Source organism: Homo sapiens, chromosome 7 (assembly GCF_000001405.40).
Source record: "Homo sapiens chromosome 7, GRCh38.p14 Primary Assembly".
Taxonomy (NCBI): Eukaryota; Metazoa; Chordata; class Mammalia; order Primates; family Hominidae; genus Homo; species Homo sapiens.
The window spans coordinates 153,379,926-153,451,220 of NC_000007.14; the positions used below are offsets into that span (position 1 = coordinate 153,379,926).

Genomic DNA, 71,295 nt, shown 5'->3' on the forward strand with positions numbered 1-71,295 from the left:
TCTCTCTTATTTGTCTTATGATCAAAACAAGAGAGTTAGTATAACCATGAGATGAGATCGTGAAGGTGTACTGATGCTCCTGCCACATGAGGGCGAACGGTTTCCGAGAATCTTTCCTGATAAAAGTGCAGAAACATTATACACCAAGTCCACAGCTGCATCCGGGGTGGCAGGGCCATGCTGATTTGTTTCAGTAAAGATGCCACACATGGAGCCACAGCTACATAGATATCACCACCTAATTATGTGTGCAGTAACCCCAAGTAATCTTGGGGAATAACTACAGTCATTCCCCAAGGTTCAGCTGGTCTTTGCATCATATAAACAGGTAAGGCGGATGGGCATGTGCAATTATTCTTACCCTACAGGTTGTGCTAGCATTGATCCCTAAAGTGCCCCCAGACATGCAGTATTGCTTTTGCTTTATTATTTTGGCGGAGACGATGTGGTTCTAGGGGCTGTCGCTTGGCTTTTTCTACCATGATAGTCTTCACTCCACAGTTCAATGTAGGGATCCCACCAGTTATTAAACATAACCTACTTTCAATACATGTTCTGGGGCTGGGGAAATAAACACAAATTGTGCCTATTATTCCACGGGGCTCACTGTAATATAGAGTCAAGCTGAGAAGATCTGTGGCCTGGCTTCCAGAAGCCCGCCTGTGGGGACATTATTTTTAGCTTATCTGAGAATTAGCATTAGTTTACAGCCAGAGTCTGAAAACCTTCAGAAGACTCTCTGTCTTTTCTTTTGGTCTCTAAACAGCCATTCCCACAAAATGGTTTCAAATTCCGTTTGTAAGTCTTGTGGTGGTGATGGTGGCTGGTGGGGGGCGGGGGTGGATTCCCAGTATATTCCTTTGACCACAAACATATATGAGACCAAGAGAGGCAACCGAGAGCTACCGGAGTGCATGTGGCTTAACCCAACATCTCAGCTATCAGCGTTCTCAGCCCTGCGCCTTTACTAGCCCAGAAAAGGGGTCTGACATTTCGGGGTGGGGGTGGCTCCTTCTCCTCCCTGCACTGAAAAAAGAATCTGCCAGCCCCATGCAGGTGCTTTGGACATTTATGAGAACAGGTGGACAAGGAGAGAGATGAACAGGACTACAGCAAGAAGAAGAAGGAAAGAACATAGGGAGAGGAGATATGTTCAGAATAAAGAAGCGAGAAGAAGAAAGGATGGGGCAGGTAGAGACCTAGAGGAGGCAGGGAAGAAGTAGGAAGAACGGGTGTTGTTATTTCGCTTGTTTTAAAAGGTAGGAGAGGAATGAAAGGGAACAGTTTCTCGGGGGAAAAGATAAGGGCTAATTTTGGAGCAGGTAAAAGTGGACGTGAGACATGTTGCTAGGTAGTAAATGTTAGACTGTCTCTAATAACCTTTGAGGCTTGCCAGTAAAAAGTGAAATTCCGTTTTAATTATTTTTTCTCCTGTTTCCACAATACTTTTAAAATTATCTGTGCTGGAGCCCTTGTGGTGTGAATCAAATGGATTACGGCTTCAATAGGGATCCATAAGCTCCTGACCCTAGACTCTCCTGAAGACAAGGTCTGTGCTGCGGGGAGGGGTCGGAGGCAATCACCTCCTGGGGGATGGGCAGCTCAGCGTCACCAAGTGAAAGTTAGGATCAGAAAAAGGATGCTGCATTCCAGGGCCAAACGCTGCAGATGTCTCTGTTATGCTCTTGTTTTTTCTTCCTTCCACTTTTACTTGCCAAAAAACGGGGAGTAATATCTTTTTTCCCTTTTTCTGGGTTGATAACAGAGAGACTGGCAAGGACAGGCTCGCCCTTCTGTAGAGCCTCGCATTGGCCACCAGGAGGCAGTGTTGTCTGCCTCTCGAACTTGGCTGCCCAAGGTGAGAAGGTCTCGCTGTGGGAACTGGAAGGGAAGCCTGGGATTCCAGATTATTTTCAAAAAAAGGGGAAGAAAAGGGCCAGGGAACTAGGATCCGAGGTAAGCCCCTGTGGGAAGTGTGAAGACAGAGCAAGACAAAGACAAATGAAATAAGGGGTTTCTTGAAGAGTTCTGATGTACAGGTTACCTCCAACACTAGTGAATTCCCATGTCCACTAGAATTTTAGCAGAGACCACATGATCCCCTGTCAGGCGGGCATAGGAGGAAATCTACCTCAACAGGCTGATTTACCAGAAAACATCTGACGTTCAATGGCTTTGTCGAATGAGTTCCATCAGGAACTCATGAGGGCCACTGCCTCTTCATCTTTCTTCCAGCACCCGGTGTGTGTCCAGCTTCCAAGAAGGTTTGTCAAGTGAATGATTTAATAAAGCTTCTGACCCTTGTGGAGATGGTATATTTGAAGGCACAGAGCCCAGGTCTTCGTATCAGTCCTGCAACCTTAGCTGGGTGTCCTTGAGAAATAATTTCTTCTGTCTGAGCCTCACCTCTCTGTGCATAATATCATGCGCAGATATAAAATCTAATTCTCCTGAATGCTAGGCTGCAGTTATGGATATGTTTTTGAAGGGATAAAATGGTTATAAATAAGAAACACGGTTTATTCTTTTGCTGTTTTAGACTTCTTAGGGTCAAGTAAATTTCATACGTGGAGGTTCTTAGAGACTTGCCTAAGGAACTCCAAGGGGTCGGGTGGGGAATGGGTTAAAATAACAGTTGTCTGAGCAAGGGACACAAAACAGCTAGAGAGCCCGTCAACTAGACTTATGCCCTGGACAGCTGCCTTCATGGTTCAAGAGGAGACTCTCCTGCTGACCTGTCAGAAGGACAGTAATATGGGTGGCTGCTTTGCTGTTGAACCTCCCAAATTCTCCCTGACAGGCCTCAGACCATTGCAACGCTGGATTGTAAGAATCTTGGAGGCAGATCTTATGTTTCATCCAGCCAGCAGCTCTTGCTCAATCTACTCTGCAAATTCCTCGTACACTTGACTAAGATTTTCCAGAGATGTGTCCTCTGGGTGAAGACACCCTGGCAACCTCTCCATACACAATAAAATTTATGTGTTTGCATCACCAAACATGAATCTTATATTTTTATTTAATCTTCATCTGTTCTTTCTCTAGCGGCCACTGATCGAGTCACTCCATCCAAGTCAGAAGCACCGCCAAACGCACCTCGAACTTTTGGACTCCGCTTCATTTTCTACTCTACTGTGACTATTTCAATAACTTCATATCTTCATTTTATGGTGGGGGGGAGGTGTCTGGAATGTTGGAATTGCTTATAAGCCATTTTATTACCCTCTATTATGACTTTCCGAACTCCTCCAAAGTCCTGTGAGCTCACTGAAATATCTTGGTATGCCCAATGCCTTTCATCATGTGATACCTAGAGCACTCAAATAAACATTTTTGAAATAATTTGATATAGGAATGGCCTATAAGCTCTGCAGCCAAGGATAGGATCACCACCCATGAAAACCAGCTCAGTCAGGGATGCTTGCAGTTTTGTTTTCTGAGAGACTCATGCAAATGCCTACTTTAAGGAACATAGATATTTTTATGAGCACATGCTTCCATGAAATCACCTATTAATACATGTAAAATTTTAATGAACGTTAATCTCAGCCCTGTAGGTAGGCAGAGCAAATAGTACTTTTCTAAGGGTTTAGTTGCAAGATGAGAAAATTGAGCCGTAGAGGGGTTAAGTGATGGCTAGGGTCACGTGGCTAATACATGATTGTGTTGTGCAGAAATTGCATCTCTCAGCTTTGACGACGTTGCCCTTTGTCCATCGTGCCTCATGTCTCATGGCTTGTGGAGTGAGAGACTGGTGGATACAGGCTCATAGAGGTTTATAATGTGTGTCTCTGATATCTGCCCCAATAATTGGGCAGAATGCTTTGAATGTGAGCTTAAGGAAGACAAGTGCTAACTGGTAAAGTTAAGTGGTTTAAAATGCATTTTGAGATATTTCACCCAGACGTGAATTACTGACAGGTGAATACAATGAATATGGAGAAACCTCTTCTCTGCCAATGAATAACATTTTGCTTTTGGGCAAGTAGGTAAATGCAAGGAGACTGTCTTTCCCAGCTACACTTAAAAAGTTTAGCACAGGAAAAATTGAGCAATGTCCTGGCACACTCAATATTTATTTGTAAGCCTGCTCTGGGCAGAAAAAGAAAAAAATAGTTTGAAAGCAAGCTTTGCATTAGCTAGGAGTTTATTTGTTTGCCAGATGATTACATAATTATATTTGCAAAGGAACATATTGGTATGTCTTACTATTTTCTTGTTGATATATTGATGTAAAGTATATTAGACAAATTAGAAAGGAGAAGGGTAAAAATCTGCCTCGTTGTGTACATGTGTGGGCTGCAGAAGATTAGAATACAACTTGCAGAATGTGTTTGCCCATCCATTATGATCATGATTGCACTCTTCATTCTTCTATTGTGGTAGAATGATTTTTTTTTTCCTGTTTCTTCTCTCCAGCGAGGCTGGCAGCTAGGCCAGCAGGGAACACAGAGCTTTGCACAGAGTAGATGCTCAGTAACTGTTGCATGAATTTTTCTTATTAAAATGCTTGCAACATCATCTTTATTAAATTTAACTTCTGTGCATGTAAAGAAGCAGATAATGTTGCATCTGTCCACAGTCTGCTGGTGGGTGATGGGAGAGGCACTGGGGAGTCCCATTCATAGAAAGCTAGTACTGCCTGATTCTGTTAGTTCTTGGGTCTAATGATGAGCTAAGGTCGAACTTGCGTGAGGAGGAGAGTGGTTTTGGTCATATTAATCAAAAGACAGAATTCTGGGGAAGTCAACACTGGCAGTCTGGGAAATGAACTCAGAATGTCTGATAAACAATGTGTCTTATTTAGACCTGGGAGTGTCCCTGATTGTGTGTTCATTTTTTCCTTCACTGAATGAATAGTTTTTAAACTCCTTTTATGTGCCCGGCACTGTTCTAGGTGTAGAAATACAGCTGGGAACAAAAGAAACAAAAATCTGTGCCCTGTGGGGCTTACATTCTACTGGAGAAAATGGAAAATAAACAATACCAGGAGCGTGTGACATCATAAGAGTGGAGACTGTATGGACTGTATAAAGATTCACTTTGGGAGGCTGAGGCGGGCCGATCACCTGAGGTCAGGAGTTCGAGACCAGTCTGGTCAACGTGGCGAAACCCTGTCTCCACTAAAAATACAAAAAATTAGCTGGGCGTGGTGGTGGGTAGCTGTAATCCCAGCTACTTGGGAGGCTGAGGCAGGAGAATGGCTTGAACCCGGGAGGCAGAGCTTGCAATGAGCCAAGATTGCACAACTGCACTCCAGCCTGGGCAACACAGCAAGACTCCGTCTCAAAAAAAAAAAAAAAAAAGACTGTAAGATGCAGCTCATTTCTCATGGACTGGAGACATTGGTGAAACAGGGGCAGGACCCTGCAGTTACCTTTCCAGCTGGGAATTTGACATAACTAAGCCTTCCAGGACTGTATCCCTCACAGGGAGAAGCAATCAGACTTGCTGCATATATTTAAACATTCATTATCAAAATAAACCTGCTGCATGTAAATAGCTTTAACCCAATGGAAGTTATTTGTTTCTCACAGGAGGGCATTAAAACAGAGATCTGTTTTAAAACAGAGAGTTAACACCAACTCAGGGCTTTGCCAAGGAAATTTAAACAACAAAGTTTGGATGTAAGAAAATGCTTGGCTGTGCTCACCCTTGCCAATACTTACTTCCCTCTCATTTTGTATCTTTGTATTTATCATCTCTCTCCCCATCTTTCTCCCTGCTCCGCCCCCACCACCATTATCTATGTCTTGCATGCTGTTGCTGCCTCACAGGTTTCCATCAAAAAAGTCAATGCTTGACTCTTGGTGCACGTGTTACTTCCAGTTAAGTAAATATTGGTGCATTTGCCTTTGCCCTTTATTCAAAAATGGTCAGATTTTTTTAGAAGCATGGCAGATTGGGAGACAGAATAGGGGGCAGGTTTTTCTGTCAATCCTATTTTCTAAAATAAATGCTGATATTTCTTTATTCCTCTACCCTCCTTCCTGTTTTTGCCTTCTAAGTCCTCTCTGCATGTGTGTGGGGGTGGGTAGAGGGGACTGGATTATAGAGATGGATCAGTGTGCTTTCTTGCTCTATGGCTGGACCATTTGGTTCAGACACAGGCAGGGCTGTGGGAGAGAGAAGAGGGGGTTTACTTTCCTGCCCCCAAGCCTCGATTCCTGGTTCTAGGGGCATCCCCTGTCTCCATAGCTTCAGGCTTGGTAAGTGTCCCCTTTACGGCCCCAGCTCTTCCAGGATGCCCTGGTTCCTCTTCATGTCCCATTGAGCCTAGGAAGGGCCCCCCGCTTCTCATTGCTAATAGTTGCTGGGTGCTTCAACATCCTTGTGCCTATCCCCTATTGGAAATTCTCTCCAGAATTCCACTTGAACAGACCTCTTTTTCCAGCTGGGTCCTGACTGATATTGTAAATCTATTGTAAATCTAAATAGATTTACAGCTATTATAATCTATTTAAATAAAATGTTGATATAAAACATTACTATTTTGAGAAAAACCCACAGTTTAAAGGAAAAAACATGAAGATACAATTCAGATACCATGTTTTCCTTAATCATCTTAAATTATCACCTCCATGAACCCTATTGTTCTTCCAGCTTCACAGGTGTCACTTCTATAAAATCACTCTTAGTTTTTTGATTTCAGGTTAGAAATCCTTCTCAAAGGATCTCTTTGACCCACAGGCATCTCAGCTTCAGAGTCAGCCAAGGAGAAAGACACACACCTGTAACAGTAGAAAGGGCAATTGGGGAAGGAGTCGGGGGTGGGGAGCAACAAAATTCCACCTCGGGGAAGACGTCACTGAGCAGCTGGCATTGTGAACGTCCTTGCAGGATGCCTAGGACGAGGGTGACAAGCAGCAGGTGTCTTTTACTTGTGACGATCTCAGCCCTCGTGCAACTGGAGAAAAGGCAGGTAGAGTGCAGGGTATTTGGGGAACATGAGTCGTTTTGTGAAATTGGAGCTGGGTGGGAGGGTGGGGGCAGCAGACCGGCAGGTCGGGGAGGCTGAGGTCACCCCTCTTCATCGCCCAAACTCATAGCCTGCTATTAAGGCAATTTTCCAAAGGTTCTATTTCCGCCTTCTTTGAGAATGCCATTTACTCTTCCTTTCTTACTGAATGGGGTAAGAAATGTCCTCTTTCTGTCAGTGTGAAAGCTGCTATTAAGAAAAAAATGATCTGAAGGAAACGATTTTCACCTTTTATGTGGAAGCAAAAGCATCAAGGTACAATTTAGGTATTTACCATACAAAATCTACAATTTAGAAAAGATAAATTTTGACCTTATTTTAATTCTTTGTCTTTTAAATTGTAGAGTTTGGATTACTCCTAAAAATGTAAATGATGATTCCACTAAGTTAGACCCATTCTGCCTTTCAGCACATGCTCCTGCTTGAGTTTCAACATTAAATTCTCATGCATCTATTTGCTTGAGGGTTGGAATAGATTTTAGGAAGAACATTTGAAGGCTCAAAAATGATTTCATTGCAATCTCTTTGTCTTCTGGCCTCCTCTGTTTATCTCATTTCTCCCTTCCCTTCCTTGCTTGTTTTCAGGTTCCTTTATTGCTTCTCTTCTACAAATCCTCACCCTTCCACACACTTTCACCCCCAAGTGGGGCACCTGTCCTATGGGGCCCCCAGGAATGGAAAGACTTGAGCCCAGTGCCCCCACTTGGCTTCACCAGCCTTCCCTAAGTGGGCCCTTGGCCAGGGATTTTCCTGGGATTATGGTGGCACTGGAAATAGAAAAATGGGTGACATAAGGGAAGATGCTATTGGTGACAGGGCCTGAGCACTGAGTGAAGAGATGGGAGAGATTTACAGTTGACTCTGAGTTTGTAAGCCTGAGAAATGGGAGCATGGAGGATCATTTGAGAGAAGGAGAGATGAGAAGGATGAGGAGAGAATGCAAGAGGATGGGAGGATGTTTGGAAAAACATTGTGATAAAATGCATATGCTCATGGAGAATGGCATGACGGTTGTCCTATTAGCTTGAGTCACCTGCATGTCTTGTGGGAATGAAGGGGGCAGCAGAAAAAGGGAGCCATCCAGGCTTGATTCCTGGGACCTGTGGGGAAGCCCAGTGGGGGTGCTGATGACATTAAAGTTTTAGTCCCTAGACAACAGAGGATGGTAGGAAATTGGTGAACATAGGCTTTGTTCCAGAAATTATTCTAGAAAAGTTGATGTAAATGCAAACTTTGATAATGGTACTGTATTAGTTTGTTCTCACGCTGCTATTAAAGACATACCCAAGCCTAGGTAATTTATAAAGGAAAGAGGTTTTCTTATTTTCACAGTTCAGCATGGCTGAGGAGGCTTCAGGAAACTAACAGTCATGGCAGAAGGGGAAGCAAACACGTCCTTCTTCACATAGAGGCAGCAAGGAGAAGTGGTGAGCAAAAGTGGGAAAAGTTCCTCATGAGAGCTCACTCACTGTCAGGAGATCAGCAGCATGGGGGTAACCACCCTCAGGATTCAATTACCTCCCACTGGGTCCCTCCCACAACACGTGGGGATTATGGGAACTACAATTCAAGGTGAGATTTGGGTGGCGACACAGCCAGACCATATCAGGTACCATGTGAACTATGAGAGTTCTATTTTACAAAGGAGAAAACTGATGCTCATAAGTAACTTGCCCAATATCACATGGCTATCAAGTGTTAGAACTAGAATTTGAAAATAAATATGACTAACTGACAAGTTTCTGCCCTTTTAAAGAAGCTATGTTCCTTATCTGGGAGGTCCTGGGCACTTGGTTGGAGACAGATAGGGCCTCTTGGCATGGGTAGGCATGAGGCTTTGTCACTTTGCACCTCCTGTCCCCACACCAACCCACCCTCCACCAGGAGCAGCAGCAGCACCAATGTTGTAGTGTGACAGGTCCCCACCAGGCTGCTTAAGGGCATTTGTCCATATGTCCATGGCTTGGACCCTGAAGGCCAGGTGGTGAGCCAAGGCCATGGTACCCAGACAAGGAGCAGGTGTTCATTCCTGAGAACTCAAACATACTGAAGTGTACCTGGTAATATACCAAGAAAAATAGTCCTATCACACACACACACACACACGGCAAAGAGCCAGAAAATTAGCTTAAAAGCAACTTAAAGACAGCAGGCAGTGGGGATCTCTAGAGCTGTCTTGCTGCCACCCAGGAGAGCCCTGGATGTAGGTCCCAATAAACTCATTTACTTATCAAGCTGGACTTGATGGAGTCATTCTTTGGTCTCTTGGCTCCTTCCCAGTTTGCAGGGGATGTTACCATCCCAAGTTCTTCCTGTAACAAATATGCATTCAGAATGGCTCTCTGAATGGCATGTGACTATGCAATTTATACAAGCTGGGGAGTTAGCCATGAAGAGACCAAGTGGTACATTTCTTTAATGAAATCACACACGACTAGGATCAGTGTTATATGCTAGCTCTGGTTCTCTCTGAATGATGTCCAAGGACTCTGCCTGAACTTGTTAGTGAAAGATGAGCCAAAGACAGGGAGGGAATGAGTCAGGGAGCGTACATCCACTTCCCACAAGGCTTCCATCAATGGCACCATGCATGGGACTGTAAGATTGAGCCAACTTGCTGAGATAAAAAATAACTTCATCGTGATCCCTTAGGAGACAGGACTAAAAATAGAGATGCCCTCTGTGGCTTGAATGAGAAGTGCCTGGAGAAGGAAAGGCACCAGCATGCCTGGTGGGGGTTGCTTCTCTGTGCATCTTCATGTAAAACATCAGGGGCTTCCAGTTTTCTGACCCTTTAAGGAGTTTTTTGACCCTTACTCTCACAAGGTAGGTGGTATTTTTTTGTTTTGTTTTACAAATGTGGAAACAGAGGCAGAATTGTTACATGGTTATGTTAGAGTAGGTAGGTAGGCAGGCATAAGCAGGGCAGAAGAGGGCCCCCCTCCAACCCAGGAATGTCAGGCGAACATCAGGTGATGGGTCAGGTGGTTGTTAAATTGTCTCTCTAAAATAATAATTGGTCTCAGCCAGTGTCAGGGAAAGGCAGCCTCACAATAGATAGAAAACACCTGAAGCTGATGATCAACAGCTTCCCAATAAGATCTCAGGAGTTGGGTGGATGGGCTCAAGCATGTGCACTAAGAGGCAAAATGATGGAGTTTGATGGTGTATTACCTTTATCTAGGAACACTTGACTGGTAAGGGAAGAACACCTCTAGTGAGCATGTGCACAACTTCGGTAAACACACTGTGCATGCAGCCCCTCCAAAGTGCTGGCAGGCCACTGTGCATGTGGAGAGCCCACCCCAGTGGAAGAATCAGGGGAGAAAAGATGTTGATATGGTTAGGCTTTGTGTCCCCACCCAAATCTCATCTTGAATTGTAATCCCCATAATCTCCACATTTCAAGGAGAGACCTGGTAGGAGGTGATTGGATCATGGGAGTAGAGTCCCCCATGCTGTTCTGGTGATTGTGAGTAGTTCTCATGAGAGCTGATGGTTTTATAAGTGTTTGACAGTTCCTCCTTCATACACTCACTCTCTCTTGCCTGCCACCATGTAAGACATGCCTCTTCAATTTCCACCTTGATTGTAAGTTTCCTGAGGCCTCCTCAGCTATGTGGAATGGTGAGTCAATTAAACCTCTTTTCCTTATAAATTACCCAATGTTGGGCAGTTCTTTATAGCAGTGTGAGAATGGACTAATACACATGTCAATGTATAAAACCCCAAGTCAAAGGTCAAACAGCACACTTGAATCTCTCAAGTCACCCGCTTGGCCCTCTTCCAAGTATACTTTACTTTCTTTCTTTCCTGCTCTAAAACTTTTTAATAAACTTGCACTTCTGCTCTATAACTTTCCTTGGTCTCTCACTCTGCCTTATGTCCCCTGGTCAAATTCTTTCTTCTGAGGAGGTAAGAACTGAGTTGCTGCAGACCTGTATGGATTCACCATTGCTAACATACTTTGATGCCATGACTCAGATGCATTCCCTATTGGGAAGACATCTCCATACCTCACCTGCTTTGGATGGATGCATTCAACCCCCTTTCGTGGGTTCCCTCTCCCCTTTCACTCTCCTGCTTACTAACCAACCCCCAAAATGATTCCTCTTGGCCACAGTGGTTCTGCTCCCCCTGACTGATCTCTCAGCTCACTCTGATGGGTGGCCTACTGGGTGGGGAAGGACCTTGGAGTCTGCACTGAGTAGACCTGAGACACTAATGGCCCTCCTGGACAGGAGACTCACGAGAGTGGTAGGGTTAAAGCTTAAGACATGCAATGTCTGGGGTTTCCTCTGCCCTTTCAACTAAAATCAGCTCTTTTCCAAGACCCTGCACCATCTACTCTCCTGTTTTCTCTGTGTGTGTTCTGAAATGGCCTTGTGCATCCATGGGACCATTTGCTTGCAGGAGGCAAGTCTGCCTTTTCTCTGCTTTCAATTCACATGCTGTGTGACTTCCTTCTTTGCCCTAAACACACTCCCTGTTATTCACGCATCCATGGCTCTTGCTATGTTTGCATAGCAGCAAAAAAAATGGGCTCCCTAGTGGATGTCTGTTGGCTCACTGCTGGGACAGACTCTAATTGGAACCCCAGCTCTGCCAACTCCTTATGACTTATCATACACTTTGCTTGTCATCTGTGTTACACTGCTGGGCCTAGCTTTTGAAACAGTTTGTCCACCTGCATTTGTCCTCATTCTGTGGCCCTTTAAGGATCCCTACTTGATTTTTTTGAGTTAGCATCCCTTTGGGAAGAGGGAAAATTCTTCCTTTGCCATTTGTGATCCCTTATCGCAGGCCCCATCTCCTCCAGATGTTCTTCCTTTATGTCAAGAGGGCAAATAAACATTGCCCTCTCAAATCCAAGGGCTGCTGCTTTTGCGAGCACATGAAGGCTTTCCATGAGTATTCCTCACACTTCTTCCCACTTCCTCCTGTAGCAGAGGGATTGTCCTGTCTGCTTAAGCATGTGTTCTGTATGTTACCCCTGGAGGATGAGGAAGCCTAAATACAAATTTTCCTCTATTCCTCTAATCACTTCCATGCCCTCAATACACATCAAGGCCTTCAAGGCAATATTAGAAGGGAGGGAAGTCCAGCAGTAGCTGGCCAAAAAACAGGGTTCTTGTGTACTTAAGGAACATGGGAAATGAGAATCATCATTTTGTTGCTAGACTGCTCTGAGTGAGAGTCACTATAAGGTCATGGAGACAAAGATATAGGCCAGCCCATGGCCACAGGCACAAGAGAACCATAGGACAAAGATGAAGGCTGGTCCTAGGCTAACAGATTACCATTAGAACAGAGAGGAAGGTTGGGGTACATGGTTAGACCAGTTCATTCCAGTACCTCAAGGATGAATGGGGTGCCCCTGTTGACTCTGGTATCTCCTCTGTTCTCAAGTGGGTAATTTTGATGAGATGAGGCCAAGGTTAAGGTTACATAGTAAGACTGGTTCATTCTGGAACCCTAAGGATGAATGGTGGATGCCCTGTCCAGGAAAGGATAATAGAGCAATAAGAAGGGATGCCTTCTTTTTTCTTATTTTTTTCTCCTCTGTCCTCTCTTTGCAGATGGGTAATTGTGTCCATAAACCACAGGATATGCCCTTTGGATGCATCCCCAAGAAATCTGGGGAAAAGTTTGATCCCCCAAACCTTAAAACAAACAAAAAACTATTTTTCCCTTGTAATACTGTTTGGCCTAAAAATGAACTGGGAGAAAACTATAAGAGTCAGCTTCAGAAGCCAGTGTCCCTGTGCAGGAAATCCTCAAATTAGCCTCCTTAGTCATTTATAAACCATATGGGGACAAGAAGAACAGGGCTAGGGAGAAAAGAGAAACATGGGGACCAGAGGCAGTCTCAACTATTGGCTGCTTTATAAGCTCTTCAGTCCCTTCCAGGTTGCTCTAAGGACTCTCCTCCAAGTAACTACCATCAGTGCAGGAATCCAGGCCACTGAATTGCAAATTGCACTAATGGGATAAATGGGAAAAAGCCCCACACAGCTTTCCCCCTCTGCCACAAGGTTGGCCACTGGAAATGGGACTGCCCTGAGATTCAAAGGGCCCCCAGGACAGAATCCCAAACCCTGATGGCTCTGAGCTGAAAGGGCTTTGTGCTCCAGCTGGCTTCCAAATCAGACATTGTAATCTACAAGACAAGGCCAAGGGCAACTTTGGAGGCAGCAAATAAAATTATAAATTTCCCTTTGGGGTTCAAAATCTCCCTACTCTGTGCTAATCTCCTTCTCTTAGCAACTCTCCTTCAAATACTGTTGGGTAATTGGGGCAAATGGCACCCCCTCCCTCCAAAAGAAAAGATTAACACTCCTTTATATTACTCAAGGGATCAAATTCCATTCTCCTACCAGTCTCTGGTAATGTTGAAATACCCTACATCTCTTTGGGGCAAAAATATACTTTCCAAGATGGATGCCTGTGTAACATTTACCCAACCTCTGATCATTTTCTCTCTAATAGCTCTATTTCTCCTGGGAAAGTTACCTAAATCTTTAACCAATAACTTTAACCTAGGAAGTCCTACCTCAGGGGTTTAGAAATAGCCCATACTTATTCAGATAAGCCCTAGCAAAAGTCTAGCCAAGCAATCTTTTGTTGGGGGCTGTCTTCTACAGCATATAGATAACCTCCTCATCTGCTCCCCCTTCACAGGGCTTGCACAGCAACATGCAGTACAAACCTTAACTTCCTAATGGAAGGAAAATGACTTTTGTTTAATTCAAACATTTTTAAGGTAAATAGATGTTTTTGGTAAGAAAAGTTATAAAGAAAAGATATTTTATATGAGAAAGGATCTTGTTTGGTAAATTCTTGTGCTAAAGTAAAATTACTGATTGTTTAAAAGAGGGATATTTAGGACAAGTCAGAAAGTTGAAGCATGTCATAGATGCTCTGTGTAAGTTGTGAAAAGGTTCGTGAAAGGGAATTAATAAAAGAAATGTTACACAATTTTAAAGGTTATTAAACCTATTAAATGCTTCATAAACTGCTACCATAACTCTTAACTGTACAACTTGCCTGCTTTAAAGCTGTTAAATTCTGAGTAAGGCCTGGGGACATACAGAGTTAGCCGTGTACCCTAGCTATGCTGGAAAGAGTCAAACCTGATCTTCACTTCTATCTCGTGTTCTAGGCTCCAAAGCTAATACATAATTAGAATGGCTTACTTATGAGGTTTTTCACCAAAAGTAAAAGTAGTTAAGAGACAACAGTGTAACATGTACTTGAGACTACTGGAAAAACAGTTTTACATGCAGGATGTGTAAGGAAAGTAAAATGTGCTTTTGGTAAAATATTATATGAAGGCATGGGAATGTGGATTTTTGGCCTAGTGTAGAGGGTTAAAGGATTGTTTGAAGTTAGAAAGCATAAAACTGAAGGTTTAAGCAAGTTCTGGAAGGTTTGTGAAAGATTAATCTTGTAAAAGAAATTCTGTATAGGCATATATTGGCTACAATTAAAGGCGTATTATTCAGTTTAATAAAATAAAAGCAAAGCACAGTTTTCTTAAAGCACTTAAAGCACTGTTTTTTAACAGAAAATTGTAAAGGGTTATAAAAGGTTAATGAAAATCTTACCTTATGGTCAAACTGATTAACATTAGATAAATTTTTCTATAAGGTTTTATTAAGAATTGCATTTGACATCAATAGTACACTAAGGCAAAGGTAAAATTTGGCTTTACTTGGACTGTATTTGCATAAATGTGTTATTGCAGTGTGTTTCAAAATTATGCAAAACTCCTATAATTCTAGTTTGACTTACTATACAGTAATAATTATAATTGTCATGTTAAATTATTGTGTGCCACAGAGGTAACAAATTTCCTTGTCAATTGTGTCTTCAACTGTGGCTGTCCAAAGACATTTAGTCATCCACAATTGTTATTTTGTTTCAATGCCCTTTAAAATGTAGTTTTATAATCAGCTATAGGACTCTAATAGGTGCTCTTAAATGCAGGTTTCTGATAACTTTGGAGATTGTGACATTATAATAGAGGAAAACTTTTCAGGACTCTCACAGAGAGCTAAAATATTGATGAATATCAAGGAGAAGAGGAATTAATTGCATGGACTGAACTAAGACTAAAATAATACTTTTATGACTTTTTGCTTAAAATGTTGCTAATCCTTTGTTTGTTTTTCCAAGCCAAGAAAACTTTTCAGCTTTTAACAATTGAATAAAGTGTACTATAAACAAAATTAGGAGCACATTTATCTCTCCTGGATTTCTCCAATATTTGGAACTTATTTGTGAGTGCTCATAACTTACATCAGTATAGTTATTTGAATAAGTGCAATAATCTGTTTTTTTCTTTCTCATCTATTGATTTATATTTTGTAAGATTAAAAGGCTTTGTGATCTGAGAAACTGTAAGCAATTGTGTTGCTTTTCATCTTCAGGCCTGCATTTCTTGTAAAGCTAGGTGATATGAATATTGGCCTTCTCACAACTAAACATATAAACTGATACACATAGCTTTAACATGCTGTTTTCTTTTGTAACAGGACAAAATTGGAGACACTGGTTATTTTCCCCAAGGCTTTGAATGAATGACATGCTTTCGGATACAAACAGACTCCTTTAAGAAATCAATGTTAACTTAGAGAGCCAATAAAATCCCCTTGGGAAAAGTGGACCCACATCTTGTCTACACAATCCCTGTGCAGGCTTTCTCACCTGTGGTAAGTAAAGAATGTCACGTTCTGACAGGCCCAGGGGCCCCAAGTTGTCTTGGGACCTCAAGAGGGAGGAATTCATCCAACTCATACAGTTATTTGGTGGCACAATCCCATGCCTGGGCTCAAGACTTTTAAAAGTTTTATCCAAGATTCCTTATGGAACAAAGTTCCATCAAAGCCAATTTAAAAAGGAACCTATGTAACAAATAATTATTCTTGCTGTGCTTTATGCAAATAACAGGCCAAGTATAACATGACTGAAGTTTATTTTGGAAACAAATCAGTCCTGTGATAATTTGTTTTTAATAAGAATGAGGACTGCAAAGAGAAAAATTATGTCTTGAGAATTGTGGTACACCTGTAATTTGATTCTAGTCTCATCAGTTGTTTTTGAGTTTTTTTCCTCTGCAAGTTAGACTGACTCTGCTTATTCCTGTGAACCAACCAGTGATCCATGGCTGAGGCTCAGAAGAAACAAGAGGGATGGGCCATCAATCACCAGATGATCCTCAGTGAGGGATAATATCCTCTCAATATTTGAGTCACACTTCTACAGAGGACCCCTCAACTGCCCATCTGTGGGACACGACAGAGGCAAAATCCTGCCCCTGTCTCTCTCGGACCTGGCTGGATACTGCTTTCACTAACCCACGAAGCAACCATGCCCTAACAGCTAGCAAGAGAATAAGACCCACAGAACAACCACCACCACCTCTCTGTCAGCAGGAAGCAGTTACAAAAGACTGACCTTTCCCAACAAATTGGGTCTTGAACTCTTGAGGGGGGAAATGTTAGAGTAGGTAGTTAGGCAGACATGAGCAGGGCAGGAGAGGTCCCTGCCCAACCCAGGAATGTCAGGTGACTATCAGGTTATGGTCAGGTGGTTGTTATCTGTCTTGCTAAAATAATAATTGGCTGCAGCTGGTGCCAGGGAACAGTATCTCCCAATAGATGAAAAACAACTGAAGTTGATGACCAGCAGCTTCCCAATAAGATCTCAGGAGTTGGGTGAGTGGGCTCAAGCATGCACACTAAGAGCTGAATGGCAGTGTTAACAGGTAAATGACCTTCTTCTAGGAACGCCTGACTGGTATGAGAAAAATGCCTCAACTAAGCCTGTGTACAACTTCAGCAAACACACTGTGCTTGCAGCCCCTCCCAAGTGCTGGCAGGCCACTGAGCATGCAGACAGCCTACCCCAAAAGAAGTAACGGGGAGAAGTAACACAACCCCAGAAGCATCTCAATACATAAAACTTCAAGTTAAAGATCAAACAGCACACTTGAATCTCTCAAGTCACCTGCTTGGCTCTCTTCTAAGTGTACCTTACTTTCTTTTGTTCCTGCTCTAAAACTTTTTAATAAACTTTCCTGCTCTAAAACTTGCCTTGGTCTCTCACTCTGCCTTATGCCCCTTGGTTGAATTCTTTCTTCTGAGGAGGCAAGAACTGAGTTGCTGCAGACCCATACAGATTTGCCACTGGTAACAGTTAGAATGAGATATAGAAAAACTGAAAGCAGATCCTGGGTCTCCTAGTACTTAGCCTGCCTCTGTGTAGTATCATAATCTTCAAGACAGAAAACTGAAGTGGCCAATCTCCTCTCAGAGAGTGCAAGGGTTGAGACCAGGAGAAACAGAGGCACTATTAAAGGCCAGGATTGAGGACGCACAGCAGAGCCTGAGTGCATGGCACATTCTGCTGCCAAAATCCACACCCTCTACAAGAAATATTTGTTCAGTGCCCATTATGGGCCAGACCAGGAATGTGGACATGAACTGGGGGTTCTCTGCCCTCACTAAACTTATTTTTAGAGGGGAGCTTCAAAATAAATAAGATAAACAAACTAGATAATTTAAGACACGGTGAGTGCTCTGAAGAAATTGCAAGATGGAGATGCAATGTGGAGGGGAATCAGGTTCGTTACTTAGGAGAGCTCAGAAAGGACTTCCTGAGGGTGTGACTTTTGAACCAAGACCTCAGTGATGATTGAAACTCACTGATGGGAAGACTTGGCGAAGGGCTTCTCCAGGGAAGCTCGGGGGCAGGTTCTAGAAGGGAGGCAGGGCTGGCTGGCTTGGGGACATGCTGTGTGTGAGGAAGCAGTGGTTTTCTTCCTAACCTTTATAGGGTCCTACCTGTCTTGACTCTTGCCAGCTTCTTACCTACAAACAACTAGATGCAAGGGGTCCTATTTATCCTCCAGGGAGAAAAGATAATGCAAGCTGCTCTTTGCTATCATTTAGAATTTTAGACTTTATTACAGAGCGCTGTGTTAACCAGGCTGGGGGTGGTAGACACAGAAACTCTGAAGTCACCAGGGAAACTTCACAGCAATGCTTTGACTGGGACTATTCCCTGCCTTCATCTGGCAGAAAGGACTCAGTGTAGCTGCCCCATACTTGGCCAGACGTAAAGAGTTCTTTCTGCCCTCTGCATCTGTCCTCAATCCTCCCTCTCGCTCGCTCTCTTCTCCTGGAAGGGGTTTCAGCCACATTGTGCCTGCTGCTGCAGTCTTTTTCCTTCTTTCTGCTTCCCAAGTTTATACCAGGCTACTTATTAACACAGGGCCAGGTGTGTTATAAGCATCAGTGTGTATTGTGTGTGTGTGTGGATGAGCTTCAGTGGAGCACCTGAGAAAAACAAAAACCAAACTTACAGATATTAACCACAATGGCTCCAGTCTGGGACTCCAGGAGGCTGAGGCCTGAGCAAACTCATTCTTTTTTCAGTCAAGGAGCCAGGACATTGCAGAGTGCTGTGAAAATGTCCTTTACGTGTCCCAACACCTTATAAAGAGTTTGCTTATTTCCCCAGTACAGAAATTCATGGTGATCATAAAAATTAGGAAAACACAGAAAGGTAGTTAAAGTAACCACTGGTAATTACAGTTAGTATTGTAATTACAGTTAGTATTATATTTACTGTTTAATAAAAGCCAGATGAAATAATGAGATGGAATTACGTAAGAATATTAAAAGATAAAGCATGGCAAAAATTAGTCTAACTATCATTTTATGGCTGTCCAGTAGTCTGTAAGTTGGATAAATCATAGTTTATTAAACATCTACCCTACTGGTGTATATTTAAATTCTAGCCAATTTTTCCATTACTTAAAAAAATGTAATAAACAGCTGTGTGCATTCTCACACAGCTCAATATTCTTAGACTCTCAGCCCAGATTCAGATTATACCATTACTGAATGAAAAAGTATAAATATTTCTAATGCTCTTGATACCTCTTGCCCAAGCAAATTCTAGTTTCTGTGAGAGCCATAGACTGATTTGTGAGGTAGCCACCTGGCCACCCTAGAGGGCCCTACCCTAAGGTAGCTGTGTGCTAGTTTATGCCTATGTGGCTGATCACATGGTCCCATGGTGGGCTGGGAGAGGTAAAGTAGAGAAATGGAGGTCAGGGTATGGGGGGAAGGGCAAACTTGGGGATGTGGTAGGAAGCCCTTGTCCAGAATTCACATGGGTGAAGACATTGAGATACCTGGCCAGAGGCCCTGGAAGACCACGGCTCTTTAGCCTGGAGATTCTTTCCCCTGGGACCAGTCTGGACAAGGGTGTGGAATGCCTGTGTCTGCGGAGCGTGGCGAAATTCTTTTTTTTTTTTTTGAGACCAAGTCTTGCTCTGTCACCCAGGCTAGAGTGCAATGGCACCCTCTCAGCTCACTGCAACCTCTGCTTCCCAGGTTCAAGTGATTTTCCAGCCTCAGCCTCTTGAGTAGCTGGGATTACAGGCACCTGCCACCACGCCAGGCTAATTTTTGTATTTTAAGTAGAGATGGGGTTTCACCATATTGGCCAGGCTGGTCTCAAACTCCTGACTTTGTGATCCACCTGCCTTGGCCTCCGAAAGTGCTGGATTACAGGCATGAGCCACCGCGCCTGGCCAGAAATTCATTTTTATTTGGAATATAAACTACAGTGAGCAAATTCATGTTTATTTGGTCTATTTGGAAATGTTTGGGAAAGAAACTGCAGTAAGCATTTGCCTGCCTATGGGGCCTCTTGTGCAGCCATCTCCCACTTTCTCTGTGTGGGCATTTCTACAGCAAAGTGAATTAGGCTTCCTGCTGTGCCACCACAATTAGCTGTGTGTCTATCTCCATTGTTAACATCCAATCAAGCAACAGGAAATAGCTGATTAGGTACATTTCTTTCATCTGGAGAACTATGGGCTGAGCCTTTTCTTTCAAAGAGGGTGGGGTGGACAGCATTTTCCCTTTGGTGATGAACTCTTGTTCCAGAAAGTATAAAACCCACTTACGCCAACACTGAAAAACCAAACCCAGAATGTCAAGATAGCAAATATATTTATGTTATACTGCTTAGGGGAAACATTAATATCGTATGTATCAACCTTGTAGAGCAAAGCTTTAGAGCTACTTATGAACCCTGGAAATTAAAAGGGAGCAAAACTGGGGGACACTCTCTCCCCCGTGAGGAGAGTTTGGCCATTGTCACATTACCCAGTGGTATTTATTAAGGTCTGCATGTGTTCTGTTGCTTGCTCTGCAGAAGAAAATGTATTGGGGTAATAGCAAAGGCGCACGTACCCAGGGCCAGTGCTGGGTTTGATGGACGTCCGCATGGCGGTCAGCGTGTGTCGCCAACTGTCTTTGTTTCTCTGTCAACATTCCCTTTCTCCTGCCTGTTCAGGGTTCCTGTCTCAGAATAAAAGCCCCAGAAGGACCATGACTTTTTTTTTACTGCTCAGTTCAGGTAATACACAAGGCTATAGTCATTTTTTATGGCCAACAGTCTTGATTCTGAAATTCGAATGTGCATGCCAAGATGTTAATCAAAATTCTGAACTTGACTCGCAGCTAAATCTTCCACCCTTCCCCAGTATGGGTCTGTGGGGAGGGGATGTGACTTTTGTCCTCTCTGCTTTTCCCTGTTCACCTCCTTCCACACTCAGGAGCTGAAATAGAGGGGAGAGAAGGAGGAAGGCCTGAAGGTGTGTAAGGCTTACAACGACTCTTGGAGGCTGCAAAATCCTCTTTTGTCCTCTTGAGTGTACACTTTCTGAGACCTCTTCAGCCCTTTGTCTCAATCCAGTGGACCAGACCCCAAAGGACTCCACCCAGCTCCCTGTCTCCTATAAATACTCGCCCCTTGTTCAATGAACTCCAGGAGTGTGAGATGACCCGTCTACAAATGTACTCGGGCTCTGCTTCCCGAGTGCAACTGCAGGGGTGACCTTCAGCATCTGGAGTGGTGAGGACTCCAAGCCTAGTTCACTGTCTCTGCATGGATGGGGCACCCGGTCTCCTTCTCTCCCAGTTCCCAGGACCACAGGTGGAAGCCGTCTGCCCTCAAGCTCCTGCCACCTCACCTCCCGCTCCTGCCCAGCTCCGTGGCTCCGGCAGCCCTGCCAATCTGTGCAGACCCTACAGAACCTCGTCTCAGGGCCTTGGCGCTGGCTCTTCCCTGTGCCGGAAAGACATTTCCCTCAGTTGCCTGCGTGGCTAATCCCTTTCCTATTTGTTCAAAAGTCACCCTTTTAGCAAGTTCTATTCTGGCCACCATATTTAACTTTCTCCTGTCCTGCCTCCAGTCCTGTACCCCTGAGTCTGCTCTATTTTTTTCTATGGTGCTTATCACTTTCCAACCTACTGTGCTATTTACCCGTTTATTATATGTATGCTGCTGATGCACCTGCTTCCAGTAGGATGGAAGCTTGAGAGGGCAGGGGTGTTGGTCTGCACTGCTCACCGTTGGATGCTAGATGATTAGAGGGATGACTCAAAACGTCAGTGCTCCGTGAGGTTTTGCTGAGCATGCAAATGAAGCAGCAATCTCTCAAAATCCTCTTTTCTCTCGTGTAACTCTTTCCATGTTTGAAGTCCTGGATATTGCCTTTTAAAACTTATATATTTTGATTTGGCTACTCTCTTTATGCAACTTCATATCTAATTCAGCTGTCTATTGGACATTCAAGTTAATAACCCTTTCAGTATTTTTTCGTAGAAAATGGTGGAATTGTGTTACTATTTTTCATGATTTTCCGCAGGTTTCATATTTAAAAAATTAAAGTAGTCTTGATTAGTTTATTTTCCCTGGGGCCTGGAAATGACAGAATTTAACACGTGAGCCAAAAGGTCAAATAATGTGAAAGTCAGTGTCCGGTTGGACAGAATATTCATAGTGGGTGCCTCTTGTCCTCCTCCTCCAGCCTGAGATCTTGTGCCCACCCATCTGCCCTGTGCATCTCTGCCATCATCACCACCCCCGTTGTCTGTATTCAGAATGACTCGCTGTTCCCCCCACACACCGTGCACTTTAGTCTCTCCTCCTCCGCACCTGCTGGGGAGCCTCCCGGGGAAGCCGCTTCTTTTGTAACCCTGCCTCTTTCTTTTCAGGACACAATTTTCTCACCATCTCTTCCTGGATGCCTTTCTTCATTCCCGCATGTTAGCTGTCACCCTCCTCTGGTCATCATCCTGCACCTGCCTGCATTACAGACTGTTACATTGCACACTGCACTGAACAATTCATATATCTATATAAAGTAATTCTATCATATATCTATCGTCTATATCTATCTATCTATCTGTCATCTATCTGATTCCCTTTCTCTTTCTTTCTATCATGTATCTATCTATCTCTATCATCTTTTTTATCTATATCTTTCTATTATCTATTATCTATCTATCTGTCATCTATCTGATCCCCTTTCTCTTTCTATCATGTATCTATCTATCTCTATCATCTTTTTTATCTATATCTTTCTGTCTATTATCTATCTATCTCTATCATCTTTTTTATCTATATCTGTCTATTATCTATTATCTATCTATCTATCTATCTATCTATCTGTCTATAATCTATTTATCTAAAAGCCAGAAGGACCTGAGGGCAGTTTCTATGAATCTTTTTTTCTTCATATTTATAGTCCTAGGAACAACCACAGAGCTTGGAAAACACCCAAATGCCTTGAGGGTAGAGTCGATGACTTATTTCCATTTGTGTATTTCCTGTACCTATCAAGGCACTCAATTATATTGAATGAAAAACTGAATGGATACAATTTGTCTTCACAGACCAAGAATTCCCTAGCCCCTGTAAAACTAAGCTGGCTCTACTCTTCCTTTCTGGGGCTCACCATATCTAGCTCCATGCTTGCTGTTGTCCCGTGTGTGCGTTTGCTGTAACTGCTGTGTGTTTCCCATGTGTGTTGTGTGTCTCCCGCCTAAGTTCCTTTGGCATCCTTGCCAGCCCACAAGACCTAGACTCTGATCCCACCTCTCAATGAACTGTGTGTCCTCAAGTACATCAGAACCTCTCTGAGCTCTGCCTTTTTATTGTTAACGTAGAGAAAAATCTATGATGCCATTAGGCTTTACTGCAACCCCAAGAGCTCAGTACTGAGTGGAGTCTTGTGGTTGGTGAGGTGCTCTTGAGACTCTTGCCCACAACTTTTCTGCCCTTGAACTTGCTTCTGCCTTCTTGGCATGTGGCCAGGCCATCCCAGCCTCACACCCCACAGCGCAGAGGATCCCAGAGCACTCCCTGTAAACCCACAGAGGCCCCTGCAGCCTGCACACTTCCCAGATCTGAGCAAAGCTGGGCTTCTGGCTGCCTTGTCCTTGCTAGATCAAGCTCAGAGGTGCTCAGAGTCATGCTGGGAGGGTCTCCTTCCATCACCAAGAATGGAAGGCACTGACTGGGCCTGTGAGTTACAACCAACATCCTCAGCAGCCTCCTCCTATGGGGCCCTGGACCCCTCTAGCTCACCTGGCATCCTTCTTTCCCATGTCTACAGCCGGCTCCTTGCCTGGCATGAAACAGAGCAGGGGGTACAGCTGAGCCTTTCACGGCAGTTTTCTCTGCAGCATTTTAAACTGCTCATGGCAAAGTCTTTTCCCTAGAAAGAAAGGCCATTCTTGCCCCTCTCCTTCTCTCCAAATATTTGACTTTCAAAGGATATTTTTGAAGTCCCTGATACAAGCTACTGTATTTGTGCTATAACTACAGGGGCAATGGGTGCCAAAGGGCACCAGTCACCATTTCGGTGCTTGAGAAAAAAAGGACAGATCATATTTATTTATGTGTCTCTATTTGTAACTCAAAGTAGAACAAAGAAAGTGCTGAAAATGGTGGGTAAGTTATGTCGTGAGCAGCACAAGGCCAGGCATAGCCAAATCCACACACGTTTGTCTCTCTCCACAGGGTCAGACTTTACCAATGCTATTTCAATAATAAAAACCACGGGCTCTGTGGGGTTCCTGAGGAGGCAGTTGTCTTTAGGCCTCCCATGCACTCAGGAGTCAGAGCCACTGTGGCATGCAGGCTCAAGCCACTGCACAGGCCAGTCAACATTGCAAACCATGCATGATAGTATACTTAATCAATCTATAAATGTTATAGATGAGAGTTTTCACATCAAACAGAGTGACATTTAACATCAACAGAAAATGGGATAACGAACCAGTAAAAGGAACGTGGTGTGGACAAAGAGCACCTCTTGGGTGGATCCTGACAGTCCTCAAGGGAGAGTCCTTCAGGTGGACACTTCCTTTGGTGCTGATCACAAGTGACAGTAAGATGTGTATGGAGGTGGCTGTGTTGAGCTGGTGAGGTCTTGCTCTTTGATAGACCATGAGTCCTGTGGTGAGGACGATAGTAAAGGGTCACACCCCCATCTGATTGGATGCCATCTCTTGATTAGGTGCACATCTGGTCCCTGCTGGCATGATGCCTTTTGAAGTATAAGATGGGGTCATGTTTTAAGACAGAGTCACTTATGCCAATGATGCTGTATGTAATGTACCCTCATGTGACTGGGGGACATTATGTTAACCTGTGTAGGGGGTGCTTCTACCAATGACCTCAAAGATTAGAGATCTTCCAAAAAAGAAGGCCATGTCTTTATAACTCCCAGGGCACGGTATGTTGTAGACTCAAATATTTGCTGAATATTGGAGTTTTGAGAAAGGAAAGATCAAGTTTGATTTGGCTGACTATTTCCACTCTCCTAGAAAAAGTAGAAAGAATGTTTTACGGGCACTGAGGCACTCAATTGAAACCCTGGTATGGTTGCAGCAGACTATGTACAACCAACGCTCTGGCAGGAACTCGGCTGTTCAAAAAGTGGGGAAGAGGTTCCTGCTCATGGAGGCGGAGGCTCCTGCTCCCCTGCCTGGACTGTGCTTCCCCTGTGGAGCTTATTCCCCACTCAGGCCTCAGCTATGAGGCACCTGCTATGCCCACACTGTCTACACTGGCTTTCCCTGGTTACTCATAATTTTTACACTCCTTTTATAAATTTCATAGCACTTGATGTAACCTGAGATAACTTGGCTTATTCACTTTTTCTTGATTATTGCTGCATTTGTGCATGGGAATGTAGGCTCCCAATGGACCAGGCCCACGTCTCAGTCACTGCTCACCCCGAGTCCCTGATACAGTGTGGGGCTGGATGAGGCCTTCCATACCTGTGATTATCTGAGCTGACGGGAAGTAGCCAAACCCCTTTTGTGACCACAGTATGGAGGCCTCAGCTGTCACGACAGAGGGAGGCAGGTTTCCGGCATATGGCAGCTTGACAGTGCCCAAACAATCGGCTCCCCGTTCTCTTACGTCACTTCACAATGGCAGGGGCCTTTCCAGCACCCACTTCTAGGGCACACAGGGCCTTCCCGGCAAACACTCAAGATGATGCTTAGGTTTGGATCGAGATTTCTTTCTGAGGCCCTGACCCACATTCTGAGATAGAAGGCACTCTCCAGCGGCATTGTCTAAGTCTCCTATGTAAGACGATGTTGTCAAATATGGCAATAACCCAGCGATTATTTCTAATGCTCCTGAAAACTATGTACAGTAATCCCCAGCCCCACTTGCTAGCAGTGGATCTACAGGCTTACCTTTGGAGCCAGTGCCACCGGAATTTGGTCTTAGAATTTGTTGATTGCATTGTCCGAGTTAGAAGACTCACTCATGATGTGAACATGGGTTTTGCATCTCAGTTGATCTGTAAAATTCACAGCACCTCAGGAAATCTTTGAAAATTACAAATCTGATCACATCCCTCCTTTTCTCAAAGGGCTTTGATGACATCCCATTTTCCTGAGGATAAAATGTAAACTCCTTAGGTAGTTAAGAAGGTCTTCTAACACATCCCCTCACCTCCCCTCTTCTCACTCTCCTTATATCGTGGGTTCTGACCACGCAGACTTCTCTTCTGTTCTTAGGCAAGATTCATTGTCTCTGAGCTTTCACACATGGTGATCTTCCGCCTGGAACTGCACACTATTTTTTTTTGAGATGGAGTCTCACTCTGTCACTCAGGCTGGAGTGCAATGGGGAGATCTCAGCTCATTGCAACTTCTGCCTCCCAGATTCAAGCAATTCTCCTGCCTTAGCCTCCTGAGTAGCTGGGATTACAGGCGCCTGCCACTACGCCCAGCTAATTTTTTATATTTTTTGGTAGAGAGGGGGTTTTGCCATGTTGGCCAGGCTGGCCTCAAACTCCTGACCTTAAGTGAGGCACCGCACCTGGCCTAGAATTGTACACTTTTGTTTGCCTACACCTAATGGCTAATACCCATTACTGAAATCTCAGCATAAATGTCTTCTCTCCAGGGAGGTCTCCTGGGCCCACTGTCTGTGTCAGGACTCCTACTCTGGGCATCTCAGCAGCCTGTACTCACCACCATGGCAATCACGACATGTTATTATGTGTATCTATTTAGTGTCTACCTTCCCTGCTAACTGTGCATGTTCAGAGGAAAGGGGCCCTTTTGCCTCAATTCCTATTCCACCCCTCACACTAAACAGCATATTTGGCAAATGGAAGAATGAAGGAATAAATGAATGGGGACAGGAAGTTGGCCCAGGGGCTTTCAGAGGTGCTCCAGTTTTAGGACTCAATGATTTTCTCAGCTCCCTTGATTCCAGTTGGAACCTCTCCTAGTTCTTTTCCTAAGCCTTGCTCACTCGGTTTCTTACTTCTCTCTTTATATTAATTTGTTTACTTCTGAGCTCAAGATCTCTGTCAAATTATTCTTCATCAAGTCATCTGGCTCCTGGCTCATTACCAAATTAGCATTTTGAAAAACCACTCTGGCTTTGTGCATGCATGAGAGTACTCAGGTGCAGAAAGGGCTACATCGTGACGTGTGCACACTAGACAAGAGGGTGTGACATTTATATCAGTGACTACACGTCAATGTATAGGATTGGGTGCTTCAGAGCAAAGGACAGGGGCTCACGATTATTTTTCTCATTCCGTATCTGAGGGAGATAAGATTAATTCCATAAATATCAGCATTTTCTGTAGCATCAATTCCCAGGGAGACTAAAAAAGCCTGCCCTTGAAAGGAACCTACCAGCATCGGAACAGTTCTGCACCAACCCCTTCCTCCTTTGCAGAATTTTTATGAGAGCAGTATCTGCATTCAGAGTAGACTCTATGTGTTTGGTAGCATTTAGAGATGGTCGAGTGTCTTCATTTGTCTCTGAAATGGGATCCCACATAATATAACTTTGCAAGGGATAAATATTCTTAATATGATAAAATGACTATTTGTAATTTTTATTTGTTGATTAGTTACTGAGTTGTGCCAACTTTTTCTGGCAGGATTTAAAAATCCAGGCTGGTGTGCAGTGGCACAATCATGGCTCACTGCAACCTCTGCCTAGCAGGCTCAAGTGATTCTTGTGCCTCAACCTCCCGAGTAGTTGAGACCACAGGTGAGCACCACTAAGCCTGGCTAATTTTTGTGTTTTTAGTAGAGACGGGGTTTTGCCATGTTGCCCAGGCTGATCTCGAACTCTTGGTCTGAAGTGATCCTCCCTCCTCAGCTTCCCAAAGTACTGGGATTACAGGTCTGGGCCACTGTGCCCAGCTGTCAGTAAACTTTTTCTGTAAAGTGCCAGAAGGTAGAGAGAGTGTAGGCTTTGTGGGCCCATTCATATTCTTTGTAGCCACTACTTAGCTCTGTCATTGTAGTACAAAAGCAGCCATAGATAATGCACAAATAACATGCATGGCTGTGCTCCAGCAAAGCTTTATTACAGCAGTGGGTGGTGGGCTGGATTTGGCCACTGGGCTGTAGCTTGCTGATTCCTGCTTATAAAGGTATTGATACTCAGTAAACACCCCTTAATATAGTCTCCTTTTATAAATGTTCTCGTTACATGTGAAAAGAATGTTTAGTACACTGCTGGAGTGTTCTATATGTGTCAATGAAGTCAGCTAAGGTATAGTGTTGTTCAAGATGTTTATGTCCTCAATGTGTGTTTGTGTTTTTATTGTTTGTTTTTGTCTTTTTGTCTCCTTGTTCTAGCAATTCCTTAGGGGAGCATTAAAATCTCCATTGATATTGTGTGTGTGTGTGTGTGAGTGTGTGTGTGTGTGTGTGTCTAATTCCACTTTTTCTGACTTATTTCTTTCTTTTTGGTTCTACTAGAATTTGCTTCAGATATTTCAAATATCTGTTATTAGGTACATAATCATCTATAATTATGTCTTTTTAATGAATTAACACCTTTAAAATAAAATTCCATTTTTCTTCTTAGTTATATTCCTTGTTTTGAAATCTACTTTGTCTATTAACATAGCTACTCCAGCTTTCTTTTGATTCATCTTTTTACGATATTTATTTTCCCACCTTCTTACTTTTAACATAGCTACAATTTAAAGTATGTTTCTTGTATCCAGAACATAGTTTTACTTTTTGAACCAAGCTAGTAATCTTTGATTTTTTCTTTTGATGTTCAGCCACTTATATTTAATGTAATTGTTGATTAGTTTAAATGTACTGTTTTGCTGTTTTTTTCCTGTTTGTCCTATCTGTTCTTTATTCTTTTTTCTCCTTTTCCTGCCTTCTATTTGATTACTTGAGTACTTTTTTATGGATTCATTTTATCCCTCATATTGATTTATTAGCAATACAGGTTTCATTTAGTGTTTCTCTAGAGTTTCCAACATATGATTTAATTTATTGCAGTCTACCTTCACTTGGCATCATCCACTTCACCTGCAGCATAAGATACTTAAGACTGTAGACTTCCACTTTCCATCTTCTGTCCTTTGTGCCACTGTTGTTAGACATTTTGCTTTTACATGTGGTGGCTCTGAAATATGTCCTCTCAAAAGATGGAGTGTAATTCACCTCCCCTTAGTGTGGCCTGGACTTAATGACTTTCTACTAGAGTTTAGAACATGATAGGAATGTTGGTGTGTGACTTCTGACTAAGTCATGAGCACTTCAGCCTCTGCCCTGTTTTCTGTCTTGGATTCCTCACTCTGGGGAAGCCAGCTGCAGTGTCATCAGGACACTCACGTAGCCCATGTGGAGAGAAATAGGCCTGCTGCCAACAGCCAGTGAGGGTCTGAGGCCTCCCACCAACAGCCAGTGAGGTGGAAGCAGATTCACCAGCCACAGTTGAGCCTCCAGATGATGGTATCCTTCACTGACTCCATGACTACAACCTCATAAAAGACTTTGAGCTAGAACCACTCAGTTAAGCCACTTCCAAACTCCTGACACTTAATAGTTGCGACACAACAAATGTTTGTCATGTTTGGCCACTAAGTGATTAGTGTATTTTGCGATGCATCAATAGTGAATACAAACTAACTTTCATTGTTATCATTTTTTAAGCAGTCAATCATCTTTTAAAGAGATTATAAATTTCATATTTAACTACATATTTTCCATTTTTCCAATGCTCTCATTCCTTTTTGTTTGTGAAAATTTCTATCTAGTATTATTTTTCTTCTACTTGAAGAACCCTGGTGATTTCTTGTATCCGCTGGCAAAGAAACTGTGCTAGGATTGGGGCAAAACACATTATTATACAGAGAATTATAATTGGGATAAGGAAAGGGAGCATCTGTTGAGCCACGGTTGAAAACCACCAAGAAGGACCAGGGTGGAGGGTCGTAGGAGTGTTTTAACTCCTCTTGGAGCTTTTTTTTTTTTTTAAAGTTTGTAAACTGTTCTCAACTACCCCTGACTCATTGAGATAATAGCAGCATTCTTCCTGTAAGAATAAACATGTCCTTCCTTTTTCTGCCATAAGCAAGTCTAAGGCCTGCCTGTTCTGTGCTGCGACCTGTGCTACTGTAGTGATCTGTCGCTGTAGGGAGTCCAGGGACTCGGCCGATGCCTCAATGGCCAACTGCAGGTGAGTAGACAGATCTTGAGATGTTTGGATTGAGTGGGTGAGGGCTCCTTTTCCTAGCCCTGATGCCACTAAGGAGGAGGCTAAGGAGATGCCTAGTACTAAGGGTAAGAAAATAGCCCATTTGCTTTTATTTTGTGGCCTTGGCTCGGTCCAGGCTAGCAGATGGCTAAGTTCATCCTGACTATATAGGGTCAGGCCAGGGATGAGAGAGATGGGTAAGCACAAGGTGTGATTACCAGTTGAGTTAAGAACTTTAGTTAGCGTGGAGTTACACCAGAAGTAGCCTCTGGGCGGTGCCGGGGTGCTGGTAAGCATCCTAGTCTGGTTACACCAAGAGGCATTTGGGGTAGAGTAACAGAATGGGAACTTATGTCTTATAGGGTCTGAGAATAGTGGGACCTGTCCTTTTGGGACCGGTGGTATAGGGGTTGATGAATTTATAGTATAATTAAAGGGGGTAGGGAGAGGAACTGCTACTAATGGAGGTCTTCTGAGGGCTGCACAGAGGAAGCAGTGGGAGAGGTTTTGTACCCCTGTGGATTGGAGCAATTGTGCACCTTCTGAGATTAAAGTTAACCACGAGAAGCGGGAGGACTTGGCCTGGTCAGCTGCCGGTTGAAGCTGGCTGGTAAGCTCTTTCTCGGCTGACTGGATTGAGGAGGCTAAGTCGGATAACCCTGTGACAGTGGTTTTAAGGGTCCTGGCAATGCGGATCTTAGCTACTGGATACATAAAAGTTTTGTGCTCATATAGTCCTCCATCTACACCGGAGGCCCAGCGGGGGTCCCAAGGGTCAGAAATTTGGAGGTTAAATCCGTTAAAGCCGTCCCGTCCTCCAGTGGAGGTATTGACATAGAACATTGGGTCAGATCCTTTTTCAGTACGAATTAATGCCTCATGGATATTGCACCAGTGCCACGGACAGCCTACATTTTCTTTGACCCAGCTGGTATTGCATTTGGAGTTACTTTGATCATAGAGGAAGCAAAGTGCAGGGTTTTTTCTAGCCGGGCCTAGGGAAGAGAATTTTAGACCTAGGAAAGCTATGGGTGCCTGACACCCTGCTGGCGGGGATGCTGCCGTGGCTACTAGTCTAGAGGACACTGCCTGTCTGGAACTCCAATTCTCAGTGAGGGAAGAAAACCCAGTGAGAGGGAGTCTGAGAGGGGGCTTGTCAAAGCGAACTTCATGTTGGTGAAAGTTCTGGAGGGAGCCTTGCCATACCAGTTCGTCTATATAGGACAACAGATTTTCAGGCCAGTGAAGGGTGTTAGCAAAACTAGGGAATGACCAGCTTTCCTCGAGAAGAACCTGAATAAATTGTTGGAGCCTGTCACATGGAGAATTCATGCGGTATTTGATGGAGAGAGTTTCAGTTTGGTTGGGGAAAGGGAGGTGACAGTCCAAGTGGCCTGATGTTGTGTAGGTGCCTTCTTAAGATGGGAAATATGGTACCAGGAGGGAAGGCCTATAAGTTTAGCTGCCGTCGGTGTTGTAAGAATTACCGTATAGGGGCCTTTCCACTGGGGGGAGAGACCTCTTGCCTGGAGGTCTTTTACTAGTACCTGATCTCCTGGGGTTATTATGGCCGGACTGTCTGGGCTGAGTGGTCCGGGCTTTGGAAGGCTGTGGTCGGTGTGTTCTCTTAGCAGCTCCCTTAACAGGGTGAGGTAGGGCAGGTACGTGCCAAGAGGTGGGTTATTCACAGGGAGCTCTTGAAAGAGGAAGGGGCGTCCATATAGGAGTTCAAAGGGGCTAAGGCCTGTGGGGCTTCGGGGTGCTGCCTGGAGCCGTGCGAGGGGAAAGGGAAGTAAGGTTACCCACGATTGGCGCTTCTCGAGAGCCAATTTGATTAGGTGTTGTTTGACAAGGCCGTTGGCGCATTCCACTTTTCCAGAAGACTGCGGATGGTATGGAGTGTGTAGCTTCCAGTTAACGCCAAGTGTGGTTGTCACCTGTTTGACTATTTTGGAGATAAAAGCAGGCCAAATCTCGGGATTATCTGTTCAATGAGGGTTGAAGCTACTACCTCTGCTGTTTTATGGGTGGTAGGGCAGGCTTTAATCTAACCTGAGAAAGTGTTTACTAAAGTAAGAAGATAACTCGATGTATTTGCTTTAGTAAGGAATAGAAGGAAGGATGGTAGATTATGGGTTCAAGAAAGTTATATAGTGGTCTAGGCGGCAGGGCAGTGAAGGCGTCTGGCGGTAGGTGGAGGGAGTGCCATCAATCCTTATAACAGAGATTGAGGAGGGGCGGCTGGGCCTGCTAAAAGATGGCAAAACAGAGTAGGTAGCCCTTGTGTCTAGCAAAAAGGAAATGGACTTACCCGCTACCTGAAGCATTACCCTGGGCTCGGCAAGGGTGAGAGGGGTTCCCGAGCCTGGGCCTCTTCAGTCGTCATCCAGTTGGAGGAGCTAGAGGGCACCTTCGCCATCCAGGGAGGGGTCGCCATGTGGAGCCACAGCGGCCGCTCCGAGGCTGGGGCAGTCTGACCTCCAGTGCTCCATTTGTTGGCAGTTAGGGCACGGGTGTGTTGGCGGCTTGGGGTTTGGGCACTGTTTTGCCCAATGACCTGGATTGCCACACTTGAAACAGTTGCAAGGCGGGCAGGACGGTTGCTGTTGGCTAGGGCACCGGCTGGCCCAGTGTCCTGAGTTGCCTCACTTGAAGCAGACGCCAGACGGGGCCCGGGAGATTGTACCTCTACCTCTCCTGCCGCGGCTCTTAGGGAATGCCGGTTGCAGGGCAGCTGCCAGGGCTTGGGTTTGGAGCTGAACTTTTTGTTTCAGGCTTGCCTGTCGTTGTACCTCAGCCGCCTCCTCTCAGGAATTAAAAACTTTGAACGCCAGCTTTACTAAGTCCTGGATAGGGGTTTGGGGGCCCTCCGCTGCCTCATCCAGGATTAGTGGATATCACTGCCCGCAGCGAATGTGTTAGGAGTTGTAGATGCAGTGGACTGGTATGGCACTATAGGCAGGTGGAAATAAGAATGCGGGTAAGATGGAAGCCAAGGAGTTAGCTGGGCAGGGTTAAAAGAACAAATGGGAACTAATGGGAATTAAAATGGCAGCCGAATGGTGGCAGAAGAACTAAAATGGCAGCAGAGAAAAAAGGAAGTAAGATGGCGGCAGTGAGGAAGCAGGTAGTAAGATGGCGGCAGTGCAGAAGGAGATGGCGGCAGAGAGACTAAGATGGGGGCCCCGGACAGGATTAACGGCAAGAGAGGCTGGCCAGACTTCAAGGGGAAGGCTAGCCACAGGGACTTGTGCCAGCGAAAACACTTGGCGGCAGCGGTCCGACGAGAGCGGAGGTCCCAGAACCTTTGAACAAATTTGATTTTTGACTATTTGCCTCGCCTCTGACAAAAATTGGTAAGGTCGTTTAGGATATTGAAGTCGAGTGTGCCTTTGGGGGGCCAGCGAGATTGGTTGTCCAAGGTATATTGCAGCCAGGCAACTGTGCAGAAGAAAATTAGTCGCTTTCATTTTAAATCTTGATTGAGTTGTAAAGTTGGGAGGTTGCGCAGAAGGCACCCTAAGGGGGTGTTTTGCGTGATTTTGGACTGGGTGGACCCCATCCTCTTCCCCTTATGGCAGCGGTCTGAGGGACAGCAGAAGCATCCCTCTGGGGTCACTCAGACCACGCGGCTCCTGGAGCCTCGGATCGGCTACTTCAGACATGGACGTCTCTGAGTCGTCAGTGCCGATTTGGACTTCCCCTGGGGAAGTAAACTTGGGTCACCTGGTGACCCGGACTGGCCTTCCCTTGAAGAAGGAAACTCTCCCTGGGTGTGCGCATGACTCTCGGCCAGGGAGGAACGGACAAAAGGAAAAAGGAGGGGTACTCACCTAGCGTCGGCCGAATTGGACTGGAGTAGCTGCAGCAACTGCGACCTGGCAGCAAGTAACCGGACGAAATGGACAGATGGCCGTGGAGGAGAAGCCTGACCTGACTGAGGGAGAGGACTGATCCGACCAGGAGGGGAGTCCCCCTGAGCCTCTGGGGGGGCTTAGGAGGTGTCCCCTCCCGGGTTTCGGCACCAATGAAAGGCAATGGAAGGGCACCATGGATCAATAAGGCTGAGAGGTGAGAAAAAGAGGGCAAAAATCTTCTTTATTGAGCCCTCGGGCGAGGTTCACTGGTCCGCAGGGGGAGGGCCAGGGAAGTCGCGCTGTGCCAAAGGTGCAGCATGCTTTTATGGATGCTGGGTGAGGAGTGGGTGGGGTAGGGGCGGGGTCGGTTGAGTTTCGCGCTTCTGAGTGTGACACGCCCTAGTGGGCATGCACGTTAGTCGGGGTGGTGGGAATAGGAAAGGTGAACCCGGAAATGCTGAGTCAGGGTATCCGAGGTGGCAATCACCATCTTGGAGTCTTCACCGGAGTCCAATCAATTTCTTATAGTAAAAATCTGGTGGTGATTAATTTTATCTCAGTTTCATCCTCTAAAAAGTGTTTAGCCTTTAGTTTTCAAAAAAATCTTTTCATTTGGTACTAATTTAAATCTCATAGAAGTTACAAATTTAATACCAAGATTTCCCATATACCCTTTATCCAGTTTCCTCTATGATAACACCCTAAACATAGCACATTTATCAAAATGAGAAAACTGACATTACAACAGTACTATTAACTAAACTAAAAATTTAATTTGGATTTCACCCATTTTTACATGCACCTGCTTTCAGGGGCATATCATTCTCTGAGGTTTCATCACATTTATGGACTGGAGTAGCCACCACCACCACAGTGGGGGCTCTCTTTAATTTCCCCTGTTGTGCTGGGACCTGAAACTGCTTCAGGCTGTAATCTGGGGTTATGAGCAGGGTTATCTCATTTTTTTTTCTTTTTTTATGGTTCATATTTTTATACTGTCAAGGTTCAGTGCCTGAAAGTTATTATTACAGATATATTCATCCAGTTTTTGACTTGATTTTAGTGGAAAGAGAAATATGATACCTGCTATTTATTATGGATGGAAGTACATGTATACATGCAGGAAAAAATTTAATTGCTCAACTAACTTTCTCGGACACAGGTAATGGAGCTGACGAGCTGTCAGGCTGGTCTGTCTCTTCTATTGGAAGAGCAGCAGCTGGAACTTTGAATTTCCTCCTCTTTACTGGATCCCATATTAATATGTACATTATCCCTTAAATGGCCTACTGTTATCTCCTGATTTCCTGCATCAATCTATTTCCCCAAGTTAGAATTAGGTGAAAACGCCTCTCCGAATCATCTCCCATTTTTGGTTTTACTCTCCTGCTTTCGGGGGACTTTCTTTTAATTCTACTTTTTAATCAACAGGCAGTTTTTATTCTTATCTTCAGCAATGTCAGTTTCAAGATGATCTCAGGCTTGGTTCCTTGGTTACATAAATATTCTCCATCTAATGCTATTGTGTCACCAGGCATTTACAGAAATCCAATTCTCAGAGAATGTCAAAATTGATGAGATTAAATGTTAAGAATGACAGTCATCTGATTTTATAGCTGACAGAAAGAGTAAAGGTTATTAATTATACAAAAATATTTCTGGAAGGATAGTCAATGTCAAGACAAACTACCCACTGTAGTGAGATTTGGAGGCTTGAGGAAGGGTCATAAAAGGAAAAAGAACGATGTGTTTGCCTCAAGTTTAGTTAAAGTTGCTGACAAGCAGAATGAACAAAATAATACAGACGGATATATTTATTGCTTTATTTCTGGGTCTCTGTGGTTCTGAAAAACTAATTTCTCCTTCCCGTTTACTTGCCTGTCATTTGAGCATGATCACTCACGATTTATCTAAACTATGGAATTATTGTGATGATGAATACAAAAGTGTTTTGAAATTTTTTTTTTTTTTTTTAGTTTCTTACATTTCTTATTATGGGAGAAGGTAGTCATAAATACGAGCTACAATCATGTAGCCAAAATATCTTCACAGATGGGTGTTTTAGTGAAAGGCTGGGGATTGTAGCTAAGCTACATAGGTATCATTAGCCCATCGCAGTGCACCCCCGTGAACTCAACACCAGACATAACTCCTCAGACCATACGTCATCTCTAACTGAAAAGTCAATAACAAAGTCGTATTTCTAACCAGCATGACACAGCTATCCTGCTTAGAACAAATACAAGCTCACCCTTTCCCCAGAAGAGAACACAGAGTTTTGGGTGAAGTCTATTCTAACATTACAATCTCCCTAAGCATTTGGGCCCCTTCCTGTACAGCATACCAAAGCCGTTGTGGCATTTCAACTTCATCTAGTTGAGCTACCTCTGGGTCCACATTTCAGCCAACCAGCCAACCCATCAGCCAAACAAATGGCCAGAGCTCCTTCTCACCCCTTCAGCTACAACGTTAAGTCCAGAATCGCTGCTTGCTAGGGCACATATCAAGAGATTTGACTTCATTCAACTTGGTGTTTCTTGCTTCACTATCTCATGCTCTTAATATCCATCCCCATACACATTCCTGGGATTTCTGTTTGTATAAATTGGAAAAGTCATTTAGTTCTTTTGGAGCACAGTACCCTGTCTCATGTGTCACTTTGTACCTCACCTTTTGAGGCTGGGACTTCAGTCTAGTTATGGATATAGAAGCTAAAAAGATGGTGGGATAGGCTCTGAAGAGAATTAGCAGAGCTTTGCAAGGCAACTACCACAGAGGAGGCCATTGCACTTTCCTCAGCACAGAAGGTTTGACATTCCCCGACAGGGGTGGAAGGGCTGCTTCTATTGGCAAAGAAGGCTCAGCAGAATTTAGGGGCTCCATGCTGCCACTTCATCAGGATCTGCCCATTGGTACCATTCCAATATTCAGGATCCAGATTCTTCCCAATCAATGCTCTCACTTGAACAGAAGATGTTCCGTGAGGCTGAGAATTCAATTTATATTGTAATTCAGCCACTCCCAGAATGAGAGTTTCAGAAATCTGGGCTCTGTAGCTCTAGGAGATACAGGTTTCTTTAGGCAAGATACAGATCAGGTTTTCTATACACTACATCATCAGGAAGTTCAAATCCCAAAGTTCATCCTTTTCTTTCTTCACTTTTTCAGTGCAGTTGGGAGCAACCAGCCGGCCCTACCTACCCCTTAGTTTGACTAAAATATTCTAAGGTAGCAAATACCTGCTTACCCAGAAACTTGTCTTTTGTAAGTATTTGATTACGAGTATCCAATGTGATATTTTGGCATCCAGCTATGAGCTACCAGTGCCCTCTTCCACACTGGATGTAGCCATTATTGCCTTTAACTCTAATCAGATTAGAGAACCAATCCCAGAAAATCTGGAACCAGATTATCCTGAGCACGAGATTTTTAGAAAACTCATGCTTTAGATAACCTTCTAGCACCAACCCCAGTACTAAAAGCTGTATTAGGATTTTACTAGAGAAAAAAAACCATCAGGAGACATATATGAAGAGCCTTATTGCAGTGAATTGGCTTTCATGACTGTGGGGCTGTCTAGGCAACTCCAACTCCATAGGGTGGCCCAACAGGAGCTCCCATGCATGGGCTGGAGCTACTGTTTAAGGGGTGAATTTCTTCTTCTACAGAAAATTATCAGCTGTATGGATTTGTTGCATCAGGTCCAACCAGTTTATTCAGAATAATTTCCCTTACTTGAAATCAACTGATTATGGACTTTAATCTCATCAGTGGATATATTCACAGCAACACCTAGATTGGTACTTGATTGAGTAACTGAGGTCTGTAGTCCAGCCAGTGGACATACTAAAAGACCATCACATCTAAATTTTTAAAATCCAGATTCTTGGATGTTACCTAAGTGTTCAGTAAAGACTGTTTTTTCAGGCTTGGCCTAAAATTCTGAAGTTTAAATTACTGTCCGCTAGTTTTCATACAGGCATCCTGAGAGAAGACTGTGGCAGATGTTTGAGAGTTTGAGATCTACAAATAAATAATCTATATGATGGTCAGGCACAGTGGCTCATGCCTGTAATCCAAGCACTTTGGGAGGCCGAAGCGAGTGGATCACTTCAGGTCAAGAGTTCAAGACCAGCCTGGCCAACATGGTGAAACCCCATCTCTACTGAAAATACAAAAAATTAGCCAGGTTTGGTGGCACGCACCTGTAATCCCAGCCACTCAGGAGGCTGAGGCAGGAGAATTGCTTGAACCTGGGAGGTGGAGGTTGCAGTGAGCTGGGATCAGGCCACTACACTCCAGCCTGAGCAACAGAGTGAGACTCTGTCTCAAAGAAAAAAATGTATACGATTAAAGAAGTAACTTTCTGGCTAAATAGACATTGTGCCTTTGGTTAGCTTATAGATATGGTGGTTTTAAAACCCCGTGTGTGTATGTGTGTGTGTGTGTGTGTGACAAAGAGGGAGAGAATGTGCACTGGAAATGGTACAGGACTGACACTGCTGCCACTCTGTGGTTCTTTGAATCTTTGGACAGTGTTAACAAACCTTGGGATGGAAGAAATGAAGATGATGGGTGAGTCAGGCAGCATCCATTAAGCCCTGAAGCTACACAGCAGTAAAATGTGCAGTTGGCACAAGACAATAAGGAGTGGAGTACACTAGCCATATAATGAACAAAGAGTGCAATCCCTATCCATTTCCCCTATAAAAATACCCAAGTACACTTGCTAGGGTGAACCATACGATCTCAAAATTTCTAGGGTTTCTTTCTGTTTCTTTCTCTTCTGCATGACTGGCCTAGGGATAGTGCTGTACTCAGGAAAGGCTGAGGCTTTTGAAAGCTGGTGGCCATTTTTTAGGATCTATCCTCAATCTTCAAATTCTGTAAGTTCAGTTCTAATCTTACCTCCTCTATGAAACCTTGTGTAATACCTCATGCTTATTATTCTCCTTCTCTAAATTGTCGGGGAGACAGGATATGGCGTGTTACTTTCTAACTGCTAGTTGTGCCTTCTGGTCTATAACCACAAGTTTTGAATGTATACTTGTTCCTATTAAACACTGTTGGGAGGCTAATCATAAGAAAAGGAGGGAGGGAAGTGGGTGTCTTTCTTCAGTGATAAATTTAAAGACAGGATTGATGATCCCTCACCTGGTTGTGATTTATGGGGTTAAGAGGGCCATTTGGGAAATCTGTTCTTGGTGATGAAGACGTTGACTTGTAATTGGAGTCACGGAAGGGCATACAAGGTCTGGGTATGCAACATGAGAGCTCAGCTTTGTTCTGGGAATAGGGTAGAATAACAATATGAAAATCACTTACCATTGAGAAATACTGGTTACAATTTATCAGATACTTTCTCAAAAAATTGAGAAAGTTGAACTTTCTTTTGGTCTTTTTTTTTTCCTTTTAGTGGAGAACAGCATCTTGCTATATTGCCCAGGCAGATCTTAAACTCTGGGGCTCAACTACCTTCCCACCTCCGCCTCCCTAAGTACTGGGATTACAGGCATGAGCCACTGTGCCAGACCATAGTCAAACTTTTGATAAAGAAAATGCCCATGTGACAAAAACAAAGAAGGACTGAGAGTCAGACTGGAAAAGACATAAATCAACTCTATTTCTGGCCTATGGTTGGGGATGGGATGGGTGGGATCCATCAAAAATCTTAGAGACCTGGAGCTCAATGATCGTCTCAAGGGACTATGTGACTCAGAAAGCTGGAACGTCAGAAAGGAAGGACTCCAGAAAAACATATAGCAATATATGGTGAAGGCGAAGCTCCATAAAGCAAGGACCCCGAAATTCCACTACTAGAAAGTTACTCTGAGACTCTCATATTTGTGATCAAGAGGACATGTACAAGAGTGTTTGCTAGCAATGGCCCCACAATGGAATCCACCACTTTACAGTCCAGTGGAAGAAGGATGGATAAACAAGCATGGTGCTTAATACAATAGAATTCCATACAGCAGTAAAACAAATGAACTGGAGCCTCTACACAGCATGGATGGGTCTCATAAGGAGTGAAAAGATATGTTACAAAAAAGTACACGTGATAAATACAAACTATATGTAACATTTAATCAACATGAAAAAAGAGCATTCTGTATGAAGAAATGAAATAAATAAACACCAAACTGGGGCAGGGGTTTCTTTAAGGGTGATGCCTTGGTACAGTGGAGAAACAGAAGGTAATTTCAGAAGACTATTTAAGTGCTTTATTTTTCATTTGTGTGATAAGTTCCTGAGTCCTTAATATATCATATATTAATGTGTTGATCCTATGTTTTGTTAATTCAGGAATATGTAATGAAAACTTACATTCTCATAGTTCATCAACTGGATGGCTCTAGAAATATAGATTATTTTTCTGAAACAATGTGTCTTTATGTATTTACAGGGTCGAATATTAGTTTTAGGAACATACAGGGTGTGCACACTCGTAAAGTTTTTAAAGGTCTCCTGCTCTGGTGCTTGCTGGGATCATCTTTAAAAGTTGAGGATGGGCCCGGTGTGATGGCTCACGCCTGTAATCCCAGCACTTTGGGAGGACAAGGTGGGCAGATGACCTGAGGTCAGGAGTTCAAGACCAGCCTGGCCAACATGGCGAAACCCCATCTCTACTAAAAATACCCAAATTAGCTGGGTGTTGTGGTGAGAGCCTGTAATCCCAGCAACTGGGGAGGTTGAAGCAGGAGAATTGCTTGAATCTGGGAGGAGGAGGTTGCAGTGAACTGAGATCGCGCCACTGCACTCCAGCCTGGGCGACAGTGCGAGACTCTGTCTAAAAAAAAAAAAAAGTTGAGGATGAGGAATTGTAATATCATTTGCCTCCTTTCCCCATAAGTAAAAAAGGACAATATTTGTGAAATTATAATGTGTTCATCAAAGCACTTTGATAGGTAACTGGGAAAGCTATTAGCTTTGAGTAGAGCCCAGAGCAGGGGAAAGTCATGCAATTACCTGCATGATTGATTGTTGCATGGCTGCAGTGCAAAAATTTTTTCTCCAGCCACTACGGCAGCACATCCAATGGCATTTAATGTGTCAGAGACATAGCAGGATGCTGTGTGGAGCCTGTAGCAAGAGCCTAGGTATATGGAGCAAATCTATCCCTTCTTTGGCAAATAACATTCTTCTTTGGAGAAATAGCTTAGCTTGCCACTAAGCTGACTGTGAACACCAGAAAGAACTCAGTGACATCTGAGCCTTCCAGATGTTGAGTTTGCCCAACAGCTCTCGTTGATCAAACAGAAATGGTATGTGGCAACTTTGGGAGTAGAATCTAAAGTTTCAGGCAATTTGTGAGAATACCTCTCTGATAAACAGAGTGGCTGGTCCTGATGCACTGTTGCTCCTCCCTCAACAAGCACCTGTGCCTGCACATCTGTAAGAAATTATTCATGGATGTGGACTGAAAAAGACAAAATGAAGCCAAGTTTTGATACGGCTCTGCACAACACGCTGATAACAGCCATGGGCTGCTGTGCCATTGTAAATCTCCAAAGAACTGGGTCGGGGGAAGACTGTGTCCTCTTATGCCTTCACCATCATTCGTGGACCTGATGTCAGGTCCCAGACTGTTTTGGTTTTTGTCAAGAAATTTTCAGACTGTTTTGGTTTTTGTCAATAAATTTTATTTGTGGCAAAAAAATGTGAGGCAATGAGCAGATGCTCATGGGATTCCCCGATCTTATCCAACAGCTTAGCCTCCAGAAACTGTTAACCTTACAGAATAGAATGACTCTTAAATATTTAGAATGTCACATAAGGCCAGGCGCAGTGGCTTATGCCTGTAATCCCAGCACTTCGGGAGGCTGAGGCCAGCAGATCACCTGAGATCAAGAGTTGGACCCCGGCCTGGCTAAGATGGTGAAACCCTGTCTCTACTAAAAATACAAAATTAGCAGGTCATGGTGGTGTGTGCCTGCAATCCTAGCTACTCGGTAGGCTGAGGCAGGAGAATCACTTCAACCCAGGAAGCAGAGGTTGCAATGAGCTGAGATAGCACCATTGCACTCCAGCCTGGGCAAAAAGAGTGAAACTGTCTCAAAAAAAAAAAAAAAAAAACAGCAAGTCACGTAAAGTCGGATACAGTGAAATGGTGAATAATCCATAGTTATTTTTCTATCATAGCCAGAATACATTGGTCTAGGAACAAAATAGCGAATGTTAAGGATGGGTCCTGACAGTTATATCTAAAGACCCACATGCAACTAGTCTTTATTTCCTTTTCCACTAACTATGGACTTAGCTGAATTAGAGGTTTTAGAACCTAAGGGAGAAACGTTTTAACAAAAGACAAAAGAATAATTTCTTTAATTTGGAGGCTGAGATTGATATTTGGGGATTTGGGAATCCTCATATTTCTGAGCAAACAAGAAACAGGGAGTTAAAGAGTTGGTTGGTTGGGTGATTGTTTCTGATTATGAAGGGAAAAGGGCATGCCACTTAATAATGGAGGCAGAGAGGAGTAGGGATGAAAATCACTCTCTTGGGAAATGACCCTAAATCTTCATGAGCAATGGAAATGGCAGGAAAGATTAAGTCTGTAGAATTTGGAAGGAAGTCGCTGGTACTGTCTCTGTAATTCTCTCTCAGGCCCAGAATTTCTTGCCGTTTATTACACTGTAAAGTGGGAGCATACACAGATGTGGAGTGAGGAAGATAGCAAAGCCCTCTTAAACACATGTTTGGATCATGGACAGACACAGGACTTCATAAGAAGAGTTCACCATGCATGGCGTGGACACACTCCAAGCTGTTCACACTGGCTTGTTTCCAAATGGGCACAAATCCCCTCTGCATACCCAAGTGAATGATCATCTCCAGTGCAGTGGCTGAGCTACGCGATTCTCCCATAACTGTCATGTTGATGGTAAAACAACCTGAAGAAATGGTGAGCACACCATAAAGACTTAGGAATTGGCCTGTTTGTCATGTCATGATTACTTTTATTTATAGTAGACCAGCTATGTAGGTTTTCTGAATGTATCGTATAGTTGTGCCCCATAATATGATAGAGATAACTCATTTGTAGTTCAACACAAGGATCTCCAGACTGCATTTTCCCTCCAGCAAGTCGATTTGTTTTGGCTAGTCTCAGGAAACTATGGTGAGCAGAACAGCAGCTCACACTGACATTTGCTAGGACTGAAGCAGTCTGAAAAATTACCTTTCAAACTCTTTCTGGAGGACTGGCAAGGTGCTGGGGCACAACCTGAAGTGCTGGGGAGGGAAATGCAAATCAGCTACCTTTTGGGCTCTGCCAATGAGGAGCGTGCAGTGTTACGTTATATTTCAGATGTGCTTTCTAAGCAGGGTTTTTCACATGTGTTTTGAGATATTCTGGTGCGGCATAGAGACTCTTTTCCTGAGTTGCAACTTTTCTTTCATGTCTGTGCTGAGAGTGGTGAAATATGTACTGATGCAATCAGGGAAACAGTGGTGAAACAGGATATGGGTTTTGGAGAAACCCCAGTTCAAATGCCGCTCTTTGATTTACTGGCCATAAGAAAACTGCAGTTCTCTTGTTTGTAAAGGTGGCAAATACTATTTACATTATGAGATTATTGGGAGGTTTAATGGAGAGCTTGTATTAAAATACCTAGTGTAAGTAGACAACCAATAATTCTTCGGTTCTCATTTCAGGACTTTTATTTCTTTCACTGCACCATAATACATTGTCTTGGGCTGAAGAATTTTAACTATTAGGAAGTGCTTCTATAAAGAAAGTGGAAGAGAAAAAGGTATCTACTTAAATTTTAATAATGCATTTGGTTATTCTTCCTGTTCCAGAGAAAAAGCCTGGTTGGTTATCATTTCCTTCCAACTATCCTTCACACTTCACTGCACCCATGAGTAAAATTTGTGTAATGAATGCACTGGGTCTGAGCAATATTGATGCCACTGTGTACAAGAAATAATCAAGAAGTTAACAAAGCAACGATGGCGTCTTTGGTAAGTACAGTGCTTAACTTCAGAAATAAAAGTTGAAATACCATGACATCAAACGTTCCCAGCAAAAGCACTCAGAAAAATGAGAGCATAAAGTTTCAAGGAATGGAAGAAGACTGTTTTCCCTCTTATGAGACACAGTCTGTTAAGAAAGGGAGATTGTGAGTGCCTTCGTTTCAACTTCTTGGCCCCTCCCTTGGGGCTTGGGATCTCCCAGGTCAAATGGTCAGCCTGCAGGTAGGCCAGCTCTGTTCTGCGACCCTGGCTTCAATTCAAGGAGCAAAGAAGTTGTCACTTCTTTTTGTTTCAATCTCAGTCCCAAGCTTTGTTCTCCACACTACTTTGCCATCAAAACAGCTGTTATCCTATTTCCAATTTGACTCCGTTGTTTGTATTTATACTTCAGCAGTCAGAGATCTAAAGGGGAGAAGAGAATGAGGTAGGTAAATGGTAGGATGTGGGATCCAAAGATAGCCTATCTTCAACATCCTGCAATATTAAAACTGGAAGAAGTGAAGCCTCCTTATGTGATGAGAAAAATGCAGATCAGCTGGGCGCAGCAAAGCACGCTCGGTCACACAGCATGCCAGGGCCAGAGACACAAGTAGACGTCCGCACGACAGCACAGGTGAATGATCTTTTCCCAAGGCCATCCTACTGTGACTTTGCACCATCTGCCATTGCTCTGCTCTTTTCTCTAGGTTAAAATTTTCCAGAATTTCTAAGCCCTCTTTGTGTTGTTTTCCCATGTTTAGCATCGTGGTTACTGTCCTTTGTTTGTGCTCTCATTTGCTAACGCTCATTAATTTTGTGCCCTCACAGAGAGGGCATTGCCACAGACACACTTCAGCCTAATGAGAGGAGTCCAGGATGATGAACTCTTCAATCTGGATGATGTACTTCTATGGGCAACATGTAAGAACAGATCAGCTTTTGTGGTTGTTGATTAACATCGAGCTTAATGCCGAACACATTTAACTTGTCTATGTCATGCCTTCAAAGTCCTCAGAGACATACACCATCAACCTGAACATTGATTCTTAATGTGATGAATTCTTTCCATGATATAATAATAATAATAATAGAACAGTAGTAAAGACTGATACTTATTCTTTGCTTTGTGCTAGACATTTTACACATCATGCTTTATATGTATTAACTCATTTTAATCTTCACAAAAGTGTTTTGAGTTACCTACTATTATTTTCTCTAATTTACAGATGAGGAAATTGAAGGCAAGTAAGGTAAATCATGTGTTCAAGGTCACACAACCAGTAGGGAGTAATGTCAAGCTTAACCAAGGGAATTAGGCCAGGCACGGTGGCTCACGCCTGTAATCCCAGCACTTTGGGAGGCTGAGGTGGGAAGATCACCTGAGGTCAGGAGTTTGAGACCAGCCTGACCAACATGGAGAAACCCCACCTCTACTAAAAATACAAAATTAGCTGGGCGTGGTGGCACATGCCTGTAATCCGAACTACTTCAGAGGCTGAGGCAGGAGAATTGCTTGAACCTGGGAGATGGAGGTTGCGGTGAACCGAGATCGTGTCATTGCACTCCAGCCTGGGCAGCAAGAGCGAAACTCTGTCTCAATAAAACAAAAAACAAACAAACAAACATACAAACAAAAAACAAGGGAATTTGTCCACAGAACTCAAAATCACCCACAACCTTTGGATGCAACTTCTTAAAGACTCAAGGTAGTACTCTATTTTTCTGCTCTTCAGGGTTCTGAGCATTGGAGAATATACCTAAATTGTATTAGTCATGGTGACAGAACCACTAAGAAGAACCCTGCAGTCCTTCAAATATAGGCTTGGGCTATGGTTTGGATGTTTTCTCCCTCTGAACTTCATTTTGAAATTTGACCCTAATGTGGGGGTGTGGCCTAATGGGAGGTATTGGGTCATGTATGTGGATCCCCCATGAATAGATGAATGCCCTCCCTTGGGGGCAAGTGAGTTCCTACATTTTTAGTTCCATAGAGAGATGATTGTTAAAAAGAGCCTGGCATCTCCCCATCTTGCTTGCTTTCTGGTGGTGTGATCTCTACACACAGGATCTGCCATGAGTGGAAGCAGCCTGAGGCCCTCACCAGACACTGATGTCCAGTCTCAAACTTTTCATCTATCAGAATCCTGGCAAATAAACCTTTTCTCTTTAGAAACTACCTAGGCCCAGGTATTCCTTTATAACAGTACAAAACAGACTAGGATAGCTTATAATAATTGGTAAGAGAGAACCCAGGTTAATGAATTGAAGTCCATTTTCTGAGTTGGGTAGATGGAAAAAAATTCAAACTCTCTAGTACATTTGAAGATAGGAAGAAAGGAGGAAAACAGAGTTGAAAGGTTGTCAAAGCAGGGCATTCCTCATTTCCTTACCCTACAGAGAGACTAAGTGAGGGATCCCCACCCACCTGAAGTCAGACAACGGAAACAGAAAGAGTATACCTGTAGCAGAGTGCTCTGTGCTTCAGCACCGACTTAGAATGCAGAGACAGCACCTATTTTTAAAGTATGGACCAATAACTGTCAAGACCTAGCCAATGACATTCACTCTTTCTTTCCTGGGGAAGAGCAAGTGAGAAAATGGAGAGGAGGTGGAAAGGGCTGGAGGTGTAGAGTCCTCCCTTCTGTGGGTCTAATGCTCCATTCTGAGTGGAGAACCCTCAGCAGGCCCCAGCTCGTTAGGGCCTTCAGCATAGATCAAGGAGTCACTAAAGGCATTACTCTTCTGTTTGTAAAATTCAAGCCTGTACCCCCTCCTTCTGAGCCTGGACTGTTTTCTACACTCCTAGGACTCTGTTTTGACTGCCTGATGTCAGTAGCAAGGTAGAGCCCAGGAGCTTCTTAGCCACCCAGAGTGGGTAGGGGCTCTCATTTTAGCACCCTCTCAACAGGAAGCCCCTCCAGCAGTCTGGAATCAAGAAAGCGAATTTCCTTATTGGTCTTCATAAACATTTTTCAATATCTTCTTGTTCTGTAATATGGTCTCCACGGAACTATCTAAAGAGTGCCTGTTTCTACTGTCATAAGAAATTATAATTTATAATCATTAGGGATCTCCTCCAAATTAGGTATTCCTGTGATTATTACTGGAATTGGTAATCCTTACAATAATATAGAGAAAGTAGCCAGTGGTTAAAAAGCATGTTTCCCATTTATAATTGGAATAGCTTATTTGTCTTCTAATTCCTACTGCAGCTGTCAGTTCCTGGACTCCAGGAGTTCTCTGGTTCATGGGGTTAAAAAACAATTTTTAAGAGTCTTTATTGTCTTTCCTTTTTCCCTTTTTTATTTTGACAGGGCATAAAATGAATTTGCTAATTAGTTTTTCCTTCCTGACTCTCATTGTCTTATTACTTTAATTCCTCTCTGGTGAGACCAAGTAAACTTGACACAAGCTTACACCACTTCTTAAGACCAGTATTAAAAAACCTTTAAGACAATATGCAGTTCAAGTGGAGATTAGCCAGCTGTGACGCTTGACCAGGTGGGTGGCCTCCTTCGCCTCATCCACACAAGGACAAGATGAGGATATACTATCTCTAGATTTTCTCAACCTACAGCTTCTAAGAACAGAATTTCCCAAACCTGCCTGGAATACTTGTTTACAAAACAACCTAGGTATTCCAAATTTGAATCAGGGAAGAGATCTGGTTTCTATGCATTGCATTTAACGAGCACCACCAGCCTGTTCTTATCATCAGGGAAGTTTTGGAAACCCTAGTCTAGGAGGATAATTCTAGGCTCATATTCAGAAATCTGAAAACAGGTCATGTGCTCCCAGGTGTGACCAGGAGTTAACATGACTTTAAATGTATAATTTAGGTGAATTTGTTTTTTGAGGGAGTGTTGTCCTTCTCAGCAGACACTTTGGGAAGTGCAGTGTTGGTATCGCGTAGCTTTCAATCCAACATGTTCTCCAGCTATTGAATTATATAACATCTGGAGGTGGAGCCCAAGAATCCACATTGTAACATGTGTCCTAGGTGGTTTTTCTCGACACTAGAGCTCTAGAATGACTGTTCCAGAGGAAAGTGATAATCATTACAAACTTATGGATAAATCAATTCTATGCCAAATCTACTGTAATAAGATTTTGCAAACCGTACACAACTTTTCTTTCTGTCTAGAAGCATAAGATTTTAGAAATTTATAGCTGGAACACAATCTTCTGATTATTTAGTCCAGTGGTCCCCAACATTTTTGGCACCAGAGGCCAATTTTGTGGAAGACAATTTTTCCATAGATAGGGCAGCGGGGTAGAGGGGATGGTTTTGGGATGAAACTCTTCCACCTCAGATCGTCAGGTATTAGTTAGATTCTCATAGGGAGCATGCAGCCTAGATCCCTCATATGAGCAGTTCACCTCCTGTTGTGTGGCTTGGTTGCCAACAGGCCATGAACTGGTCTGTGGCCTAGGGGTTGGGGACTCCTGATTTAGTCCATGTCAAATGATACAGAAATTCATTTAAGGGGAAAAACATCTCACAGTACCTCTTTCCCCATAGTAAGAGGATCTGCCATCTCAAGAAAGTCTGAGCTAGTGCCTAAACCATCAGATCATCTGAAGTAACTTATATCAGACGTGGGTTCTGGGAAATATACCATATACCAACTGACCCATAGTGTTCAAAGGTATGGCTTGGCAATCTGACTTTAGCACAGAAGAATGAGATAATCAGTCAAATTCAAGAACCACTGACCTGTTCTCCTCTTGTTCAATAGATGAGTAAACTCAGTAACAAAGTCAAAGTGATTCATTAAGTCAAATTTGTGGTAGGCCTTTGATTTGTCTGCAACGCCGAACTCTGCTCTATGTGAATCACATAGAACTCTTCTGATGTCTCAGAAAGTCTGAAGGGGCAGTGCCATCCCTCTGAGTAGTAGAAGAAACATGGGGCTTAGAGAAGTTTTCTCAGCAATGATTGACATTCTTCACTAACACTGACTTTCAATGCCTCCTCTCCTCACCTGTTAATTAATCAAGAATGGCTCTAATCAATGGATTCTAATCTGTAATCCACACACAAAGAGAAGGGTTGGGTGGGGGGAAATTGTCATGACACTGCTGGTAGAAGGGAAGAGCTAAGCTGACGTGACTGGCTCATTGTGGGTCATGGATAATGAAGTCCTTGCAACAAGTCAACATGATATGCAGAGTCGTGAGCATCTTATAAACCACTGAATCCTGGCTTCATTATTATTTTCTTTTCCTAAAATTGTAGAAAAAGTAATGAGGCTCCAAAATAATCTCCAACCATGCTCATGCCCTGGTAGCCATTGCCTCGTCTAGTCCTTCCCACGTGGAAGAGGGATGACTGTGTAACCAGTAAGACATTGTGTGATTTCCAAGGTCAGGCCACAAAAGGCATAATGGCTGCTGCTTGGTTACCTCTTAGTTCATTAGTATGGCGGAATCCAGCTGCAAAGTTGTGATGACCCTTAAGAAGTACTATAGAGAGGTCTACACAGCAAGAAACCAAAGCCTCCTGCCCATAACTAGAGCTATCCTGCCAGGCACATGAATGAGCCTCTTAGAAGTGGACTCTCCCGCCTCGGTCCAGCCTTCAGACAACTGCAGCCTCTGCCTCATGACGGCGTTCATGCTACAACTTTCCTATAAACTGCTCCTGGATTTTTAACCTCCAGAAACTGCAAGAAAATACATGTTTACTGCTTTAAATCTAAGTTTTGGGGTAATTTGTTATGCAGCAATAGATAATTAATGCAAATCTGTTGAATGATTGTCCTACAAGATGGTAGTCTTATGTGCTAGAGGGTGACATGACTCTTTAAAGTCAGAAGAGGAAAGGGAAGCAACACAGGTCAGGTTTACAGGCTGAAAAGTCAGGGCCAGGGTGGCATGATTTCTGCCAGGGCATTGTGTCTAGCCCCTTGGATAACTGTAAATAGAGCAGGGGATACCAACTGGAAGGAAAGAAATTGAGCCAGAGGAAGAGGTAGAGGCCCTCACCCTGAGGGGAGCAAGTTTAATTTTCTTTCTTTCTCTGGTCTAGGCCACAAAACTATCCCTTTCATGAATCACAGAGGACCTTTTATTCCTATTGGGTGGTGAGCAGAACAACCGTGCCTTCTGGATAGAATGGAAAAGCCTGTGCTGTTTTTTGTTTTTTGTTTTGTTTTGTTTTAATCCTAAGGGGCAGAGAGCAGATGCATCAGGAAGAAGCACCTTTGCTGAAGAGCAGAGCTCAGAGGGTTGCTGCTCAGAGCAAAAATAAAATTTGAGGGGCCCCCAACCATCTGAATGGACTCCCTCCTCATCCAAGACACCCTAAAATTTAACCTGAAAGACTGGTTCAGGCCATGATGGGAAGTGGGGATTGGACATGCCTCACTATTCCCCTACAGCCTTAGCATCAACACAGACCTTAAGTCTGATAAGAAACATTTACTATCTATTCTCCCTAAAGCCCCTACTTGGAGGCTTCATCTGCATAATAAAACCCAGGTCTCCACAACCCCTTATCATAACCCAAACATTCTTTCCTATAGATAATAACTCTTTCAACCAATTGCCAATCAGAATATGTTTAAATCTACCTGGGACCTGGAAGCCCCCCTCCATCTCCCACCCCCACCTCTGCTTCAAGTTGTCCCACCCTTCCAGATCGAACCAATGTAAGTCTTACATGTATTGATCGAAATCTCATGTCTCGCTAAAATGTATAAAAGCAAGCTGTACCCCAGTCACCTTGGGTACATGTCATCAGGACTTCCTGAGGCCGTCATAGGCATGTTCTTAACTTTGGCAAAATAAATTTCCTAAATTGGTTGAGACCTTATAGTTTACACGGTCAACAGGGACGTCCACACTCTTTGCTGCTGCTTCTTAGTCACTTTTTGGGAAAGATGCTGAATTCATTTTCTATTATCACTGTAGCAAGTTATCACCTACTGAATGGCTTGAAACCATACAAATTCATCATCTTACAGTTCTGGAGTGCAAAAGTCCTGTGGTAGGAGTTAATTAAGAAATTATTGGCTGGGTGTGGTGGCTCACGCCTGTAATCCCAGCACTTTGGGAGGCCAAGGTGGGCAGATCACGAGGTCAGGAGATCGAGACCATCCTGGCTAACACGGTGAAACCTCGTCTCTACTAAAAATACAAAAAAATTAGCCGGGTGTGGTGGTGGGCGCCTGTAGTCCCAGCTACTTGGGAGGCTGAGGCAGGAGAATGGTGTGAACCCAGGAGGCGGAGCTTGCAGTGAGCCGAGATTGCGCCACTGCACTCCAGCCTGGGCCACAGAACGAGACTCCGTCTCAAAAAAAAAAAAAAAAGAAAAAAAGAAAACAATTATTTTAGGCAGATAGAGAGGAAACGGGGTCCTTGGAAAGTTTTTGTCTCTTTTAAAGCAGCTCCAGAAACGCTGCTTCTTGTCTAGCAGAAAAGCCCTGGCTCTTAGACCCTGGCTGGCAACCTTTGATATTCAAATGCAAGCCATTAGAAACTGGGTCAACCCAGGCTGGCCACCTTTAATATGCAAATGTAAGCCATTAGAAACTCTGTCCACCATTGTCATTGTCGTAGTCTTCTTGCACTTGCCCCAACATGTGCCTGGCAACAGGGCCGCCCCCACATATCCCTATATGTATAGAACATCATCGTGCCCTGTATTTGCATATTAAAAGACTAGGGTAGGCCAGTTTTTTTGCAGGCTACATGAATTACATACCTGGGCAAACCAATCCCCTGAGCACTATGCAAATCAGACACCACCTCCTTCAGCCTACTCATATAAGCAGCCACTTTTCCATGGTGTGGCACATGGGGTCTCCTCTTTCCACTTTGGAGCGCCCCCTGTAATGCCCAACCTGGTTTTTACTAACTCTGTTTTTAGACTCTCCCTTTTCCTTTAATCACCTAGCCATGGTTCCACCTGAATTGACTCTCCCTTAGCTAGGAGAGCCCGACAGACTCCATCTTGGCTCTTTCACTGGCAGCCCCTTCCTCAAGGACTTAACTTGTGCAAGCTGACTCCCAGCACATCCAAGAATGCAATTAACTGATAAGATACTGTGGCAAGCTATATCCGCAGTTCCCAGGAATTCGTCTGATTGATAACGCCCAAAGCCCCGGGTCTATCACCTTGTAATAGTCTTAAAGCCCCTGCACCTGGAACTGTTTACTTTCCTGTAACCATTTATCCTTTTAACTTTTTGACTACTTTACTTCTGTAAAATTGTTTTAACTAGACCCCCACCCCCTCCTAAACCAAGGTATAAAAGTTAATCAAGCCCCTTCCTCGGGGCTGAGAGAATTTTGAGCGTTAGCCATGTCTCAGTCACCGGCTAATAAAAGACTCTTAATTCGTCTCAAAGTGTGTGGCGTTTTTCTAACTCGCTTGGGTACAACACCCTTCCCTCTGTCTCTGTACAGGGGAGCTTCTTCCTTCTTTCTTCTCCCTTCTTTCTTGCTTATTAAACTCTCCGCTCCTTAAAACCACTCCACATGTGTCTGTGTTATCTTATCTAATTCAGCATGAGATAAGAGCCCTGGTGTTCCTCCACTCGTCAGAGCCGTATCAGTCCCAAGTGGGTCTCACGGGGTTAAAGTTAAAGCATCTGCAGGGAAGGCTCCTTCTGGGGCTCTAGGGAGAAGCTGTTTCCTTGCCTTTTCCAACTTCTAGATGCGGCGCACATTCCTTCCACACGGCCCCTACTTTCATCTTCCAAGTCAACCACATTGCTTCCTCCTGGCCCTTCTGCAGCATCATGTTTTCCTCTTAACACAACTGGGACAGATTCTTCTCTTGTAAGGACGCAGGTAATTTGATAGGGCCCATTACCGGTGGAGGGGGACCAGGCTTTAGGTGCTTTAAACAAAGAATTAGACAAAACGCACCAACAAAGCAAGGAAAGGATGAAGCAACAAAAGCAGAGATTGATTGAAAATGAAAGCATACTCCACGGGGTGGGAGCAGACCCAAGCAAGTGGTTCAAGGGACCAGTTACAGAATTTTCTGGGATTTAAATACCCTCTGGAGGTTTCCATTGGTTACTTGGTGTATGCTGTATATAATGAAGAGGATGAAGTAAAGTTACAAAGTCATATACTGGGTGTATGTAAATGAAAGGCTTTCCTGTCATTGCTGAAGTGTTTCCATTTGATTTAGGTCTCAGAAGTCCTTAGTTTCCCTGCCTCCAGGCCCTATTCTCCGGCTAATCCAGGATCGTCTTCCTATCTCGAGATGTTTAATTTAATTACAGCTGCAAAGTCCCGTTTGCTTTGAGAGGTGATGTATTCACAGGTCCTGGGGATTCAAACCTGGATATCTTTGGGGGCCATCATTCTGCTGATCACAAGTACCTTTCACTGGAAAACATTTAAATGATAGAGTGTTTTCAGGCTATCTCCTTCAGAATAATTTACTCCCCGAAGTCCAATATACCTGCCATTTCTCAGGTTATTCTGTACTGATCCGTCTGCTGGAGAAGCTGCTACATTGTCTGGGGTATATACCCTGGGGTTTGTCATCGTGTGGCAGAAAAATTTAGGACAGGGACACACACGGGGAGTTTAGGAGTGGAGGGTTAATAGGCAGAAGAGAAGAGAAAGAGAAACAGCTCTTTCTACAGAGAGAGGGGTCTCCCAGCAGAAAGGACCTAAGGGTGGTGGATGCCCCAGATTTTATAGTCAGGTTTGAGGAGGTGGTGTCTGATTTATACAGGGCTCACAGATTGGTTCAATCAGCTATGACGTTTACATTGGGGAAGGCTGGCAGCCCCACCCTAATCTTATTATGCAAATTAACTCTCCCAGTGACCTGCGCCATCTTGTCTGCTCCTTACTGTACATGTAGCTGATAGAGAGAAGGGAAGATGCGGCCGCCATTTTGAACATGATTCGCACAACTGCCAGCATCTATGTCTGCAGCTCGATTTTTCCTTCTGTGGACTTCCGTACCCTCACTATCTGCCTAAGTAATTTCTTCTTAACTCTGGTATCACTGGGGAACACGGCTGGGACTCACCTGCTGACTGAAGGCTTCAGAGGGCACCTCCTCCTCCCATCTATGTCGTCTGCCACTCCAAGAGACTCTCTGGTTCAATTTCTCCTGAGAAGGAACCTTCCACCTGCCATTTAGTGGAGAAAGGGCAACTTGGGATGGAAATTTTCTTTATACAGACTTTTAGGTGGTCCTGCTGTTTTTAAAAGGAGACATCTACCCTCAATTTTGAGCATTTCCAGGAGCCTGTTGTGGGACATCAGCTTGCTTTTCTTTCGCCTCCCACTTTGTTTTTCTTTTTGTGGACACATGTGTTTCCTCCTCCTCCATTCTGTCAACCGAGTTATCTTCTCTCATCCATTTTTCATTATCAACATTTTTATTTTATTATTTATTTCCTCTTTTAAAAAAAGTTTTATCTTCTATTTTTTTCCTCTGTGAATTTGTTGTATTTTTATTTCTGCACAGACATTTCTGGGGCAGGGAAAAACAAATGCATGGCAATCCAACATGTTTAAATGAAAAGTTTTGCCTGGATTTTTGTGAGCACTTTAACTCATGGGCAGAGAAGTAAAAGTCAAAGAGCATGGAACTAAATGCCAGGAGACTGGGGTCTCACCCCAGCACCTCCCTGCCCTGCTTTGTGGTAAGAACCCTCGGTAAGAATGATGTCAGGGTGTCACATCTTTGTCACACCACTCTTCTCTGGCACCACTTAACATCTCTCTCAGCTCATATCTCGTCCCTGAAAAGCCCTTCTCTAGCTTCCCAGGACACGAGCACTAAACTCCAAATCCTTACTGTGACTTTTGAAGCTCTGCATCATCCAGCTTGGGCTATTTTGGGGTTCCTCTTGTGTGACTCACCCATTTTTTATGTTCCAGCATCCTGGGTTTTGTTAGCCCTTCCCACTTTCCCTCTTCTGGGACTCTTCCTGCTTCTGTGCAGCATCGTCTCCCCTGACAGGCCTTCCCGAACCCCAAGTCTAGGCCAGGCCCAACTGTTATCACGCTTTGAGGGGAAATGGGAGTTTGTAAGTTTGTAAGGCTACAAAAGTGAATCGTAAAAACCACATGCAGAGGTATGTCATCAGCTTCTGCTGCACCCACTAGGATCAATGAGGCCAGAGAGAGTGTCTACTCTGTTCACCACATGCATTAGTCAGCCCCTAGCACACGACCTGGCATGCGGCAGATGATAAATGGTATGTTATGTGCATGAACTGCCCATTTCCTCACCTGTAAGTGGGCTGCAATCTGAAGACAGATGTGAATGCTTTGAAGTATGGAACATGTAATAGTGTCAGAAGCAATATTCACATTTGAGGATGCCCAGGCATTCACACGATGAGAAACCTCTTTGCTCCTTTATCAGCTGCTTCTTAAGGTCTTCTGTGACTTTTCAGGAGAGAACAAAAGGGCACAACAAGGAGAATGGAACTTATCACTTCACTTGTTTATCTCTTCAGAAGGCCTTGATGTCAAGGGTCTAGTGTTCTTAGAGTGAGAAACTTAATGCCATTGCCTGTCCGAGAGCCAAGGACAGGAGACCAGCCAATGACCTGGAGCAGCTGCCTCCTTGCTGGTCTCCTGGGCTCAAGGGGAAACATCTTCCTCTTTCTTCCATCATTTTAGGATCCAGCTAGATCAGATCCCTCACCTTCTGCTATCTGGGCCCACCACAGACTGAATTAGTGGGTTCTCCTTGGAAGGCAGCCTCAACTCAGCTGCTGTCATAATTAGGAATCAGGAAAGTCCCCGCAGACTAGATCATGTTCTGATTCTCTCTCTTTTGGAAATAATTAATAAGGAAGGGATTTGGCCTGAGTTCTGATTCTCCCTATTTGAAACCAGGGGCATGGATGAGCAATGGGCGGTAGAGCTGTGTATGGGGAAAGTCGAGAGGGCTGGCCCATGTCCATTGAAGATCAGTGAAGTATAAGAAGCATAATGAATCAATAAACAGTGTTTTTTCTCACTTTCCTTTATAAACACTTTTCTTAAAAAGGAACAAATGAATTCTATTAGGTAACATTAAATGAAATTAGTGTCTGCTGCATGATGCCATTCATTTACTAATCACTACCATTTTTTATTATTGTTATCAGTGGGACTTTCTCTTAATCTTTTGAAATAATTTTTGACTTAAAGGAGAGCTTCAAAAATAGTAGAGTTTCCATGTATTCTTCATCCTATCTCTCTTCAATCAATATCTTATATGATCATAGAATAGTCATTCAAAACTGAGACATTAACCTTTATGTAATGCTATTCAGTAAAGTACAGAACTTATTTTGGTTTCACCAGTTTTTTTTTCCACTAATGTCCTTTTTCTGTTCCAAGATTCCATGTTACATTTTGTCACCTTGTCTCTTCAGTCTCCTGCAATTTGTGACAGTTCCTCAGTCTTTCCTTGACTTTCATGACCTTGACACGTTTGAAGAATATTGGTGAGGCATTTTATAGAACAACACTTTAGTTGAGTTTGTCTGAGGTTTCTAGTGATCAGATCAAGACTCTGTGTTACTAGAAAGCAGAGATGACATGTCCGTCTCAGGGCATCTTATCAAATGGTACAGTTTTTCAATTTGTGTGTTTTGGTGATGGTGGCCTTGATCATGTGACCAAGAGGCATCTCTACTGTGGATTTTTGGGAAAGATACTTTGAGACTATGAAGATATCTGATATGGTTTAGCTCTGTGTCCCCACCCAAATCTCACCTTGAATTGTAATCCCCATAATTCCTAGTGTCAAGGGTGGGACCAGCTGGAGGTAATTGAATCGTGGAGGCAGTTTCCCCCATGCCGTTCTTGTGATAATGAGAGTCTCATGAGACCTGATGGTTTTACAAGCATCTGGCATTTCCCCTGCTTGCACTAATTCTCTCTCCTCCCACCCTGTGAAGAGGTGCTTTCTGCCATGATTGCAAGTTTCCTGAGGCCTCCCCAGCCATGCAGATCTGTGAGTCATTAAACCTCTTTTCTTTATAAATTACCCAGTCTCAGGTATTTCTTCATAGCAGCGTGAGAACTAATACAATATCCTATCTCTGCTTAAACTTTTGCCCACTAATTTTAACACTTGTATCAGTGAATCTTGACTGCACTGATGTTACTCTGTGGTTCTAATGGTAATTTTGGATTTTTCTCTTTCCTTCTTCATTTTTTCATTGGAATTCTTCTGTAAGGAAGAGTTACCACTTCTTCCTTTGACTTACTTATTTGGTTATTTCTATCAGTATGGACTCATGGATATTTATTGTATTTGAGTTATAATCCATCACCATTGTTATTTATCTCATATAATTATTTCCTCAAGTTGTTCTAACTCTGGCCATTGGGAGGTTGGGTCCCATCTTTCAATATGTGTGCTACTTTGTTCAGCGTTTTCTTATTTTCTAGCTCCATGGAATGGTCCAGGATCATCTTATATTTTCTTTATTCCAGTCTTTGAATCAGTCGCTTCACTAAGGAGCCCTGACTCCATTATTATTATTACCATTATTACTATAGAATGGTATTTAGAAACCAAGTTGTGTGTGATAATTGTGCCCATTGATACCAGGGTCTTCCTGCTACTTCTAGGTGCCCTCAATGCGTAGAGCTAGGAATATATTTACTTATATAACACATGCATATACACATCTGCATTTATTCCTTTAGTTTTCAGCACATACATTAAAATAAAACCATAAATTTATATTGCTCCAACTCCAAATCCAGCACCACAGAGTTCTTCCCAGTCTCTCCCTTTTCTTGAAGAATTTGTAAAGTATTCCTCCAACAATGAGAGATGTGGTTCTTATTACCTGTATTTATTTGTTCAACCCCAGAACACAGAACAAAATAGTTTCAGAATTCGTAACCCCTGTGACTTTCCTTTTATTCATAGCCCGTGAGGATTCTTTATCTTTTCTCAGTCAATTTATGTTTTGCTTCTGTCAGTCTTCAAACAATTGTTTTCAAATTATAATCTCTGAGGACTGATTGTTTGCTTCCCCAAGTCTCTTTTAAACATTGTGCTTTTGCCCCTTTAGCCTGTGTTCCTCTGTGCTGTGCTTCACCTGAGTCTTACCCTCTTTAGCAAGGCTGTAAGAGAGGCTCTCATTTTGTCTCTGGTGGAGGGCAGTGCGTTCTTTGTTCTCTTGGACATTGCTTCTTGGAGATTCCCTTGTTGTGTTTTCCTCACACTAATCATTTCTCTTTCTCCCCCTTCCCAAGTGCCTCATGTTCTAACCCTGCCTTCTCTCTGCATGTCTCCTATTTTCTTTTAAATATGAAGCATGATGGAAATACAGAATGTCTTTCAAAACCAGTAATGATATTTCTGGGAGATTCTCTTCCCTCCCATGCCATTTAAAATTCTGTATTGAAGTTGGATGACCTTGAGAATTTTTAGTACACGATAAATCTAAAGGAATTTCTGATGATTTAGCATGGGAAGAATGTTCATCATTTCTCATGAGTTCCAACTGGGCCATTGTTCTGGTAATTTATATGAGAGAGGGGCTTCCAATAAACAAGTCATTCATCAGGAAATGGTAAACACTTCAAGGATATTGAGGTATTTTATGTTTCATATGTTATTATAAACTCCTGAGGGCAAGTACAAAAATGTGCTCACTTACGGGCCCATACTCTCATTCATACACACATGAAATAGTATGGCAGCCACAATAGTGAAAACAGGAATAAAAGAAACTTCACAGGAAATACAATCTGAACTGCCAAGTTGAAGGCTTTTTAGTGTTTAGAAAATAATTGGTAATCACTAAAAGCCAACATTGCACTCAGTTTTTTCAGTTGAAAGTTGGAATGGGGAAACTGGAATTCTTTTTTTCTTTTTATTATTATTATTATTATTATTATACTTTAAGTTTTAGGGTACATGTGTACAACGTGCAGGTTTGTTACATATGTATACATGTGCCATGTTGGTGTGCTGCACCCATTAACTCGTCATTTAGCATTAGGTATATCTCCTAATGCTATCCCTCCCACCTCCCCCCACCCCACAACAGTCCTCGGTGTGTGATTTCTTTACAGCTGTGAGTGCCTGGACCTTCCCACACTGCTCTGTGAAGACCCAGGTTTAATGAGTTTACCAGCTTGTCATCCGCAGGCTCCGTGAGTTACATGTTTCCCATTTGTAGCCCCCTGTTCTCATATCTGAGAGCTCAGGCATTCACCTAGGTCCCGCTTAGCCCTCAGGCATAAGTTTTTCACATTTGATTAGTATCAGTTTGTTACTTATTCACCCAGTGATTCTGCTTTGCTGTTGGCTGGTAGTTTCGTTTAGCCCAATGATGATCTTTGTGGGATGATTTTCCCTCTCTGTGTCTGCGTGCTCAGTGCCTCTCGATGAAGATCTCTGTTGGAGAATGTTAATGCAGCCCCCAAGTCTCTGTCATGCCATGGCGGGCTGGTAATGAGAGAAGACAGACAAGTTAGAGGAGACCCGGTGTTTGTGAGATGCCGCTCACCCCTTCCCTCTCTTTGCTGTGGGAAAGAGGATCAGCTGCTGTTGACTCTCCTTACTGCTCTCTTGTGGGTGGCAGCTCATCTTCGTCCATCCTCTAGAGAGGTGTAAAATATTTATTATTTCCTGCATTCTACACACCACCCAATAACTCCTGGAAAGAGAAACAAATTCCACTGAGAGGCAACATCAGTAAACAGAGACCTCAGGATCATCAGGTGGGCATGATCAGCACCTTGCAGGATCACTTGCTTAGTGAAAAGAAATGATCCTAAAAGAATTCAGTTGACTGAGTGTGATATATCTACATTAGCTACCCCCAAATTCATTCTTGACTCATAACAGAGTTTCTCAGGCATTTATCACGTCTTATTTATTCTTAGTTTAGATATACTTCTAATAAGCTTTTCACCTGGTCTCACAATCTGAATCAGAGATATTTGGGGAGGATGAGAAAGTACCTTCCTTGGCTGCGTCACTCGGAGCCTGTGTAAGCTGGGACAGGTCATCTCGGCAGCCTGGAAGCAGGATTCATATCTATGTATGGACGGCCTGGAGTAGATGACTGCTAACCCTAACCCTCCAGCTTACATATGTGATTTTCCAGCATTTTGTAAACCTTCCCAAGGCCTCAGCCAGGTGCTGGGCACGATGAACCACTTGGTGAAGTTCGGCCGGCTGTAGAGAGAAACAACAGGGGAATGACAAAGAACTTCTTGTCTCTAAACCATGGGTCGCTGCTATGGTCTGAACGTTTGTCCCTCCCCCAGACCCCAAATTTGTATGTTGAAATCCTAACCGCCAAGGTGAGGGTTTTAGGAGGTGGGGCCTTTTGGGAGGGGATTAGGTTGTGAGTGCAGAGCCCTCATGAATGAGATAGGGCCCTGATTAAACGGACCCCAGAGAGCTCACTTGGCCCTTCCGCCATGTGAGGACACAGGGAGAGGGTGCTGACTCTGAACCACAGAGTGGGCCCTCCCCAGACACCAAATCTGTAGCATCTCGATCTCAGACTTCCTGCCTCCAGAACTGTGAGAAAGACATTTCTGTTGTTCATAAGCCACCAGTCTATGGCATTTTGTTACAGCCACCCAGATGGACTAAGACAGTCACCCAGAGATCAGGGACATTGAGGAATTCTCCCCTGATGAGGTGAAGTAGACTCGGAAAGGACTGTTGGAAGAAAAGGACCTCCCAAGAGAAAAGCTACCAAGGCAAGAAGGTTGGTTCCATCTGACTCAATGAAGCCTCTTGTCTTCGAGAGCCCTCACAGGGCTGAGTCCCATTGAAGAGACTCTCATTCTAAGCTTGGAATGGAAGTCCGAGGGGACTTCCTGGGAGAAGCCCACTTCCTCCTATCTTTGGGCTACAACAGGAATGACTTGGAAGGTCCGCTGCTTAATGAAAACTGCAGGCAGCTGGATCTGAGGAAGCCCAGCCTGGACTGAGTGTTAAGTAGGGAAGAGATTTTACCATGGAAGTCTGCTTGCAGAAGGCAGACACATCTGCTGTCAGTATAGAGATGAAACCAGGGAGGATCTGACCACACAGCAGTTTTTGGAGGGCATTTAATAACCCATGTGATTTCCTTCCCCATGAAGCATGAAGACCACTGGCTGCTAGGCCCCCAGAGAGGAGGCTGGACAATGGTGCTGGCTGCCTCCTGTGTCGTCCACCTGCCTGTCACCCGGCCCCTCTGCCTGGTGCCCTGCACATGGCCCTTGCTCACAGAGTGGCCCCTGCTGTGCTGCTGCTGCTGCTGTTATGACCCAGGGCCGGTGCTTTTGGATCTCAGAGATGAGGAAGATCAGTGTGGGTGGAGCAGCAAGGACATTCTTTTTGAGAGATGAGACATGCTGGGCACTGGGGGAGTCACTCAGGTTTTATCTTTTACTCACAATAGAAGACAAAATGGAATGTGTAGGAGGAGAGCCAGAGAATAGAGAGGGCAAGAAAGGAAATGAGGAGAAGGGAGTGAACATGATGAATGCCGTGGCAGCGAAGTCAAGGATGCAGACAGGAAGGAAGCTCCCATGCCTTTTAAAAAACCCTTCCTTAAAGATGGTATCCTGTGACATCTGGACTTAATCATTTTGATGATATCTTTGGTGCACCTGAGAATGAATTGGCATCATAATAATAACTCACACAGAAATAACTCGAAAATTAGCAAGGTACCTAACAGTCCTCGTTCAGGAAGAGGCGTAAGAGCAACAGGCAAGAAGAGTTCAGGAACTCCTAAGAGGTTTAGTGCACCCAGCAGGCTGAGGGGAGGAGCGGGGTGAGTTCCACAATGTCACTCTCAAGTCCAAACCCTCCCGCCTGTGGGAGCCCCTCCCTGCCTCGCAGGTAACCACCCACACTCAGGTGCAATGACACTGTCTTCCCAGCACACCCACCTATGCCTTGTTCAACTGCACCCTGGCCATGCACGCTGCCCAGAAAGCTCACTTTTCTTTGTCCCCACTCGTCTGAGTCCTCCCACCCTTCAGATCCCTTTCTGGTCCTGTCTGCAACATGAATCCTACTCTGAGTGCTTCATGAACCCTGAGCTCATGGTCACCTCCATAAAAGCGTTTTGTAATGATTTCATGTGTGAATTTTGTGACTGTATCGTGATGTCCTGTTCTACCCTAGATTTCCCAATGCTTTGCGGAGAGCTGGAGGACACAGGACACACTCAAGCCGTAACCCTGTTGGGCCCACTCTGTGGTTCAGAGTCAGAACCTTCTAGTTGTGTCCTGGCATGGTGAAGGGGCAAGTGAGCTCTCTGGAGTCCCTTTAATAAGGGCCCTATCTCATTCATGAGGGCTCTGCACTCACAAGAAGGGCACAACAAACACAATAAAGGCACAATAATCTACTCCTATTGTGTTTGTTGATGTACTGGTGGGTTTCCTAAGATGATCTTAATGATTAATGGCTAAGTCAAGTTAAAATTCAGATTGCCTGCTTCATCTTTCAGGAATTTTTGGAAACTTAAACAGCAAAGACCCACCCAAACTTCAAATTCCCTGCTCTCTAAAGCAATGCTTTGTAAACCGTCTTCTACAGCACAACAGAAACCCTTCCAGAAAGGTCCAGGCAGTGCAGGAGTGTTGAGTGTAAGCTTTGGGTTTGAATGTTGACTGTGGGCTTTGGATTTGAGTGTGGTACTAGCAAGTTTGAGAGAAAGAGAGGTAATGTTTCTTCATCTGTTAAGTGAGAATCATGTAAGAGAGAGTGCTCACACAATGCCAGACATATAGTAAACAGCCCCAAGTGTTAACTACTGATAATTATGACTTATTCAGTGATCTCCAGACCCTCCTCCAGCCAGTATCCTCTGTCTAGTGTAAGTGTTAATTATTACAAAATGATTGAGGTCTCATTGAAAGTAGAATCAAGCTGCATTGCCCATCACGTTGTCAATCAATTGCTGCAAGTGACGTTGACATTCAGTTACTGATATGGTTTGGCTCTGCATCCCCACCCAAATTTCACTTTGAATTGTGATCGCCATAATCCCCATGTGTCAAGGGTGGGACCAGGTGGAGGTAACTGGATCCTGGAGGTCGTTTCCCTCATGCTGTTCTCGTGATAGTGAGTGAGTCTCACAGGATCTGATGGTTTTTATAAGCGTCTGTCATTTCCCCTGCTTGCACTTACTCCATCCTTCTGCCTGTGAAGAATGTACCTACTTCTCCTTTGCTTTCTACCATGATTGTAAGTTTCCTGAGGGCTCCACAGCAATGTGGAACTGTGATTCAATTAAACCTCTTTCCTTTATAAATGACCCAGTCTTGGGTATTTCTTCATAGCGGTGTGTGAATGGACTAATACAGTTACCAAAACTGAACAGGCAGGCATTATTAGATATAGCCTTGACACTCTGTCTTGTTGATAAAACTTTTAGTAAGAATAAGTCCTGGGAAGTGCTGATTAGGTAATAACAATATTAACTGTAAGACTTTGCTTAAAAATCTCAGGAGAGACATATCCAAGGTGGACGGTAAATAACAGATATTCACCTGGGGCTATTCAAAAGGAAGTGTGATGACCCAGTACCGAGAGAGAACTGGGTTGGAGGGATGCCAGGGGGGAAGTGCTCCAGCCACATGGTCCAGACTGGCATCTGTGTGCAGCAAGACAGTGTCACCCCACAGGACACACCGAGAAAGTCACCTCTTCCCTGTTCTCTTCTTCCCAGTAATGCAGGATCCCAGTTGAATTAGCAGAAAACATCAGGCAGCTGGCTGCTACTTTGTCTTTTTTGCTGCATTTATGTCTGAGCTCACCCAGGGTATGTCATAGGGCACTGCAAAGTCTCTCATTGAGAGTAACCGGCTGCAGGAATCATATATCTTCATTAGAAATGACTTTAGACATAGAGACTCCCGCGACTTTCTCTTCTGAAGCAGACCTCTCTGTAAACTTGTAACCACACTGAATGCCTTTGAAAAACATCCTTCAAAAAGATCCATAGGGAACTTTTGCTCTCCCTGTGTAGTTTCAGAGTGATTCACAGACATTTTTTTCAAACTTAAGTCAAAAACTCAGTCCACTTGGAGACTAAATTATTTACATCCACTACAGAGCTCTTCTTAGCTGCCGTTGCCAAGGGGATTTGGAAGTCCACACTGTAGATCCTTGGCTTGTTTTTAAAATTATTTTTGACATCCCTTTTGCCTCTTCTCTCCAAGTGCTCAGATTGTGCTCAGAAGGTGCACAGGGATCATGCCTACCGCCTATGATGTACAGAAGACTGTCCCAGGTGTTTAGGGCTTAAAGAAAGCGCTGCATTCAAGTTTCCTGGAGTTCTGTGGGGACAGTGAACAAAAAAGATCATGTTTAAGGAGCACAGGCAGACTGTGCCCTGCTGGCTGGAGTGGTCAGAAAAGGCTTAATGGACGGGCAGTACGGACCCCACAGGGCTCCGCAGGAGGTGGGACTGGGTAGAGCAGGGGTGTGTTCTGGGGGAAGGGAGGATTGAGGATGAGGTCTCAGATCAGAGCACCTGAGGTGTATGATGAGAACGGTGGGCCAATGCAGCTGCCTGGGGAGAAGGATTCTCCCTGGAAGTAAGCTTGAGTAGTAGGTGGGAGCCTCACATGCCTGAGAGGAGAGTTTGGGTTTTATTTTACAGATAATAGAGTATTAAAGACAGTGTGTAGGAGGCATGATGTTGTGATGTTGTAGTGGGAATGGACACATGTCTGGGCACTTCGTTTCTAGAAGTGAAGAAATTATGAGGCCTATTGCAAGCACTTAAGGTCAGTTTCATCTGATGGCAATTGCGATAGGATAGCAAGGAAGATTAGAAGACATGTCACAATGAAAGCTTGGATAAGACTGTTACTCGCTGAATACAGAAAGAAGAATGAAAAGGAAGCATTATTGGTGTAAGGTGACGGGATAAGGTAGAAATGAGATGTGACCGGACACCTGGAGCCTGCTGTTCTGGTACAATGTTTTCTTTAACTAGCTAGCTCTGTGACCTAGGAAAGCTGGGTGACTTCTTTGGGTTACCATTTAATCATAGATGAGCCAAGTACCAATAAAATGAGGCCTTCCTTCTTAAGTGCACTTGCGAATGAAATGAGAATTGATATGAAAGCATTTTGAAAAGTCAGAGATATCATTGAAACAATTATCATCATTAATATTACTGTGCAACTGGAATCTTTCCGATTCATTAATTTTGCAAACCATGCCCAGCTGAAGGGAGTTGGAGGACATGCATCTCGCTAGCATGTGTCTGTTTCTGGAGGGAGATCAAAAGACTGCTTTGCATCACTGCAAGAAGGGAATTTCCTATTTCCAGGCAAAACAATAAAAATGAGCAATCTCTCTCGAGCTTATCTCTGAAAGACATGATTCTCATAAAAGTCGTGATTGCGGCATAACCATATACAGTACACGAGCACTATCCTCAGCTCCCCTGCTGTGCGAGGAAGTTTTCCCTGGCCGTAATAAACACAAAATACCAGATAATGCCACAGCCTGCATGATCACTTGGGCAAAGCGCTCACTCCACTGCTGACTTTTGGGGTTCAGGCTTCCAGAACACTCTAACTTCCAAGCCCCATACTGGGGCTGAGAGAGTTATTGCACACCTGCATGCGTGGCTCTGAGACGGGAAGACCTTGTATGAAGGCCTGGGACTCCTAGACCATCTTGCCACTTGGTCCTCACTCCCTGTGCCTTTCCCAGCCAGAGGCCAGCAGACGTGGGACTGAAGGCAGGAAGGAGTTGGGGCAGATGTTGTAGCTGTGGGAAGTACCAGCCTTTAGGTGATAGATGGGGACATGCTCAGCCTTCAGGCTCAGCTGTAAGAATGGTCAAGTGTCCTGCAGATGTCCAGGTGATTCATGTTGTCATTTTGCCAACTCAACATTAATATGAGGGGGTAATGAGATCTCAGTATATGTTTGTTGTTAGTGCTATGCATCCCATTCTGTAACAAATGTTTCCCATACATTATCTTATTTAATCTTCACTAGCACCTTCGAAAGTAGGCATTCTTATAATGCCTGCTTTATGGATGAGAAAACAGCGTGGAGAAGGCAAACACTTTTTATAAAGCTTCACAGCTAATAAATGATAGTTCTGGATAACACCAAAGCCGACAATTCACCTAAGAGTTTCACTAATTTTGGAAACTTTCTGACATCCTGGGAATGAAAGTCCCTGCCCCACAATTTTACCTCTATACTTGGCACACGCTAAGCACTCAAAAGAATTTTTGGATTGATTCATCACAGATGGAATGAGGGTGGAAATGTAGCATCTGCAGCCCAGCGTGAGAAGGAAATTAGCTGGACCAGGGCCTCCGAGATCATGGCAGCACCGAGGCTGACCTTGGGAGAGGAGATAGGAAAACAGAAGCCATACAGAGCTAAAGGAGGGAGAAATGGGAGAAAAGTGGAGAAGATAAAGCAGAAAGGGTTGAGAAAGTGGAGGGAAAAGCAGAGGCAGCTAATGGAATCAAGTGTGAGGCATTAGAAAACTTGACTTCGTGTACTTGTCTAAGACCACTCTACTCTCAGGTAATGGCTTTCTTATATATTCATATTGAAGTAAAGAAATGGGCCCAGGTCAGGTGTGGTGGCTCACGCCTGTGATCCCAGTGCTTTGGGAGACCGAGGTGGATGGATCACCTGAGGTCAGGAGTTGGAGATCAGCCTTGTCAGCATGGTGAAGCCCTGTCTCTACTAAAACTACAAAAATTATCTGGGCATGGTGGTGGGCACCTGTAATCCCAGCTACTCAAGAGGCTGAGGCAGGAGAATCACTTGAACCCGGGTGGTGGAGGTTGCGGTGAGCCTAGATTGTGCCATTATGCTCCAGCCTGGGCAACAAGAGTGAAACTGTCAAAAAAAAAAAAAGAAAGAAAAGAAAGGAAGGAAGGAAGGAAGGAAGGAAGGGGAAAGGAAAGGAAGGAAAGAAAGAGGTCCAATTGAGCAGTTCATAAATTAAATGTGTGCCCTGCAAATCAAAGCTCTGGATACATTTGCTGAACAAGAATACTAGGTACATAGGTTGTGGGTTTATTTTGTCAACTTTGGCCACAGATGTCTTTGCCCCTTTCTTCTGAGAAAGGGAGTGGAGCTGTCATTGAGAGGACACATGCTTCCTCCAGGTGGCCCTCCTGTGGTGAAAGCCCCACACACCCAGGGGCAATTCGCCCTTTCTGGGAACTGGGGAGACTGTGCTATAGGTCTGCCTAATCCTTCATAGACACTCAGCTGTCTCGGGCAGCTTCTCAGCCCCTTCCTTCTGTTTTATTCCCTGGGGAGCAGGGAGCTACCTGTAGTCTTTTCTCTCCTAGCTTATTCCTTCCAACTTATACATCTCACCTTTGGTCCATTATAGCATATTTTTTACTTTATAATTTATGGCCCATGGAGCAAGCCAGTTACTTTTGCTTCAAATTGTAGGACATCTCAAGAAAAACAATAAACACAAAATTTTCCATGTAGGCAGACCAATCCTCCCTCTTTCTTCACTGAGTCCTTGTATGGAAACTCACTGGTATAACGAGACCCTTAAGACACAAAGAATTTTCACTGACAATTTAATTTGAAATAAAACACTTGAGAGGAAAACAAGCTGTGTTTCAGTCAGAAGTTGGAAGGTGATGGAGGAAGACAGAAAGCCCAGTGGTGACGGCAGGAAGGGGAGGCTGCTGGGGTTTCAGATCGTGGGTGGCTCTCAGTAAAGCTAGGAGTTAGGGCTTTAATTCATGCTGTCATTTCTCCTCCACATCTCCCCACCCGAAGGCCTGTTCCCTTCCAAAGCTCTGAGTGTTACCTTTTGTCATGACTTGTTTCAATGCTGCTGATTCGAAGGTCCAGATGCTGGTGGTGACTTGGTGACCTGGGGGAGTCCTGCAGGTCGGGATGTGCCTATGCAGAAGAAGAGAGCGTGATTTGGGCCAAAGACAGAGATGGCCTCAGGTGTGATCCTTATGGGTTTATAGGGTCCTGTGTGCTGGCGTAAAGACCTCAGCACTACAGTGGAGCTAGGAATAAAAGTGCTTTCCAAATCCTTAACAACTGCCTTAAGAGAGGAATACCTTCATAAGTTTGGAACTGCCTTTGAACTGATAATGAAATTATTTCCCCTTCAGGCTCTCCTGCAGTTAGGCGTGGCCCAGGTGCAGAGTCCTGGGTGATGGAATGTGAGTGCAGTTAGGTGCACTGCTTCCCCACTTCCTGAGCTAGGTCTTCTCTGCCCCTCCCCTCTCCCTGTCCCAGTGCAAATGCCTGGTGCAGCCTTGACAGCTGTGTGTTGGACATGGTGGTTTCTCCGGATGGGAGGAGCTTGGGTCTCCTTGTAGACAAGGAGTGCTGCCTGTGGGTCAGGAACACTCATGTCGAGTGTTACATGAGTGAGGAATAAATCTGAAAATGTGCCATAGCTCAAACACAACAAGATTTATGTGTTATAGCAACAAATGGAGTTGAGAGAGCTCTCTGTTTCTCAGAAACACCGTTTTTCATTAAAAATAGCAAAAATGAGTCTAGGTTAAAAAGAAAAGGTAAGTCATTCTGAGGCAGGGCAGATTTTATTTTATTCTTTTTATTGACACATAATAATTGTACACATCTATGGGGTAAGTGTGATATTTGATACATGCATACAATGTGGAATGAGCAAATCAGGTTGTTGGGTGTCCATTGTGTCATTGATCATTTCTTTGTGTTGGAAACATTTCAAATCTTCTCTTCTAGTTATTTTTTGACACATATAATAAATTATTGTTAACTATAGTCACCCAACTGTGCTATCAGACACTAGAATGTACTCCATCAAACTGTAGTTTTGTACCCATTAATCAACTCAAGTTCCATTCCACTCTCTACCTCCTTGAGATCAACTTTTTTAGCTCCCACATATGAGTGAGAATAGGTAGTATTTGTCTTTCTGTGCATGGCTTATTTCACTTAATCTTTAACAAATATTTGAGTAAGCAATTATTTATTTTTTGAGGGGGCTTCATGCAAAGGAGATGTCTTTAACAGGAATATGGCCATATCTCTGCTGTCATGAGGCTTATAATCTAGCAGAGAGGAAGACTAAAAATAGTTATAATTATGTAATTAATGACTTTAATATATTCAAGGAGAGAGCTATGAGACAATATAACAGGATGACCTACTCACTCTGTAGGGTTCAAAAAAGACTTCCCTGATTGTACAATTTAAAGTTATAATTTACAAAATTTGTGCTTAGTATCTCCCAAGACAGCAGTATGTACAGGGGTCCTGAGTCAGAAAAGACCTTCATTGGAATTGAAAGAAGAGCAGGGTGACTAGAGCACAGTGAGTCAAGGGAAGGGATTCCTTACAGCCAGATCCTCCAGGGTTTCTTGGACCTTGATGCAAATTCTCCACAATAGCCCATTCATGCGTGTAACCTATTATATATTTTGAACAAGAAGTGATATACAAATAACACTTTAGGGTGAGCACTTTGGTTGATGGGTATGAAATGGTTTAGAATCCATCAGAAATGGATAGCAATTAGGAGCCTATTGCCAGTTCAGGTGAAAAATCATGGCCTCCTTGGAATAGTAGTGGGTAGTGATGGTGGAGGTAAACTGACATAGCCAAGATCCCTTGTGTGGAAATAGAAATGACAAGACCTGGGGATGGATTGGGTCTGAAGGTTAGTGATGACAAGAAGAGGAAATGATTCCCCATTTCCAGGATTGAGCAGTTTGTTCATGGAGATGACAAGGGCTGGAGGGAAGCAGGGGGAAATCTTACATGGTGTGAATCCCAGCCCAAGGCATTTACCTCCTCCAATATACATCTCCTGGGATGTGATCAGTTGAGGATTGGATTTTGAAAGATAGACATGTTTTAAATCAAATAAAAATATGTGGGAGTTATGGAGAATGAGAAGAACTTTAGATGATGATGTATTCATGCCCTTCTATTCAAAAAATGTCTTAGTAAAAATTCTAGGTCTTTTTTTTTCAATAACTGTTTGATCTTCTATAAAACTCCAGTGGAATGGCATTTTCTCAAATAAAACTCTTCTAGAATTACCAATAAATGATTTACTAGATACATTCCTATGACTTTTTAGAATTCAGGATATGGAAATGACAGCATCAACAAAGCCCAAAATGTAACCAATTGCTTTCCCAAACAGTGGCTTAGCTTTGGAGAGAAGAAAACTAATTCTCAGTTAGAAAACTTGTCAATACCTTGTATACTTGTACAATTTACAAAAACAGTGTTAGGTGCTCTGGTCTGGAAAAGAGAAATGCAGGGGAAAAATGCAAGTAAAACTCCTTGCAATTGTTCAAGCCCTGGGTATTGCTATCTCTTGCAAGTGTGAAAGAATTTAAGATTTTATTAAGGAGAAATAGATCTATGAGACCGAAGAGCCTATTATTTGCTTTGATTTTATTTTCAGTATATGCATTGTGTACATATATAAAGTTTATTAAGCTGTAAAATACTGATTCTTGTTTTGACATGAAGAGTCTTATTGTATTAAAAAATGTGAGAGTTTAAAGGGAACTCCTAATCATTTATTCCTGAGAATGAATGAATGTAATCAGCAACTTTTGTCCCTAGTTACAGCTGAAGAATGTTTGATAGTGGGCAGAGAAGATATGATTTAAGATATTGGGAAAAGACACACTGGGCAGTTGAGGGTAGTCAGGAAAAGCAGGCTTGTGCAGAGGGAGAAAGGGAATGTAATATGAATACTTTTCCAAATGAGGATGTCTCCTTTCTAGACATCTTTGCAGCCACACAATTTAACACAGCAAATTTGCATGTTTAGAAAGTATTTATTGAGTTGAATTACAATGAAAAATATAGAAGAGATCCCAAGAGATACTTTGCCTATTTTAATCCTAGGATTGATCCCAAATTGTAAAGGCCCAGACAGGTGGACTCCTGTGCTGGCTGTTTCCATGGGCTCCTCTGCAGGCTCCAGGACTTCAGAAATGCCCTGGAAGAAACCCTGACCCGAAGAACTCCATCACTCATCACTCATTGGACAACAGAGGCTTCTTGATGTTTGCTGAAGTGATGGTGGGGTGAAAGCTCAACCTACTTACCCTCTTCTGCTTATGTGATAGAGCATGTGTTGAATCAGGCCATTAATTTGGGGTCTTTGTTCTTTCGGGTTATGTTTGATAAGAACATTTCTCCTCATCTGGATTAACAGAGACACAAGCAATGCAGAAACCACTGGAAAATTTGTAGTGAAAGGTGGCTTCTGATTCTTAGAAAGGACAGGGTTTTATAAATATTTAAGGTAGGTATAGACCTCTCTCTCTCTCTTTCTCTCTCTGTCTCTCTCTCTCTCCCTCTCTCTCTCTCTCTCTCATCTATCCATCATTTGTCCATAGAAAGGAAAGAGTTTTATAAGTATTTAAGGTAGGTAGAGACCTCTCTCTCTCTCTTTCTCTCTCTGTCTCTCTCTCTCTCCCTCTCTCTCTCTCTCTCATCTATCCATCATTTGTCCATAGAAAGGAAAGAGTTTTATAAATATTTAAGATAGGTATGGGCCTCTCTCTCTCTCTCTCTCACTCACTCTCTCTCTCTCTCTCTCATTCTCTCTGTCTCTATCTCTCCCTCTCTCTCTCATCTATCCATCATCTGTCCACACAGATACAATGGATGTGGCAGGAGGGAGTCACTCAGTGAAAAAAAAGA

The 71,295-nt window shown here is 43.6% G+C and overlaps 3 long non-coding RNA genes and 1 pseudogene across 3 annotated transcripts, besides 4 other annotated features; 2 read left to right on the top strand and 2 right to left on the bottom strand.

Moving 5' to 3' along the window:
* The first annotated feature begins 9,234 nt into the window (after positions 1-9,234).
* Positions 9,235-17,071, top strand: LOC105375577 (uncharacterized). The gene is made up of 3 exons (XR_928187.3): positions 9,235-9,805; positions 15,517-15,693; positions 16,768-17,071. It is a non-coding gene; the product is annotated as an uncharacterized LOC105375577 (long non-coding RNA).
* Positions 17,072-19,993: 2,922 nt separating this feature from the next.
* On the bottom strand, positions 19,994-32,309 carry LINC01287 (long intergenic non-protein coding RNA 1287). The gene is made up of 4 exons (NR_125776.1): positions 32,166-32,309; positions 27,031-27,159; positions 25,567-25,673; positions 19,994-20,621 (listed from the first exon to the last, which is right to left on the bottom strand). It is a non-coding gene; the product is annotated as a long intergenic non-protein coding RNA 1287 (long non-coding RNA).
* Positions 32,791-33,990: an enhancer, noted in NCBI's record as "MED14-independent group 3 enhancer chr7:153109801-153111000 (GRCh37/hg19 assembly coordinates)". NCBI's record gives its function as "activates an origin of replication core promoter dependent on BRD2, BRD4, P300/CBP and CDK7 cofactors, and independent of MED14, by STARR-seq in HCT116 cells {active_cell/tissue: HCT116}" and the evidence as "EXISTENCE:reporter gene assay evidence [ECO:0000049][PMID:35650434]".
* Positions 44,035-54,668, bottom strand: LOC105375578 (uncharacterized). Its single transcript, XR_928188.3, has 3 exons — positions 53,675-54,668; positions 48,386-48,558; positions 44,035-44,091 (listed from the first exon to the last, which is right to left on the bottom strand). It is a non-coding gene; the product is annotated as an uncharacterized LOC105375578 (long non-coding RNA).
* Positions 50,783-51,604: an enhancer, noted in NCBI's record as "OCT4-NANOG hESC enhancer chr7:153127793-153128614 (GRCh37/hg19 assembly coordinates)". NCBI's record gives its function as "activates a minimal SCP1, AML or CMV promoter by ChIP-STARR-seq in naive and primed H9 embryonic stem cells {active_cell/tissue: H9 hESC(naive and primed)}" and the evidence as "EXISTENCE:reporter gene assay evidence [ECO:0000049][PMID:30033119]".
* Positions 52,737-53,936: an enhancer, noted in NCBI's record as "BRD4-independent group 4 enhancer chr7:153129747-153130946 (GRCh37/hg19 assembly coordinates)". NCBI's record gives its function as "activates an origin of replication core promoter dependent on BRD2, P300/CBP, MED14 and CDK7 cofactors, and independent of BRD4, by STARR-seq in HCT116 cells {active_cell/tissue: HCT116}" and the evidence as "EXISTENCE:reporter gene assay evidence [ECO:0000049][PMID:35650434]".
* Positions 59,106-59,312: a silencer, noted in NCBI's record as "fragment chr7:153136116-153136322 (GRCh37/hg19 assembly coordinates)". NCBI's record gives its function as "represses an EF-1alpha promoter that drives an FKBP-Casp9 reporter gene in an ReSE screen in phorbol 12-myristate 13-acetate-treated (for megakaryocytic differentiation) K562 erythroleukemia cells {active_cell/tissue: K562(+PMA)}" and the evidence as "EXISTENCE:reporter gene assay evidence [ECO:0000049][PMID:32094911]".
* Positions 69,504-69,950, top strand: PAXBP1P1 (PAX3 and PAX7 binding protein 1 pseudogene 1; annotated as a pseudogene).